The sequence below is a fragment of the Biomphalaria glabrata genome, chromosome 4 (assembly GCF_947242115.1).
Source record: "Biomphalaria glabrata chromosome 4, xgBioGlab47.1, whole genome shotgun sequence".
In the NCBI taxonomy this organism is placed as follows: domain Eukaryota; kingdom Metazoa; phylum Mollusca; class Gastropoda; family Planorbidae; genus Biomphalaria; species Biomphalaria glabrata.
This window is the reverse complement of record NC_074714.1, coordinates 15687207-15759295: the sequence shown is the minus strand read 5'-3', so window position 1 is coordinate 15759295 and position 72089 is coordinate 15687207. Positions and strand designations below refer to the sequence as shown.

The 72089-nt window shown below is 34.4% G+C and overlaps 5 protein-coding genes across 8 annotated transcripts; 2 read left to right on the top strand and 3 right to left on the bottom strand.

Annotated features, from left to right (window-relative positions):
- The first annotated feature begins 2896 nt into the window (after nt 1–2896).
- LOC106080299 (ankyrin-3-like) lies at nt 2897–14219 on the top strand. Of its 2 annotated transcripts, none has more exons than XM_013241636.2 (2): nt 2897–3172; nt 5755–14219. In XM_013241636.2, exons 1-2 carry the CDS (start codon nt 3065–3067, stop codon nt 8722–8724), a joined length of 3078 nt encoding a protein of 1025 aa, XP_013097090.2. In that variant the 5' UTR covers nt 2897–3064; the 3' UTR covers nt 8725–14219. The 2 variants fall into 2 exon arrangements, with proteins under 2 accessions (XP_013097090.2, XP_013097092.2); XM_013241638.2 differs by lacking the exon at nt 2897–3172 and adding an exon at nt 4739–4849.
- Nucleotides 14220–18125: 3906 nt separating this feature from the next.
- Nucleotides 18126–26385, top strand: LOC106080297 (putative ankyrin repeat protein RF_0381). Its single transcript, XM_013241634.2, has 2 exons — nt 18126–18728; nt 21818–26385. The coding sequence occupies exons 1-2, from the start codon at nt 18708–18710 to the stop codon at nt 24773–24775; spliced, it is 2979 nt and encodes a 992-aa protein (XP_013097088.2). The 5' UTR covers nt 18126–18707; the 3' UTR covers nt 24776–26385.
- Nucleotides 26386–27267: 882 nt separating this feature from the next.
- LOC106080298 (cytochrome P450 CYP12A2-like) lies at nt 27268–39932 on the bottom strand. 3 transcript variants are annotated; one of them, XM_056026090.1, is made up of 11 exons: nt 39374–39932; nt 38322–38369; nt 37878–38092; nt 37284–37506; nt 35887–36068; nt 34658–34856; nt 33509–33683; nt 32298–32464; nt 30008–30089; nt 28811–29017; nt 27268–28545 (listed from the first exon to the last, which is right to left on the bottom strand). In XM_056026090.1, the coding sequence occupies exons 3-11, from the start codon at nt 38074–38076 to the stop codon at nt 28429–28431; spliced, it is 1551 nt and encodes a 516-aa protein (XP_055882065.1). In that variant the 5' UTR covers nt 38077–38092; nt 38322–38369; nt 39374–39932; the 3' UTR covers nt 27268–28428. The 3 variants fall into 3 exon arrangements, with proteins under 3 accessions (XP_055882065.1, XP_055882064.1, XP_013097089.2); XM_056026089.1 differs by lacking the exon at nt 38322–38369 and having other exon boundaries at nt 39587–39932; XM_013241635.2 differs by lacking the exon at nt 38322–38369 and having other exon boundaries at nt 39374–39931.
- A 4544-nt stretch (nt 39933–44476) lies between these two features.
- Nucleotides 44477–48989, bottom strand: LOC129926089 (uncharacterized). The gene is made up of 5 exons (XM_056028167.1): nt 48833–48989; nt 47229–47313; nt 46695–46807; nt 45371–45397; nt 44477–45030 (listed from the first exon to the last, which is right to left on the bottom strand). Exons 1-5 carry the CDS (start codon nt 48888–48890, stop codon nt 44936–44938), a joined length of 378 nt encoding a protein of 125 aa, XP_055884142.1. The 5' UTR covers nt 48891–48989; the 3' UTR covers nt 44477–44935.
- Nucleotides 48990–58047: 9058 nt separating this feature from the next.
- Nucleotides 58048–65983, bottom strand: LOC106053490 (uncharacterized). The gene is made up of 6 exons (XM_013209051.2): nt 65937–65983; nt 61032–61672; nt 60413–60588; nt 59595–59761; nt 58772–58883; nt 58048–58125 (listed from the first exon to the last, which is right to left on the bottom strand). The coding sequence occupies exons 1-6, from the start codon at nt 65981–65983 to the stop codon at nt 58048–58050; spliced, it is 1221 nt and encodes a 406-aa protein (XP_013064505.2).
- Between the last annotated feature and the right edge of the window lie 6106 nt (nt 65984–72089).

Below are 72089 nucleotides of genomic sequence, written 5' to 3'. Positions count from 1 at the left end.
CACACTACTGTTTCTAATTTACATAAATGACCTACCAAATAGCAGTAGCTCAGGTACAAAAGTCAGTTTATTTGCAGACAATTACATAATATAAATAACAATAAAACAAACAAACAAACAAACAAAAAAACACAAGATTTTGAAATTTCCCAAAAAGAATTAGAAGAATTTCAGAAATGGGAATCAATTTGGCGTAAGTCTTTCCACCCAGAAAAAAAATGTCAGTTGTTAAGAGTTCAAAAAAAAAAAAAAAGCAAATTAAAACTACTTACTTTATTCATGGTAAACCAGTCACACAGACTAAAATCGCAAAATATCTAGGTGTAATAATAAATGAAAAGTTATCATGGAACTCCCATATTGATGAAATGAAATAAAAAGTCAAGCAAAACAGGGTTTTTTACAAAAAATTGTTACAAACCAAACAAAAACATAAAATTAAAATGATTAGTTTGGCCAATATTAGAATATGCATCCTCTGTTTTGGGATCCCTTAACGCAAGAAAACATTAAGAAATTATTACAAATACAAAATAGAGCAGTGAGATTTATAACAAACGAATATTCTAATTTTATTAGAGTAACACAATTAGTAAAATCACTAAACGTAGAGATACTTCAGGACAGAAGAATAAAAAGTACAGTAGCTATACTACACAAAACACTAAACCATAACTTACAAATAGAAAAAACAAACCCTACTAAAATACTTAGAAAGACACAAAGATAGAGGCACATTTCTTATTCCTTTTTCTTTTTCTTACCCCTCCCAAAACCCCCCCTTCCCCCCCCCCCCCCCGAACAAAAAATATATTTATTTATGTGTGTGTGTGTACATCATCTGTATTACATTCTGACCCTTCATTCTTTCGGAAGACGTTTATTGTGCCCTAGAATAGGTTCTTCCTGGAGTTAGTGAAAAAATTGTAGATTCCCCGCCTTTGCCAGCAAGGGTGTTTGGGCGAGCGCTATGAGCTTCCCAATCGCGGGGCGGAGCCCCGCCGCCAAACGCGATTTCTGGTATTGCAAGCCAACAAAATGTATATTCTGAGGTATCTACAGTGTATTTTCCTGCTATTAAAAAAGTTTTGTTTCAAAAAACTAATTTGCTATTCTTAATGACTTAGACCCTACCGCGCCGTTCGTCGCATTTGCCGTCAAGCTGTTTCCATAAAAATCTGTCACTGGTAATGTCTGAAGCCTCTTCCCACCTGCTCTGAGGACCTCCATGAATGTGTGGCGATAAGTTGTACTAGGATGTCATCGCAAATCTTCTTATGCTTAATTCATTTTGTCGGAGAACATGGCCCGCAAACCTTATGCGACGCTCTATCATAATCTTACTAAGGGGTCGACTCCCACTTCGGCATAGGATTTTCTTGATTTAGACCCGATCTCTATAACTGACTCCTAAAATCTGTCTTAGCCATCTTTGTTGAGCCACATTTAGTGTTTTTCAATTTCGGCAGAAGACTATTCACTGCATTTTATTAATGGAGCCCCGCCGCTGTTAGAAATGTGTAACTGTAGTTTGTTTTAGAATAATATTGAAGATAGAGGTTTTCCACCTCAAAACACTCTGTAGAGGAATTTTAAACTCAAAACCATCTGGAGGGGTTTTAAGCTTTTAAAAAAGGCATCTGTAGGAGAGGGGTTTAAACCTAAAACCCCAATACGCTACGCTCATATAATTTTAGTGTGTAATTTGCTTTTTTTATGTTGAAGAGGTATTTTTTAGCATCAAACCCCTCAAGGGGGGGGGGGGGTTAAACTCAAAACCTCTTTTGGCAACGCTCGTAGCATTTTGAGTGCTTAATTTGCTTTTTTTTCTTACACTGAAGATGTATTTTTTAGCTTCAAACCCCGCTGGCGTGGGGTTTAAACTCAAAATCCCTTTGGCTACGCTCATATATTTTAGAGTGAGTAATTTGCTTTTTGTTATATAATGAAGAGGTATTTTTTAGCTTCAAACTCCACTGGTGGAGTGTTTAAACTCAAAAACCCCTTTGACTACACTCATAACATTTTGAGTGTATAATTTGCTTTGTTTTTATTATTAAAGAGGTATTTTTTACCTTCAAACCCCGCTGAAGGGGGGTTTAAACTCAAAACTGAGTCAAAACCCATTAAGCTACGCTCATAACATTTTGAGTGCGTAATTAGCTTTTTTTTATATTGAAGAGGTATTTTTTTAGCTTCAAACCCTGATGAAGAGAGGTGTGGGGGGGGGGGGGGGTAAACTCAAAACCCCTTTGGCTACGCTCATAGAATTTTGAGTGTGTAGTTTGCTTTTATTTTTATATTGAAGAGGGGTTTTATCGTAAATTGTACTTTTGGAATTTGGGGATTGTCGTTTGCATTTTTTGTTTGTTTTGTTTTATAGAAGAGTGGGATTTAACTGCAAAAACCCCTGGTAGTTTTTTTTTAACTCAAACCCCCCTGGTAGGGGGTTTTAAACTCAAACCCCCATGGTAGTTGGTTTTTAACTCAAAACCCCCTGGTAGGGGGTTATAAACTCGACCCCCTGGTAAGGGGTTTTAAACTCAAAATCCCCTTGATGGTTTAGTATTAACATCTCACCTAAAATAAACAAAATCAAAGCAAAAAATCATTCTCTAAATTCCGAATCCCCCCCCCTCCCCGAAGGGGGTGGGGATTTCATTTCGGGGGGGGGGGGTTTGAACCCCAAGGACCCCCCCCCCCCCGGCTACGCCCATGATATATATAATTCTAAGATATTTTGTATAGATATTCTTCTTCCTCTTTCATTATGGTTATTTACAAGGAAGAAAAATTAAAATTGTAATGAAACGTTTTGAGAAATAAAACCAAACAGTTGGCAGCATCTATTGATAGAAACGCAGAAATTCCCGTTTTTATAATTAGCTCAAACTTTGGCCGTCCTCGTCTATTCCTTCAGTTTCTTTTTTTTCTTTGAAACGAAACTTTGTTGCTACATTTAAGATAACTATTTTGCTTCGCAAAAGAAATAAAATAATATTGCAGATGGATCTTGGATTAAATCTAGATTCCATATAGATCTATAGTTCTTATACTAATAACAATGTTATTTTATGAAGATGACTTTTTTTTTATTCGGATAGGCCTCATCTTGATCTCAGGTCTAGATTTATTTAATTTAAATGTGAAAATGGTTTCAACAGGATCAAAGGTAATACACTTTTTAAAGTACTACTATGGCTATAGCTTTAAGTAATAGGCTATTGTAAGGAATAGATATGGTTTTATCGTCTATGTTTATGTTTCACAACAATCAAGAACCAGTGGCGTAGCAAGGTTATTTGGGGGTCTTGGGGCTTGGCCTCTTTAGGGGCCCCAGCATTTTGACATTCTACATCATGATATGAGATAATGGCGTAATATTTAATATTTAATGTAAAAAAAAAATCGAACACTCATTTGGGCCCCCCTCAATATTATATTATTATTATATTATAATTACTATATATATAACCATATTGTTACCTTATGCTTTCATAACAAGTGCTGGATGTTCCTATAGACCACTTCTGCTATAGCTTAGGCCGGCTTAGGGCTCCTACATTTTTCAGCCCCCCCCCCCCCCCCAAAAAAAAAAAAAGATTCCATATTTTCCATCATTTTGAAGAAGTAGCAATAAAAAAGAAGAGCTTTATGTTTATTTCAAGCTGCCTCTCAAACATCTTAGGGCTTAGGGTCATGTGAATTTTAGATCAGGCCCTGTTCATACTCGCTAGATCTATTTAAATTGAATTTAAAAAAATTGAATTTAAAAAAAACGCTTGACCACTATCTATATATTTCAACATTCTGACATACGATCTATGTATCAATCCATCTAAATCTATCTGTCTATCCATCTAAATCTATCTATCTATCTATCTATCTATCTATCTATCTATCTATCTATCTATCTAACTATCTATCTATCTATCTATCTATCTATCTATCTATCTATCTGTCTGTCATCTATCTATCTATCTATTTATCTAAATCTATTTATCAAAATCTATCTATCTAAATCTATCTATCTATCTAACTATCTATGTATCTATCTATCTATCTATCTATCTATCTATCTATCTATCTATCTATCTGTCTGTCATCTATCTATCTATCTATTTATCTAAATCTATTTATCTAAATCTATCTATCTAAATCTATCTATCTATCTAACTATCTATGTATCTATGTATCTATCTATCTATCTATCTATCTATCTATCTATCTATATCTATCTATCTATCTATCTATCTAAATATATCTATCTATCAATTAATCTATCTATCTATCTATCTATCTATCTATCTATCTATCTATCTATCTATCTATCTATCTAAATATATCTATCTATCAATTAATCTATCTATCTATCTATCTATCTATCTAAATATATCTATCTATCAATTAATCTATCTATCTATCCATCTTTTTATCTATCTATCTATCTATCTATCTATCTATCTATCTATCGATCTATCTATGTGTCTGTTCATTTTTGTCATCCAGTGACAAATCAAATGTAGGTTACTGCACTATCCGTTAAAGTGTACGTCACATTCCATGATAAGACTGATAAGATAACATGGCGTTGCACGAGGTCTCTCTAGTCTCTCTCTTTATGTAGGCTCTACTGTCTAAAACTAGAACAAACACTCAGAGACACCGTGTCGCTAACAAATAATAGATATAATCCTTAGGCCTACTCCTCAGCACACCCTTAGCGGGCTTATTCTTAATTTAGACTACATTTTAAAAATGAAGCAATTATAAAAATATACTTTAAAAAAGGAAGATAGGTTTATCTAAAAGTAAGAACTGAACATGTTCAGCCATATGTCTTAATATTGTAAGATTTTTTGATTTTTTATGATATCAAACAAATGTAATTAATTAGCATTATTTAATAAACTAATTGGTTATTAAAAAATATAGTTGTGAATAAGAACAAAAAATAATTGTGCAAAGTTTCAACTTAATCCGAGATTGGGTGTGGGAGAAATGACGTGTTCAAAATGTGTACCAGACTGACAGAGAGATAGTACTGTGTCACAACATTACTATTGCGGTTCTCAAACGTAAATAAAGTAGGACTAACATTAACAATGACAACAACAACAACAACATTTTATTTTACTTCTTTATGTGAGGTGAAATAAATGTTTTGTTTCCCCTTTTTTTATAGTCAAGTATTTACGACGGTGCCTACTGGCCGACACCAAGATAAGTACACTTGTTTAGTTTGAAATATATTAGTTATCAATAGAAGCGGAACTTAGGGGGCCCAAAACACTTTGAAGTGACCTAGTTTACGTGCGCGGTGGCTCAGTGGTTAAGCGCTTGGCTTCCGAACCTGGGTTCAAATCTTGGTGAAGACTGTGATTTTAAATATTTAGGGCACCCGTGAGTCCATCCAACTCTAATGGGTACCAGACTGAAGCTTGTGATAGAAAAGGCGGTTGGTTGTTGTGCTGGCCACATAACATTCTGCTCATTAACCGGTGGCCAAATAAACAGATGACATCAACATCATCTGACCTATAGAACACAAGACCTGTAATGGGTACTTTACTTACTGTACTAGTTTAGTTTAGAGATAATGTTAGCTTTGTAAATAAATATATTGTGCATTAATTATAGCATATGTGAATATTTGTTTTTATTTAAGATTGAAGAAAATCAATAAAATATTTGGTCTTTAATTGATAGATATTTTTATCACAATACATATGTGAATATTTGTTTTTATTTCAGATAAATAACGGATTCAAGACAATAAGAAACAAACATTCGTATCAAAAAAAGAAAGCTCCAATACTTTTAAAGAAAATGCATCGTAAATATCCATATAAAATGACTGCGGTTTCAAAACATCATCATTCTGTCGATACTGAGTCAAACATATTAACTGAAAAATTTCTTAAAGTTATTGCTTCAGAAAACAATAAAGAAGCGCTCGATTTGGTTTCAGAAAGTGAAAAACACATCAAGACTATACGAAAATCATCTTTGAATAAAGCGCTACTCTTTTCTTGCCGGAAAGGAAACAAATTTCTGGTACAAAGTCTTTTAGCGTATGACATTGACATCAACTGCAAGGATGCTGGAGGCAACACACCATTGATGATTTCTGCTAAAAACGGTTTCTACGATATCGCTAGATTATTACTACTTAAGAGCCCTAAGATGAACTGTCGGAATAGTCATGGTGACACAGCTTTATTGCTGTCTATAACAAAATCTGGTTCTAAAGATATGGTTAGCTTATTTTTGGAACAAAAGTCAATAGATTTCTTTTCAAAAAATGATGACGGTGTTACTTGTTTCACAAAGGCAATAGAAATGTTGGATTTTGAGCTATTTAGAACACTTTTGATAAAGTCATACTATGAATATCGAGAAAGCTCTATATTAAGAAAATGTCTGTCTATTGCAAGGCGCACGGCGGAAAGACTTGACATTTCTAACATATTTGATTATATGAAGCAAGAAATTTTAGAACACAAGTTTGCTTTTAATACAGCGGTTTTAAAAAGTGATTTCAAAAGTGTTAAATTTCTGTTTGATTATGGATGGATGACAAATAAGAACAGATCCAAATACGATGAAAGTTTTCTAATGGAAGCTTTGAAACTTTATAAGAATAACAAATCTGACTTAAATCAAAATGATATTGACATTGTAAAACTGTTGATATCAAGAGCAAAAGAAAGTGATCATCGCGCAGAAAGTAATATTCTTCACATCGGAGTAGATATTGGAAATAGTGAGCTTCTAAGTCTACTGTGTCAATACGTTAACACAAAGTATTCTGAAGAGACATTGAATTATATATACACCAATGGACTAGAGGCATTATTCAACAAATACAATCATGCATTTGTACACATTCTTTTAGGTAGTCGGCATAATTTATTGACTTTGTGTGAGGGAAGAAATAACTTGATTGGAAAGGCTTTAGAAGTAGGCGCATTAGAGTTTGTTGAGCTGTTTGTTAGCGATGAGAGAGAATTTGATGTGACGGAGAATCTTTTAACTGCTATAAAAAATTGTCGACTCGCTTGCTTTAACTTTATTGCAGAAAAATTCCAAGCAGAAACAATTGTAACTATTAGTAAAGTCGAATCCGTTTTTTTACATAAAGCAGTTAAAGTCGGAAACAAAGAGATTGTAGAAAGGTTGATTTCTCTGGGCGCAGATGTGAATGCTGTTCATAAAGCTAAATCTCCATTAATGTATTGTTTAGATGCTGGGATCGCTAAAATTCTCTTATCAAAAGGAGCTAAAGTTACATTGAAAACAGATGTTAGCGAGCCGAGTGCACTATTGAATTTGTATTTAACAGCTCACAAGTATAAGTACTACTACGATGAAAAGAAAAAATCAAGTGATGAAATAATAGAAGCGACTCTAGAGCTGACAAAGTTGTATCTGAATCACGGAGCTAACATCGACGACAAAGACTCTGAGGGTAAAACGGCCCTAATGTTGGCATCATCTTTAGAAGGTTACACAAAAGTCATCACGTATTTACTTGAATCTGGAGCAGACTCTACCATGTCAGACAAAGAAGGTCATAGTGCAATATATTTTGCTGTTGCTAATGAAATAGTGACAAACGTTGAAGCGTTACTGAAATTTCAAAAAGACATCAATGCACAGTGCACATCCAGTGGTTTGACAGCTTTACATCTAGCAGCAGAACGAAACAACTTGGATATATTACGCTATCTAGTAAGCTACCAAGCCAATCTAGAAGCTGTAGACAGTAACGGGAATACAGCTTTGCTTATCGCCATAAGAAATATGTCATTAGATAAAAAAGACGCCATTCTTTATTTATTAGATGCAGGTTGCAACATAAACCACCAAAACAATGACCATCAAACCGCAATTATTATTGCTGCTGAAAACTCTAAAACAGAAATGGTGACATTGTTGTCTGAGAGAGGTGCAGATTTAAATGTTAGAAACTCTTTGAATCGTAAAAATGTTGCAGAAATCATGGCTGACAAAACTGCGTTTTCTTCATCATATGATAAAAGAGAGTTTATTATATGTACTGAAAATTTACTGAAAAAAGGTGTTTCTGCTGCCAATGTAACTCAAAACTGCATCTTTAGATTAATTTTAGATAATCGGTTTAATCTGATACAGAGACTTATATTAGCAGGTGTAAGTCCTTATGAAATCTCACAAATTGTATTAAATACGTATGTCTATTTTTACAGCTCAACAGTAGGTCTAACTGTTTCTCCATTTCGTTACGCATTGATGAATGATAAATTACAACTTGCTCAATATTTCAGTAGTATTTGCTTTTTAACTCCCTCGGATTGTTCGTATCAGCAATACATTATTTGCCGAGAACATTTGACTAAAAAGAATTTTTCAAAATGTGTGGAATTCGTGGATGATCTCTATTCTCAGCCAATGTCTCTAGAGAAGCTGGCACTGATAACAGTGTCCTCGCTTATTGGGCCTGGATTGACAAGAGAAGACAAGGTCAAAGGGCTACCACTTCCTACCAAGTTTAAAGACCAGCTTCTGTTTAAAACAGAGAGTACTTTGATTCTTGACACAGAGTGTGATGTCATTGAAAGCACAGAAGTTATGGAGTACTTTCCCTTCCTAATTAACTTTAACTCTGTACCAGATTCCGAAATGAGTGCTTATTACGGATATGAATCTGCTGATTTTGATTACGATGTTTATGATTCTTAATGGAAATGTGAATTTTTATAACTATGTATTAAGTTCTTGTTTTTAAATGGGATAAAAATATGTTTTGCCTTGATAATTTTCGTAGCATTTAGGTTCACATTTGCACGATTTTCTTTATTTATATGTTATATATATTAACATATTTTTTTAATGTTTTAATTGATAGATGCACTTGTTCATTCTAACCAGCTTATTTTCAACAACAGCAACAAAAAAAAAAAAGCTTTGCGTATAAAACACAATTTGAAAAGTAGGTTGACAGATCTTGTGTGGTTCGCCGGCGGTCCAGCAGACCTAAGGATAGATGAAAGTGAATGTGAAGTTAGATGTGAACCTGGCCTAACTGATGTCTTATAATGAATATCTAATTGATCTGATTGTTTTATAAACGTTCAATCTCTTATAAACATTTTCGTGAAAAAAAAAATTCATTAGTTAAGTGTTATATAGTTGTGATGTGGTATTGCAGTTCACGCGATAGTATGAAAAACTGTTGTTTTAAATTATTTTTAACTTATATGCATACTAAATAGATTTTCTTTCTTATATTTAAACAAGATTACAAAGAGAGTTTGTGTTACACAAACTCAGAGGCGGCCCCCGTCGAAGTCGGATCCCTGTCGGATCTGCATATTCGCAAATAATATTCAAGAGGTGATTTAATTTTGATGTAAAATGTTTTACACGTTTCGGATGTTCCTTCAGAGTTGAAGATAATTACTTCCTAGTCCAAACCTCCCGCAGGACGACGGGGGATGGGAGCGGGCAGGGTTTGAACCCTGGGCCGTCCATAAATCTGAACGACAGTCCAGCGCGCAAACGGCACGACCAGGCAGCCATCAGATGGTCAAAAGTAATAATGTTTCAAAGATTCATTTGCCGTAAATTTAAATTTAAATTTAATAAAAAAAATAGTAGATTAGTTTTAGTATATTAAAACATTACAATATTGATCAAAACGTTTGGAAATGAAAATCTACACTTTTTTTTTACACTTTAAGTTTAGAAATTGAAATTCTACATCTTAATCTAGTCTATTTTAGTCTAAACTAGATCTAGAAATTCTAGATCTAGACTCCAAAATAATTTTAATTAGAATATAAATCCAGATCTAGATATACTGTAATAAAAATCTAGATCTAGTTTTAAAAAAATCTAGATTAGATCTAAATCAAGATATCATTCCTTTTTTAAACTCGAGTCACATAACGAGGCTTAATAAACATTACTATACCGAGTTCTTTTTTCATTTGAAGAATTAATTCCATATAACGTCAGAGGGAAAAAAAAACACTACGTCACACGGCCTAGCTAGACTAAAAATCGCCTTCATCTATAAGAGCCTTTTATCGAGTGTTCATAGACTTTGGTGCACCGAGTGCGTTCTTTAAGCATTTCATTTAAAGAATTCATTCCATATGACGTCAAAGGAAAAAAAACACTACGTCACACGGCCTAGCTAGAATAAAAATCGCCTTCATCATTACGAGCCTTTTATCGAGTGTTCATAGACATTGGTGCACCGAGTGCGTTCTTTTAGCATTTCATTTAAAGAATTCATTCCATATGACGTCAAAGGAAAAAAAAAACACTACGTCACAAGGCCTAGCTAGACTAAAAATCACCTTTATCAACACGAGCCATTTCTCGAGTGTTCATAGACATTGGTGCACCGAGTGCGTTCTTTTAGCATTTCATTTAAAGAATTCATTCCATGTGACGTCAAAGGAAAAAAAAACACTACGTCACACGGCTTAGTTAGACTAAAATATGTTTTCATTAATACAAGCCATTTTTTCGAGGGTTAATAGACATTGGTGCACCGAGTGCGTTCTTTTAACATTACATTTAAAGAGTCCATTCATATGACGTCAAAGAAAAAAAATTCCATTTCCTCACAATAGGCTAGTACCGGTACCATAAAAAAAAATGTCTTTATTTACACGAGATATTTAACGAGGGTTCATAGACATTGGTGCACTGAGTTCTAATAGATATTATTTAAAAAGGATCAAAGCCACATTGTTTTTGCGATTTGTCTGTCAGTCGGTCTGTCCGTTATCTTGATATAAAAAAAAACAACTAAAAGTTATTAAAAATTGATTAACCTTTATTTTACGTTTCAAAACATCGCAATAATTTTTAGGTATGAACACAATTGAAAAGTTTATATAATAGATTGTTCCGGATGTTTGTATAAATAGTAAAAGAAAAAGAGAATTTCAGATAAATGTAATACCGTTAATTAAATTTTTTGGATGGTCTCGTATAAAAATTAGATGTACTACAGCCACGTGGAGAGATTTTCATACCTTACTTTGGTGTTTGGATTCTGTTTTCCTTAAAAATCGGAACATAATATTAACGATAATTAGATTTTTTAATGTTTTAGGTAGAAAGTTAAATGTACTGTAAGAGAGTAGTGAGTTAAAATATTTTTCATAAAAATCCGTAAAAACATTATTTCGTAAATGAGAAGATTATTTGTTTATTAATTAGAAGAGGGAGTTCAAACACTTATTTCGCGTTAGTAGATTTTTAAATAAATTCGGAAATTTCTGACGACGATTTGTAAGAAACAAAATCCGGAACTTTCTTTATCGATTACAAAAATTCTATGTTATGTTTTACAAGAAAATTAAATGTCTAAAAAGTAATTTTCAGTAATCAATTCTAGTAAATTACTTTTTTTAAAAGCCTTATGCGATTTCAAACAATCATTAGGCATAATTCATGTTTTATAAAACAATATCCGGAACATTTTTACACTTAATGAAATATAAGTCAGTATAGAGATTATGATTTAGCATTAATATGCTATTTACATAAAAAACGGAACAACATATTATTGATAATGTGTTTTTGCAACGTTTAAGCATGGAAATTGAATGTAATATAAGTTAGAAGAGCAAACAAACATTTGTTGGCGTTGATTAGTTTTGCACAAAAAAATCCGGAACAATCAATTTTAGATACTTAAAACTATTGAGATGTTATGGGAGGAACATTAAAGGGTAAATCAGATTTTCAATAGCTTTTAGAGTTCTAGTTTTTTAAATCTAATCGTGACGGACAGACCGACCAACAGAAAAAACGCACAAAAATAAGCTTCTTTTATTCGGATGGGGGCACTAAACAAAAAATAAATAAAATCTGATTTTTAAAAAAAGTTTAAGGAATTGGTTTAGCACCTGATCATGTTGCGACGTTACGCTACTGCACGAAAATCGCTGCATAAAAAGTCCATTTAAAAAAATGTGCGTGATATTTACATACAAAGTGCATTATTAGCCTTTATAAACAAACAGAAATGTTTTCTTTTAATTTTAGCAGCTAGTTGACCAGAAAAAACGTCTTTAACTATTATTTGTATTTGTTGTAAACATTTTCTGTACATTTTAAAAATATATTTGACTTAGTGATACTGAAAATACACAAAAATTGTCCATCTTTGTTAGCATATTGTAACATTGCCTCCCTTACATTTACGTAATTGTTTTAGAATTGGTGTATTTTTATGAAAAAATCGCTTGCATAATTAATTTTATAAATTAAACGGTTTGCTTTTAGAAAACCAAAAGTAGCCGTTGCACCTAAACTTTTCAAGCCGGATTTAATGATGAAATAATATTTTTCATATCTCTTCTAGTTTTCGAGATCTGAGTGTGACAGACGGACAGACGGACAGACGGACAGACGGACAGACGGACAGACGGACAGACGGACAGACGGACATTTTGCACAAACCTAATAGCGGCTTTTTCCCCTTACGGGGGCCGCTAAAAAGTAAACCATTTTTTTTCTTGTAAATGTAGCAGTTGACAGAACTTACATAACTTACATAAACGTACAAAAATACTTTTTTACAAAAATCTAAAACCATTTGAATAAATGTGTTAAACATATGGTAAACTATTGTGTCCTCTACTAAAGAGCATCCAGTGTTTAAAACTGTTAATAATGAATAGTTGTAAAAGTGGTGTATTTTTATGAAAAAACTGCTTGCATAAGTAATTTTGAAAAATAGATTTTTCGCTTTCAGAAAAGAAAAAAAGTAGCCGTTGCATCAGAACTTTGAATGGTCTAAAATATTATTATGACGATGTTCACTTTCTTATATAGTTGACGATCTAGATCTAGAACTATAGAAATGTGTGATGGTTAGGAAAAACATCAAGATTTCAATGTTGCTAGCTTGAGATTTTAATTTTAAAAGCCTGAGTATCGGTATATTGTCTTATATATTACAGACGTTACTTCAAAAAAAAAAGAAGATAATTACGTCCTACGCATTTCATGTATCAATCTAGTCATGCAAGACAACCTATTTCCATTTTAAAATTATAGGCTATATGCATGCGTAGCAGTTTTTTTTGTTTTTGTTTTTTGTTTCTAATGTAAGCTAGTACTAACATTGCATATACAGTAGTAATTATAAGCAAAGCAATATACCTGGAAATACATTTGTGCATTTCTGTAGTATCCAGTCAAGAGCACAGAAATTAAATGTTGTCCTATCCAATACCTTTAATGACCTTAAGTATTATTTGAACAGCAGATTCCTAATGGTCACAGTCCACATTGTCAAGTATAAGAGAGCGAGCTGTTCACAAGTATGACACGCTTGACCGCGCAAATTTAGCTGACCATCAGTAGCAGGTTGACTAGTCGTAATAGCAGGTCAGGCCACAAAAAGCACGGAGAAAAAAAGATGATACTCAGACCTTTCCAGATAAACAGTTATTGGGATCAAAATGAGAAAAATTCAAGTTAGAAAGTAATAGAGGGTAAGATATATAACGTAACGGGTCTAGAAGCTTCTTGTGGCGGTAATATTTAAAGAGCCTAAAGTCGCTAATTAGTGAATTGGAGTTATTCTACACGGCTTGTTAGTCCTTAATCATTAGTATTGTTTCTGTATCTACACTTCATATTTGTTTTACGTTTGAAAGTATGAAACACTTCAAAAATATATTCAGTACCACATTACTTCACTGTCTCTTAGTTGTGATTAAATTTAACATCTTCTACGAATCCCCATATGCCAGATGATTGCGGAGAAAATACAACACAACCCTTTCTTCAAACACAATTGAGACATTAAATTTTCAGTAATGAATTTATTACAGAGTCTACAGTCATGACCAGAAACTGACTCCAGAAAAAATACTATTTTAAAGTATTATTAGGTAAAAATGTGTAAAATTGCTGATTAATAAAAAAAAACAAAAAACTATTGTATATTTGTATAAATAATTAACAATTTATAAATGTCTAAAATATTTATTTATATTTTGTATGAACCAACTGTCTTGTACGTTCTCTTGTTATAACATGCTTTTTTAAAATCAATATAAATAAGTCTCTACCACACGATGAATGTCTATAGTCATTATGTGAAGTTATTTTTTAAAACCTGCTGATGCTGTTTTCTTTTTATACAACTTTAAAATGACAACGTTTTACAATAAATGTTATTTATATTTTTAATTGCATTGCTGACTAGGAAAATTATTGATCATGCTAAGACTTTTAATGTTAGGATTAATTTGTGCTCTCTTTTTCTTTCTCTCTCTCTCTCTCTCTCTCACTTGGTTTCTTTAAAGTTTAACAAGTTTTCTGTTTGCTGAGGTGTTTTTTATGTTGAAGCATATTACTATATGAATTTAGAATCTTAAGTACTTTTAATAAACCTAAACAAGTAACACGTCTATGCAGAGGCGTAGTGAGGCAATGGGGGGGGGGACACTATGCCCCATGAGCCACCCTCAGGGGGGGCGCCACACGAAGAGAGGCGCCAAAAAATACAAATTATTGTAGATATTTCAGTTAGGTAATACATTCTAGAGTTATTTGTCTTATATTATTATTATGTAATTTTTTATTTAAATGCCTATGTTTCTATGTGATGTTCATGGAAAATGGAGAGGGGGCTCCAATAAAGTATTTTGCCCCCGGAAGAACGTTTGGCTCACTACGCCTCTGCATCTATACTGCTTTTATAAGCATAGAATATGCATCCTCTGTTTGGGACCCCTCAACTCAAGAAAATATTAAGAAACTGGAACAGACACAAAATAGACCAGTGAGATTCATAACAAACGAATATTCACATTTGACTAGAGTAACATCTTTAGTAAAATCACTAAATTTAAAAGGCCTTCAGGATAGAAGACTCAATAGTAAAGTAGCAATTATACATAAAACACTGAACCATAATCTTCAAATACAAAATTTAAAAAATTCTCAGAAAGACACAAAGATAAAGACATATTCTTCTTTCCATATGCTAGCACAGATTTGTACAAATACTTCTTGTTGCCTAGTGCTATTACAGCATGAAATTGGTTGCTTGAGCCAGCCAGGTAAACCAATGATACGGCAGAATTTAAATCATTGGTTAACAAGCTTGACTAGATACATGATGCGTAGGGCGTTATCATCTTCTTTTTTGAAGTAACGTCTGTATTTTATAAGATAAGAATACATTGCAGTTAGACAATTATTATTCAATTCAAAAGTTTGCGTTATATTCTAATTAAGTTGTCAAAAAAAAAACGGAGGCGCTTTGGATGAAAGGTAAAGCACTTGGCTTCCGAACCGAGGGTCAGGGTTTCGAATCCTGGTGAAGAGTGGGATTTTTTTTAAATTTCGGAATCATTTGGCGCCTGAGTCCACCCAGCTCTAATGGGTACCTGACATTATTTGGGAGAAAGCTAGAATGCCAGGGCACTGTAACTAAACACAATTATTTGTACGAATTATATTTAAGCGTAGTATCATGTAGGATATTGATCGAAAACCAAATATGTATCAGTGCTTTGGTTTGACCTAGAGGTTGCAACTAATGTATAACACAATTCACTTATGCTCTTTAGAAAAAAAGATAAAAGTTCAATTTTCTTTAAAGGTAAAAAATAAGAGCATCGTAGAATGACTGTAATAATTGATTAGTAGAAAAATAGGTCAATGTGTGAAAAATTCATACAGTTGGGCTGTTATTGGGGTTCAACCTTATATTGTAATATCTTATAAGTAAACAACTCCAAGTTAAGTATCGCTCGCACTAGGCTTATCAATTTGATATTATTAGTTTGTGAAATATTTAACATGTTTCGGATGTTCCTTCAAATCTCAAGATATACTAATCCAAACCTCCCACAGTACGCTGGGGGATCGTAGAGGGCAGGGTTTGAACCCGGGACCATCGAGACCACCAAAAGACAGATCAGAACACATACCACACAACCGTGCAACCATCCGTTTATCCAAGCAGAAAGTGTAATAATCTCAGAATGTTTAGTAAAGTTCTATTTTTCACTAAGTAAATAAACTCTTTAAAACAAGGGGGAAAAAAGCTTTCATTAATGTGTATTAATATGTTTGGAACAGTCATGCAATTAAATTTGTTAAATGTACTTTAAAAAGAAAGGGACGGACATGAATTCGAACTTGTGAGCTCAAGCCTCAGGCCAGGGTGGTAACCACTCTGCTAGTGAATATGAACAAGGCAGATTGTAGAGTTATCTATTGTTTCTATTTTATGCTTGTGTTCACTAACCATAAGACGGCAGCCTAATATAAAGGGGACTAACTCAGCTTATACCACCACTCATGGGCGTAGCCAGGGGGGGGGGGGGGTTGGGGTTCAAACCCCCCCCCCCCCCGTAATGAAATCCCCCCCTGGGGGGAGGGGGAATGAAATTAAGTGACTGATTTTTGCTTTCATTTTGTTTATTTTAGGTGAGATTTTAATACTAAATCATCAATTACTACAGCACAGCCGAGGGGTTTTTGAGTTAAAAACCCTCTACCAGGGGGTTTTAAGTTTAAAACCCCCTACCTGGGGGTTTTGAGATTTAAAAAACCCCTATCAGGGGTTTTGAGATACAAATCCCTCTACCAGGGGGTTTTGAGTTTAAAACCCCCTACCGGGGGCTTTGAGTTTAAAACCCCCTATAGAGGTTTTGAGTTTTAAACCCCCTACCAGAGGTTTTTGCAGTTAAATCGCCTTCTTCTATAAAACAAAAAAAAAAAAGGAAGCAAAAATCCACAAATTTCAACAGCACAGTTAAGGAAAATTTTGATTTTAAAACCCCTCCAAAATTTACGATAAACAACCTCTTCAATATAAAAAAAAGCAAATTACACACTCAAAATTCTATGAGCGTAGCCAAAGGGGTTTTGAGTTTAATTTCCCCCCCCCCCCCTTCCAGTTGGGGTTTGAAGCTAAAAAGTACCTATTCAATATAAAAAAAAAAGCAAATTACACACTATAAAATCTATGAGCGTAGCCAAAGGGGTTTTGAGTTTAAAACCCCCTGCCAGCTTGGTTTGAAGCTGAAAACTACCTCTTCAATATTAAAAAAAAAAGCAAATTGCGCACTCAAAATGCTATGAGCGTAGCCAAAGAGAGTTTTGAGTTTAAACCCCCCTACTCCAGATGGCTTTTTCTTGAAAGTTTAAAACCCCTCCAGATGGTTTTGAGTTTAAAATTCCCCTACAGAGCGTTTAGAGTTGTAAACCTCTCCCTTCAATATTATTTTAAAGCAAACTACAGTCACCAAATTCTATGATCGTAGCTAAATGGGGTTTTGAATTTAAAAAAAAACCCTCAACAGATGATTTTGACGAAAAAAACTTTCCTTTTCGATATAAAATCTAAAGCGAAATACAGGCATGTAATTCCAGGAGCGTAGTCAATAAAGGTTACACATTTCTACCAGTGGCTTGGGCCCCATTAATAAAGTGTGAATAGTCTTCTGCCGAAATTAAAAAACACTAAATGTGGCTCAACAAAGATGGCTAAGACATATTTTAGGAGTCAGTCATAGAGATCGGGACTAAATCAAAGAAATCCTATGCCAAACTGGGAGTCGACCCCTTTGTAAGGTTGTGAACATTAGTTGTCAGATGACTGGAAGTAAGGTTGTGACAGAGCGTCGCATGAGGTTTTGCGAGACATGTTCTCCGACAAAATGAATTACGCAAAATAAGAGTAGCGGAAACAGCTTGCCGGAAAATGCGCCGAACGTCGCGAGAGGGTCTAAGTCAGTAAGAATAGCACATTAGGTTTTTGAAATAAAACTTTTTAATAGCAGGTAAATGCTCTGTAGATACCTCAGAATATGCATTTTTTTGGCTTTCAAGACCAGAAATAGTGCTCGGCGCTGCGAGCTCCCCCAGACCCCCTTGCTAGCAAGGGCGGGGAGTCTACACGTTTTCCACTAATTCCGAGAAGAATCTATTCTAGGGCACATTAAACGTCTTCCGAAAGGGTCAGAATGTAATAAAGATTAATATGTACACACACATTTTTTTTCGCGGGGGGGGGGGGGGGGGGAGGTAATTCCCCCCCCCCCCCCCCCCCCGAAAAAAAAATCCTGGCTACGCCCATGCCACCACTTCATCAAGTAAAACTTCTTTGCCTTGTTCGAGATACCAAACAAAGTAATTTATTACCAATAGTTAATTAAATAATATGTTTACATTTTTGTTATTGATTCTTGTGTTATCAGCTTGGTCCGAGATTGGGTGTCGGAAAAAAAAAAACAAACTTTTGGCCAGACAGACACACAGACAGACAAAGTGAGTTGATATAGGCTTTGTAAAAATAAATCAACACTATGCTTTTACAGTTCAGAGAAATAAAATTACGCAGTTGGCAGCACTTACTAACGTTAAAGTTAAAATTCCCAGTTCTATTTATAGCATTCAGTTGCTGTGCTTTCTTTTACTTTCAGTTTCAACTAAATCTATGAAATAAAATCTTGGTTCTTGAAACAAATTATTGACCTCTTTAAGTTTTAAAAGATAATGTATGTGCTGATTGTATTGTATTATGGTGAAATACTAAATAATAAAAGTATCATTATAGCTATATAATTTGTTTACCAGTTAATAGAAAGTTTGATTTATATAGAATCAACAAGTGAATTTTTAATGCAGATTGCTTTCTAATAATAAATCTGATACACTTAAAAATGGCTTCAGCTGAATCTAAGGTAAATCTCTTATTACAAGTTATTTCAATCTTACAATAGAATATTATTTATTTGTCTCATTTAGCAACTTATTAAAGATCTATCACTTAGTCCATTGTGTCTCTTTTATACGTGCACACCTATAGTGTACAACATATTGTTACAGTACACTCTTAGGATCTATTACACTGAGTGTAAACAATATGTTATTAATATTAGAGGGTTAGGGCGACTTTATGCGACTTCTTAATATTTTAACTCATCGTTATGTTTTATCACCCCCCCCCCTGACCCCTTCCATACTCTAATTTAAAAATTTATAAGGAGGGAATACTTATGAATAAAAATGGTCTATCGGAAAGACTTACTGGCTACCTTCTACCCCCTCCACTCGTGTCTTTTGCGAATTTATAAAGGTTCAGATTATTAACATTCTGACGGATAAGGTTGGGGCGATTGTACTGTAATCGGGTGTTTTTTGTTTTCAAACCCTATATATATATATATACTCAGTATTTAGTGATTAAGTGCCTGTACTCAGTGTTCGATTGCCTAACTTTTAACTACTAATAAATTAATAATATACGTTAAAATACAAGAAAAGTAATAATTTTTTCCCACATTCAAAAAGGTGCCGATACGCCGTACCGGTGCGTACCGTCACAAAAAAAAGCCCTGTAATATATATATATACACATCTCTCTTTATACCCAAGATACCTCCTTTATTCAGCTGACTAACCTTTGTAAAAGCGATTTTTTTACTCCAAATGACTAATGAATGATAAAGATTCTAAAAAATTGAACATTTTTTCTCCTCCAGGGAAAAAATAATGCTCAAATGTATAAATCTACTCAGTGTTTCTAAAAGTCTATTGATAGGTCTATAGATTCATAGAAGACGGGGGATGATTAATATATCACCCCTTCCACGGTCTTATTCTCTTTCATTTTCGATTCATTTAAATTGTAACTCTTTCTCTCCGTAATTATTTTCCACGTTCCGATGGAATTATTCAATTCGCTCATTCTGTTTCACTACCCTGTTATGATTAAACTTGAATAACTTTTTTTTTTATGTAATCATGAAATTTTATATAAGGTTGATACTTTAGACAATTGCATACTCTTTTTATTTGACAATGAAAGTTAAAACAAACTAAAATTCATTTAATTTAACTGGGTCAAATCAACGTTTGTATCGTCAGTGTGGAGGGGAAGAGTTAAATTTGAAAGGAGATGACAGGATATACACATGAGTTAAACTATCAATAAATACACAGTTTATTTACATATTGTTTGTTTAAAAAATTAATTATTTTGTTGGGTATCTCAAAAAAAGGAAAGAAATTGTACATGATCGAAGCTGAATTAGTCCCCTTTATAGGTCGCCGCTCTAAATTGAAAGAAACAAAATATAACTATATAATTTTCTCTAGTCATAAGTACCTCACTATCAAAGTAGTTAGCACATGTATTGTATCACATTTCAAATCTTCTGAAAAGAAGAATTACAACAGCAAGACTCTTAAACCAATGATTCCATTCCCATTGCTCTAATCAGATGCGCTGATGTATTACCAATAACAAATAGAATAAATCATCTAGATGTATAAAATGATGATCATCGTCATCATCATCAAAACCCATTTGAGTGAGGGCTTGAGAGGCTCAGAACCTCTCTTGCAAAAGCCCTGGACAGAAACTCTGCTGTCTTGCATAGTGCATAAATGTCGCCATACAGGTCGAGAATTTTTAGTTTCCCAGACCTGTTGAGACGGAGATCAGCAAGTCTGGGGCAGTCAAACAGAATATGAGGCACGGTTTCCTCTTCCTCCCCGCAGCGGGGGCACAGTGAATCGAAATTTGGCCATAGCCATGAGAAATATGAGAAAACAGGACAATCGCATGTCCTGCACTGTGCTATAATAGCTTGCTCAGGCTTGGACAGCCTCCACCACGAGGAAGTGCGGTCAGGGCGCCCCTTGCGCTCCAAGACTCCACGGGCTTTTTGGGAATTGTCCCAGCACTTCAACCACTTTTCCATTTCTGTTTTTTGAATTATAGCCAGAGCCTGATGAAAACTTACAGCCTGTTCAGTGGGTGGAATTTGCCCTCCATGGTGGGCCAAGTAATCTGCGATTGTGTTGCCAGTCACACCTATGTGACTCGGTACCCACTGCATTATTACAGGGGTGCCATAGCGTTGTTTTATGTTGTGTGAAGCCATGATGACAGTGTCATGGTCCGGGGCTTTGCAAAGCCTGTAGTACAGATTTTGAGTCAGTGACCACAACAATCTGTGTTGCCCTCAAATGTCCCTCGCCGAGTTGAGAGTCAATGACCTTTAAGGCTTCACAGACTGCCATGGTCTCCGCATCGAAACTGCAAACACTACCACATGGTCTAAAGATTTTGACTGAGTGAGAGCCAAGAAAGTCGATGTAGGCTCCATAGCCTGCTATTGCAGAATCTTTCGATGCCGACCCATCAGTGTATGCAAAAATAGCACTGGGCATGAAGGTATTAATGGTCTCCAATGCTAGAATTTGAAGGTCGTTAGATGAATGACTTAGCTTAGTGGCATTAGGGTCTACTAGTTTCAAACGTATGTCTGGGGTTGTTGGGCGACACCAAATGGGAAGGGGATGAAAACGTTGAATGTTTTGTCGGTTGGTGGAGAGGTTAGCTTTATCAGATAGTCTAGTGGCATGATGCATAAAAGACTGCATCTGAATACGTCTTCTGCATCTCCAACCATCCACTAGTTTTCTAGCTGGGAGGTATTCATCCAACCTTTTATACCGCTCAAAGCAGGTCAGTACTGACCTTTCCCTCCTAAGGTTTAGTGAACCTACATTAGCCATTATTAGAAAATGATTGAAACTGAAATAAATTTACAAAAGGTTAACTGTCATGTTATGTTTTGTTATTTAATAATAAAATATTTCTTTTTTTTTTTATTAATATTATTTACGAGAGAAAAGTCTCACACAGACATCACGTAACGTAAAAAAAAATAAAATGGACATATTTGAAATAAAATAATGTACAACATGTTCAATTTACTTTACATTGTAATTTTTTTTTCACATTTCTCTATAACTTTAGATGGCCAAGGGACTCAAGATAATAAAGAAGAAATATCCTCATCAAAAAAAGGTAGCACTAATGCGCTTAAGGAAAAGCCCACGCATTGTTTCACGTAAAAGGACCACAGTAACAGATAAAGAGTCAGTGGATACCGAGCCAAGGTCATTAGCAGAACATTTTTTAAATGTGATTACATCAGAAAACAATGAAGAAGCGCTTGCTTTGGTAACAGACAGTCCAAAAGACTTGAACGTCACGCAAACGTCTTTAAATAAAGCATTACTTTTGGCTTGCAGGAAAGGAAACAAATTTCTTGTACAAAGTCTTTTACTAAATGACGCAGATGTCAACTGTACAGACGCAAGAGAAAATACACCTTTGATGATTTGTGCTAAAAATGGTTTTGTCGATATAGCCAGGGTATTAATACTGAAGGGAGCTAACCCTAACTGTCGAAACACTCAAGGGGACACAGCTTTGATTTTGTCTATAACAAAACCTGGATCTCAAGATATGGTTAATTTACTGTTAGAACAAAAGGAAATAGATTTGTTAGCAAAAAATAATTTGGGCAAAACATGTTTTATTAAAGCAATTGAAATGTTGGATTTTGATATAATTAAAATACTTTTGTCGCAGTCTGAACACAGATATCGAGGTCTCTCAGGGTATAAAAAGTGTATTGTTGATGCTGGGCTTGTTGCCAAAAAACTTGGCTTTCTGAAGATATTCAATTACATGTTGAAAAATATTTTAAAGAAGGAGTCTGCTTTGAATGCTGCAGTTTTAAACAGTGATTTCAAAAGTTTAAAATTTCTTCTAGATTATGGATGGATAAAGAAAAAGGGTAGATCTAGATATGATGAAAGTTATATTATGAAAGCTCTGGAGCTGTACAAAAACAAAAAACATAGTATCAATGAAAGTGATATCGAAATAGTAAAACTATTCATATCAATAGCTAATGATGAGTGTGATCAATACGGAGAAAACACCATTCTATGTCTAGGAGTGGAACTTGGAAATAGTCCTCTATTAAAGTTGCTATGTCAATATGTTAACAAAATATATTCGGGCAAAAGTTTGAGTGATATATACTATAATGGCTTGGAAACTTTACTGAGCAATTACAAGTATGAAATTCTACAGATTTTCCTTGAAAACAGGCCAAATTTGATGTCATTGTGTAACACAAGAGACCATTTGATTGAAGATGCTTTAAAAGGTGGTGCAGTTGAGTTCGTTGAGTTGTTTTTAAACGAGCATAGGGAAATAAATGTATTCGAGAGTCTTTTGATAACTATAAAATGCTGTCAACTGGGCTGTTTGAACGTACTTGTTGACAAATTTGAAGTAAAAACAAGATTGGAGATCTCCAATAAAAGATCTGTTTTTTTACACGAAGCAGTTAAGGCCGGAAACAAAGAGATAGTAGAACGAATAATTTCTCTGGGTGCAGATGTGAATGCTGTTTATAAGGATAAATCCCCTTTAATGCATTGTTCTCATAATGAGATCGCAAGTTTGCTTTTGTCTCATGGAGCACTAGTTACATTAAAATTAGGAGTTAGAAAGCTGAGTGCTCTTTTGAATCTCTTTTCAAGAGCTCAAAGCCATAGTTTTTTCTCCAGTTATAAGAAGGCACAGTGCTATGAAACGACTTTGGAACTGACAAAGTTGTATTTAAACCATGGAGCAGACATCGATGACAAGGATGATGATGGTAAAACTGCTTTGATGTTAGCATCCTCGATAGAACATCACGCAGGGGTCATCACCTTTTTACTTGAATCTGGAGCAGACTACTCTACTTTCGACAATGATGGTCACAATGCCTTATACTATGCCATTATTAAAGGAATCAAGGTAAATGTTGAGGCTTTTCTCAAGTTTCAGATAGATGTTAATGCTCAGTGTAGCTCTGATGGAATGACAGCTTTACATCTAGCAGCAGAGTACAGTAACAAGGAATTGTTACAATTATTAGTAAGTCATAAAGCAGATATTGGGGTTGTAGACTTAAACGGGAACACAGCTCTGATGAGAGCAGTTAAACGAAATGTTTATAGATCTAATAAAATGGACACTATTCTGTATTTGTTAGATGCAGGATGTGATGTTAACCACCGAAACAAAGAAGGTCAAACTGCAATAATTCTTGCTGCTGAAGATTCAAACACAGAACTAGTAACACTGTTGTCGGAGAGAGGAGCAGATTTAAATATCAGAAGTTTAGTGAATCGAAAAAATGTTACAGAAATAATGATTGAGAAAACTGTTTTTTCTTCATCCTATTTTACAAGAGAATCGTATACCTGTACTAAAAACTTATTGGAGAAAGGTGGGTCCGCTGCTAATGTTCAGCAAACCTGCTTCTTTGAATTAATTTCAGAAAATCAGTTTTATCTCATACAAAGAATTATATTTGCAGGTGGAAGTCCAACTGAAATTTCATCAAGTCTAATAGATAGATATGCATATAAGCCATCCACGATGGTTTCTCCGTTTCGTTACGCTCTGATAAAAGAGAATTTCAATCTTGCGAAATACTTTTGGGACATTTCTTTTTTAACACCTTCAGATTGCTCTTACCAGCAATATACAGATTGCCGAATGTATTTGAGTGAAGTGGCTCGTTCGAAATGTACAGAATTTGTGGATGAACTCTATTCACAGCCAATGTCTTTAGAAAAGTTGAGCCTGATAACAGTGTCATCGCTGATTGGACCTGGGATAACAAGAGAGGACAAGGTCAAAACGTTGCCACTTCCTAATAAGTTTAAAGATCAACTCTTGTTCAGAACTGAGGGTACTTTAAGAACTGACACTGAGTGTGAGGCTAGTGATAAACTAGATGTTAAACATTACATTTCTTTCTTAATTAACCGTGACATTATTTATGTTTCCGACTCTGATGAAAGTGATAATTATGGGCATTATTATTTTGATCATTCTTATGATTCTTCTGATTATTAATAATTCAGACAATTTAATTTAAGAAAATGTCTTTGAAGAAAACATTATATCTGTTTGTTCTAGCAACTAGTTGTCTTTGTATCTTGCATATGTTTCAGTGTATAAGGTTAGTATAGTATTTAATTCACCTGTTGTATTCAATAGTTTTAACATTGTATTTTTTATGGTTACGTTATCGATAAAAACTGATGCAAACATTTTCAGACTTTAAAAATTCTTATATACTTCACAAGCTTTTTAAACAAATGTTACATCTACAACGCTTCCGCCGGTGGTAATGGACTGTATTACCCACAACAAAATATATTAGATTTCCGAAATAGACTAAAATGTAAGAATAGAGATTGTAGATCGACGCTGTCTCTATCTTATTCAGTAATAAGATTACATTTGTAGAAAAAAATCATGACTTGTGAATTGATAAAGAGAATGTTGTAGTAAAGAATAAATTTAAAAAATATTGTCCATAGCAGGAAATCTGACAAGTGTCAGTAGTATAGAATATCTCGGTGCTATCGTCTCAGTTGAAGGAACCAAACCTGACCTACTGGCCATAGCTGCTCAGTCCACAGCTGCACTTGCAAAACTCAAACAATACTGAAAGTCAAAGGCGTAGCCCTCTACACTAAAATCTGACTAATGCGCTACCTGGTCATGGCCACATTCGTATATGCTTGGAAATCTTGGACGCTGTCTACAGAACTAGAGAGAAGAATCCTATCAATAGCATTAAGATATGCTACAGAAAGATCCTATGTATGACACACAGAGATTGTATCACAAACCAAGAGATTAAAAACAGGATTAATACAGCTATTGAACTACACGATGACCTGCTAAGTAATGTAAAAAAAAAACCGCTGACTAAAACTCTATAGCCGTATCAGATGGACCTTAAGGCTCTCAAAGACTTTCCTTCAGAGAACAGTACCAGGAAAAAAAGAGTCAAAGAAAGCGATAGGAAGACAACATAAATTGACGGGCCTGTCATTGAAAGACAGAGAAACGAAGAAAGACAGTCAACTGATCTTGTGTGGTACCCCAATGGTACACCAGACCGAAAGATAGGTGATTGCTCATACCATACTAAATTCTGATATTGAAGCGATAAGACAACGTATGCATTAAAACTAGATTTTGAATCTAATAATTCCTTATATTATTTCGAAAATTAGAATCGTATGTAATTTAGTTTCATTCAATGGTGGAGATAAAGTTAGGTAGAATAGTGAGCTGAGTCCTTTTCTCCGTCGTTTGTTTGTTCAGCATCAACAATGTTATTATTTATTAGACAATTATTGATTTGCTTTTCAGTCAATTCTGTCACACTAAGATACCATATTGTGTTGAATAGATTTAGAATAACAATAAAGACAATTTGGGGCATATTTCAGACATTTTCTTTCTGTTGAAGTTGTAAAGCAATGTCTTGTCCTAATAGAATTAACACTAAAATACAAATTTAGAAGAGAACATAGCATAGGCCTACAACCACTATCATTTTTGTTTATATCGGTATGTAATTATTTCTTGTTACTTATGTTTTACGAAAGTTGCATTGTTCTAAATTTATTATAGTATGTATTAAATTAAAAATTGTATAATATTTATTATTATTTGTATTATTATTTCGTTTAGAAACTTCGTACAGAGATATATTGTGTCAGCACAATAATATGTATTTTAAAGTGTGAAAGCAAATGAAAGACTGTTATAGTTTTATGATTTAGCTGCTCGAATCAACGTATCGATTTCGAATCTCCTGTATGTGAATTACATAGAATAGAAACTTTAGTAGGCGTAGGGCAATGTATTCACACAACGTGCTTTTCTGATACCTCTAAATAAAGTAACGAGATATGAAACCTCAATACAGGTGTGATATCATTTGAGAAAACAAACTCTTTCCAATTGGTTATTTTTTGTGAATGTAAAGTTTGTGGTTCTAGAATTTTAATCGTAGGTAAAACATTCAATTATCTTTAACATTGCATGTAATGTTTAGATAGTACTAAGCCATTGCCATACCTTCAATTGGTGAAAACATTTATTAGCTATATTTTAGTTGACCTAATTTCCATGTTCAGCATTTAACTAGTGAAACTTAAATAATAAAAAAAAAACTATGTTTAATATAGTGACTGATGACAAATTTCAATATTATAAACATACATTCTACAAAATTCTAACGTATAAATGCGTACGAAACCTCTATTTTGGCTTATAATTTACCCCTCCCACCCCCCCAAAAAAAATTAAATTATAGAATTGCTTAAAGCATGATAACAATGTCTCTCGAGACATAATTCACAGTGTTTACGCCAATGATTTAAATAAGTCTTAGATTCCTGTGTACTGTGTTGATCTCACAAACTGCTAATGTGTTGAACATGCTCTTCAAGCGTCGACATATAACAATAAAAGACTAGAATAACTAATAAGGTCTTAATTTACAGCAACAACATCAATGGAAAACAAGTCATTATAATGATCAGTTAAGTCTATTTTATTTCATACTAGCTAGCTGGCCATAATTTGGCTATTACAAATCTACTGGAGTGAATTTAGATTTAAGTCAAACATGGAGAATGTTCCATTCACATTTAAAAAATTAGCAACGAAAATAAAAGTACAGTGAAAATGGGTTTACCCGTTCAGCCGACATATTCATATCCAATAAAATTACTGTGAAAACGGGTCTACACGATTTGTTAAAAAGTTTCGTTATTTAGTAGAGATAGAATTAGGTACGTTTTGTCTATTTTTAGTGTCTCTCCAGTTATAGGAGGGACATTAAACATACACTACGGTCCCCACCATGATCTAAGAAACTTTTATGCCAAGTTTTATCAAGATTGGTCAAACGGTTTTGATTTTTATTTGGAATATACATACATACACACATACGCCTTACTTTCTCCTTGATATTACAGATAAGTAGTGTTTTTTATAATGTAGGCATCTATAAGGGTCGGCCTCAGGCATAAGCAAACTAGGCATACGCCTAGAGTCTTTGATAAGTGGGGGGGGGGGGGGACTTGCATAGAACTCAGAAAATTATTTTCTAAGTGAAAGAAAAAAGATGAAAACATGGATCTAATCTAAAGTATAACAGAACTCTATGTCTCTATGTCTGTAATGTGATGCAAGGTTTGTTGACGAATGTTTAGACCTACTTGTTAGACTACATATGTTCAAAGACCATTGCTTATTCCTTTGATTGAAATAGGGAAACGTTATTTCTAGTCCGATGGTCATGGATCGTATATGAAGCAATGTCGTGCTATCGGCTTTATGTCTATATGAATTTGACTTTTTAAAAATTGAGTTACATATATACAGAGAAAGGTTTTTTCATTTATTGAGTATTTTTTCGGTCAAGTTTAGGTTTTTCTGTTTCATTAGGGGCCATCCTATTCACTTCGCCTAAGGTTTCCAATTATCTAAGGCCGGCCCTGGCCAGGGCAAACATGGAAATAATCAGAACATTCATATACACAATATTTACAAAGGATATGTAATTGATTAAGGTTAAACACATTTTCTTTTGCATAAGATTATACATACATACAATAGATCTTAAAAACCTTTTTATGGATTATTTTCTTCAAAACATGAAAAATGAAAAATATTTTAAGATTTTAATTTCATTTCTAGTCGATTTTTGTAAACTTAAATCTGATTGGTTTATCTGGAGTTGCAAAGGGTCTGTAGATGAATTGTTCAAACGCTGACTCTCGATGCACATCGATATGAAGTTTTTGAAGTACCTATTAAAAAAAATTATAATTTTTTGAATTGTTTAGAATTGTTACATTTTATATCATTTAGTATTAACCCCTAGATTGACATTGTTTGACAATATATCCTCAGGATGTCAACTTTAGCAATAAGATCTAAAATATCAAAAATGTGAATATAAAACAGCTAAACAATTTTTAAGTAAATTAATCAAATAATAAAGAGAAGCGCAGAAAAAAAAAAAGTTTTTTTGTGTGTTTAATTTGTCTAGTTCAAATAGTTGATGGCCTTCACCTTTATAGCAGCCAAATGAAGTTCCTGTTCAGCAAATCGTCGTCCAAGACAGTTTCTGGGACCATGGCCAAATGGTATGACAGTCAGATGTAGGGCGGAATCTTTCTTGGTGCTGTCTTCCCTTCTCAGCCATCTCTCGGGCAGAAACTCGTAAGGGTTCTCAAAATGAGTTTTAGAAGCTCTTGGACAATTCAGATATAGGATAGTCTGTGAAAAAGATAATATACTATGAAATGAAATTAAATGTATTTTTTTGAATAGTGTTTTTTTCTGTTTAAACTCTTTAAAGACTAGTTTTTGATATGATCATTGGACAATGATTGATGTATTAGTAAACAAGCAGAAAAAGGTTGAACAATAAGTTATTACACATTTTCTTTTGTCTACTAAAAAGTGAATAATCTGAATATTATTTACTCTTTACTTTTATCACCTACCCAACACATTTAGATTGAATGAAATTTTTACTTCTATCTAACATTTTGTATTTGGAAAAAAAAGAGAGTAATTTTTCTTGTACAAATGTCCTGAACTACTTCTATATCTAGTCTATATACGAAGGGAGAAAACCTCCAAGAAGATTGAGTCGCTCTACATAGAATTATTTTTGTCTCAGTGTCTGTTATTGTTTCTTGCTATGAGATTTAAACTTGACTGGAGTTCCATTCTTGTCAAATGCATTATTTTCTTCTTGCTGTTACTAATCGTTGTGGTGCTATTAGCTTTGGTTATTTTTCTTTTCATAAAAAAAGATGATCCATTAATTATTTATTATGAGAAGAGCTTATAACTTTGAAATTTAAATGGTTCTTATTGCTAAATTACTGGTAATCAAAAGGGTACATTATTCGTCAATAACAGCCACTTGAAAATGTAAGCCTAAAATACAAGGCCACGATGGAAAATTAAATCAAACAAATACAATAAAAAAATGTTAATAAAGGCCAATATATATATTTCTTTAATTTAAATAACTTCAGAGTAGTTTATGAAAAAAGAAGAGATATGTCTAAATATATTATTCTAAAAACTAATACAAAGTAATGTTATTAATCTAGTCACACCGCACAGGCTTCAAAGGTGTACTCTGATAGATAATTAGAACTAAAACAAAAAACGTGAAAGCATTGCCATAAGTCAATAAAAATAGCTGTCCATCTGATGACTATAGCCAATAGTTAAAAAAGGAGAACTCACCCCTGCTGGTATTTTGTAGCCACCCAGCACGACATCCACAGGAAGAATTCTAGAGGTGGCCAGAGAGGTTGGGGAAATCAATCTGTATACAAATGATGTAATTACTATCAGATTAAAGTATGGACGAAGGAAAAGAAGGTCATTAAAACAACCGGACAGACGCTAGGACCATGACTTAGGTAGCCTAAAATCTCTTTTTCCATGACCCACTTTAGATATCTATAAATCATGTATAACTTTAAATAACCACATTGCCTGGATTATAGATTTACTTTCAAAGATCACAATTAGGTAAATATGAGCCTATACCCAAACATAAATATAATATATATGGCTCTAAATCAACACCAATGACAATAAACGTACCTCATGGAACAGTCTTAGGTCTACTACTGTTTTTAATTTACATAAATGATTTACCAAATTGCATTATTTCAAGAACAAAGTCAGATTATTCGCAGACGATTGCATAATATATAGAACAATAAAAACAACACGCCACAGATATTTTACAAAGAGAATTAGATAAATTACAGAAATGGGAATCAAATTGGAGCATGTCTCTTCACCCAGAAAAATGTCAGTTGTTAAGAGTAACAAAAAAACTAAAACACAGTAATTCCACTTATCTTATTCATGGTAAACCAGTAACACAGACTAGAAATGCAAAAAACCTAGATGTTATAATAAATAAAAAACTGTCATGGAACCCCCATATTGATGAAACTATAAAAAAAATCAAACAAAGCATTAGGGTTTATTAAAAAAAATTGTTTAAATCAAATAAGAACATAAAACTAAAATGTTATTTAACCTTGGTTATGCCAATAATAGAATATGCATCCTCTGTTTGGGACCCCTCAACTCAAGAAAACATTAAGAAACTGGAACAGACCAAAATAGAGCAGTGAGATTCATAACAAACGAATATTCACATTTGACTAGAGTAACACCTTTAGTAAAATCACTAAATTTAAAAAACCTTCAGGCCAGAAGACTCAAAAGTAAAGTAGCAATAATACATAAAACACTGAACCATAATCTTCAAATACAAAAACAAAATTTAAAAAATACTCAGAAAGACACAAAGATAAAGGCACATTCCTCATTCCATATGCTAGGAAAAATTTGTACAAATGCTCCTTCTTCCCTAGTGCTATTAGAACATGGAATGGGTTGCCTGAGCTAACTAAGAAAACCAGTGACTTGGCAGAATTTAGGTCATTGGTTAATATGCTTGACTAAATGCATCACGCATAGGACGTACTCATCTTTTTTTTTTTGAAGTAACGTCTGTATTATTTAAGAAAGTAAATAAAATCTTATCGATGAGATTAGTGAAAATAATTGAAAGATAAAACATTGCAGATTCTAGATACAAAAATACGACCTAGTCTTTTACCGTATTAAAAGAACCTATATGTAACTATGTAACTACCAAATTTTTTGAGGAATAGAAATATTAATTTCATTCAAAAATCATCATAATGTTAACATACAGGTTTCATTTATTAAATTAAACGCTATACAATTGAAGAGTAACGGAATGCCACAGCGTTAGTTAGTACATTCCCCTTTCCGGCCTTTCGATCTATAGGACAGATGATGTAAAGGTCGTCTGTTTCTTTGAACAACGGTTAACTAGCAGGGTGTCATGTGGCCAGAACAACGACCAACCTCCTCTAACATTCCCTAACTTAAGTCAGATACCCATTAGAGTTGGGTGGAGTCAGGGGCGCCCTAACATTCAAGTCATTTAAATCCCAGTTTTCACCAAGATTCGAACACAGGACCCCAGGCTCGGAAGCCAAAGGATTAATCACTAAGCATCCGCACCCCGGCTTTAGTGTAATCATTTCATTCTTTGTTTTGGATGTTTGTATGATGAGTTTGCTGTCATTTTTCCTATAGGTTATCACTTGGAAAATAAAATGACACTTTTATTTATTGAAATAGTTTGTGAGGAGAGAAAAAAAAAGAGAGAAATATATATATAGATATGAGGAGGAAAAATGAAATGTGAAATGAGGAGATGCAGAGAGAAAGAGAGAAACACTAAGAGGGAAAGAAACTGGTGTGTAACCAAGTAAAGAGAGAGAGAGAGAGAAAGAGAGAGTGACACATATAGGGACAGAGACATAGAAAGATAGAGACATAGGCCTACAGAGAGAAGAATGAGAATTATATAAAACAAATCTTGAGAGCAACATACAGATCTAATAATGTTAAGCTATTTAGTTCAGTAAAACGCATCAGTGCTAAAGGTAATTGTTTGCAGTGTAAAATATACCTGAACGATTCTTTCAGTGCAGCTTTTAAATATACCATCTTCAAGAACTTCTCAGCAGTTAAACGTCCATCAGGGCCCAAGAGATCCAAAATTTCTTTTCTAACTTTGTTTTGTTTTTCAGGATTTTTAGCCAAATTGTAAAAGAAAACCTGCATATATTTTGCTGTCTACATAATAGAAAAATATATTTTAAAACTTTAGTAAATACATTCCAGAAAAAAAAGAGGCTATAGTAAATATAATATTTTCTTCGAGTCTAAAGATTAATGAGGAGTGTAGTATATCACATGACTATGCATCCCCAGCTGCGACCTATATATTTTGCCACCTCCGCAGCAGACATAACCATCGATGCTTAAATTAGATTCTCTTTTTGCCGTCTATGTCTGTCCTCAGCAGTGGATTTTCTTTGGGTGTTAAATGTGTTTCTGCGGTCTTAGTAAGTGATCTACAGCTGTCTAGTTCTGCAGCCGCCAGCAGCCAGGTGCTCTCTTCTGTCAGTTAAAGTAAGTTTAAATAAATTTACCAGCCTGTCATTGTAAGAGATTCTATACAAAGCAAAACGACAAATAGGGATGGAGAAAGACGGTCAACATATCTTGTGTGGTGCCCCAGTGATCCTGTAGAGTAGGGGATGGCTGAAAATTACGGTGATTTTTTTTTTACTTGGTTATCGTCACAAATCAAGCACTCATTTGGAAAAGCTTTAGCAAAGTAAGTGGAACTATGAAGTTATAATGTACTCGTGGCCTGTAAGGAAGACCAGAATATTTCTCATTAAGAGCGTATTCATGAGCTTTTAATAGGCCCATATGGGTCATAGATTGTTAATATTTTATGATTCTCACTTGAATTTTCAGATTAGATCTGGTAAATGATTGGCACCTACTCAATTTGCAGCAGCTAGATCTATACAATTGTCAAAAGAATAACATAATTGAAAGTGGAAAGTGAGTTTCTTTCCAGTTGTTGTTTTTACAAAGCTTATACCAGCTCACTCTGTCTGTCTGGTCAAAAGTTTACAAGTTGACCCAGTATCGGATCAAGCTGAAATTTTGCAGTTATTTCATTTGTAATGCACAAATTGTAAGACAAATTTCCTTACGAACAATAAAGATTATTATTATTATTATTTACCTGACAATGAAGGAGTTAACTTAAAAAAATAAATTTATACATCTTGTCTCACTTAATCAAGAAATGGTACATACCGACTCAGTTCCAGCTAAATATAAGGAGATCATTAAATTGGCCACCATCTCTTCTGAAAGGCCCTTCTCAGACAACAAAGAAAATAAGAGATTTGGCTCTTCTGTATTCAACTGTCCTGCTTGTATTCTTTGCTCTAGAGACTCTCTGGCTTGGGCTATATGACCTAAAGCCACTCTAAACAAAAACAAGCAAAATATAAAGATACTTTAAACAGACTACAAAAAAATGTTAAGCTAAAGGAAAGAAATTCACACTTACAACTTTATATATATATATATATATATATTCAATAATGTAGAAGTTATTTCCCTTTTGTATCAAACAAAACAAATTATCAATAATTATATGACTATTTTGGGTAATTTTTTTCATTGAGTCATGTATTGTTAGGTACAATATATGAAAGTTTTGACTCTATACTAAAATGGGTGTGGGAGAAATAACGTGTACAATTATCAAAGGGGAGAAACCCTAACTGTGAATACTGAAGGATTAATTTCACTTGGTGGTATCAATCAAAATAATTTATTACCAGCAATTAATTGACTAATTATTTTTTAATTAATGTATTGTCTTTGCCAATAAATTATGGGGCAAAGTTTCAACTTGATCCGAGAATAGCTGTCGTAAACAAAAATGTTCCAACTTTTAACCAGACAGACAGAGTTTATAAAACATTCATTTTAAATAGCAAATCGTGTAGGCTTATGAATATATTTTAGTTATTATAAAAAAGAGGGGAAAAAGAGCTGGGGCTTTTGGAAGCCGCCACTCTGAAGTACTCAGACAATACTCATAAATAGTTTTTGCCAGCTCAACACTTTTATTATGGTTGCTCGTTTTTAAACCAACATAAACAAATGTTTTAAAAAATATATTTAAAATACTGTATTCGTCAAACGTATGCGGTTTGAGAGACATGTTATCCCACAGAATCAATCGCAATCTCGCGGGAATAGCATTAAACATGAAGGCTCAAATAAGGAAAACAGAGAGGCGTCCACGTACACATTTTGCACCGCACTTTCATTGAAGATATCGGGGAAATGGGCACCAGATGGGAAGCGGTTTTTATTTCTGTTCCTCGTGCCAAACATCAAAAGAGTATCTTAAGTTTTATGTAAGTAAGCGAGAATAAATGCACTAACTTTCTGACAAGACCATAAGACTTTTCCAACTGTTTGTAGGTCTCGTTTCGATACCATCTGTGCCCTATAGACTTGCCCAGCAACGCTCGTCCGTTCATTTCGAATGTTGTCTCTGCAGCCTTCAGGAAATCAACAGAACCTTGATCTGGGTTGGCGTCAAACAGCCCAAGTCTTCCATTGAATGCCACAACAGCAATACCTCAAAGAAGTGAGTGTAGAGCCAAACATTAGCATTTGTAATTGCAATATCTCTCAATCTGAATCTATTTCTGATATAGTTGTTGATTCAATTAGTTGCACTGATAATAGAGAACCAATATTTCAGTTCCCCGTCAAACACAACTAGTAAAATTAGGTTTAATCACAGATAACAGAATATAATTAAAGAACTGCTCTCTCTTCACACATTATTTTTTTAGTCAAATTTCGAAAAGCTAAATTCCTACTCCATGTGTATGATAATAAATAATACAAATCCAAACATTTCGATCTCAGTCAAATGTTACCTTAATGATGATGCTATCAAAACGTTCAACATGATGAGAGGAAATATTTCAATAGATCTATGAATGCACTCGATTAAATGTATATTGTATATCTTATTATCTAGCTTATGTAAGTAACCATTGATTCTTAGATAAGTGCAAAAGTTTTCAGCAATCAGTAATAGTGATATAATCAAATGCCATTTCGCCCTTACTAGGAAAGTAGATGAAACAGTTGGAAAGCTCTCACAAAGGCTGCGGGACAAACACATGAGACGCAAGGAAAAGCCATTAATGAATACAGACGCAGAAGAAAACTTAAATAGGCCTCTAACGAACAACGGCTTTATGTGCGAGAGATGCGGAAAAATATGTGGGTCGCAACTAAGTTTGCAAAGTCATGTGAAAAACAGTACTCATCCTTAATCTTTGGAATTGAAGAGATTAATAATAAACAAGCTATTTAAATCTCGCCCAAAGACAGGACATCTTTAAAGGTAGACACATATCTAAATAAGAGTCTTGTTACATATTCTAGAGGGCATTATTGTTACAGATCTGAGTAACAAGAATATTTCTCAGTAAATTATAATCATTTCTATCAATTTAACTTTATTAAATCTGTATCCGAGGCTAGATGACAATAATTAAGTCTTGAATTTAACAATAATTTGTATAATTATTCACTAGTTGTGATGTGACTGCCGACTTTTTGAAATAGTTTGAAATTGTTGTCCAACTTACTTTCAGAGGCATATCGAAAGCATAGATCTTGAAGCCTGTCAGGTGATACATCTTGTGTGGCTAGAATGTGCACAAAGTTATCAGCCACTTCACTCTGAGGACCAAGGTAATGTAAAGCTGAATCAACTTTCATGAGTCGCCTATTACCTGGAGACCGAAGAGACTGCCAAGCCTCGCCTTGTCTGAGAAATAGTAACATGGAAAGTATGATAAGAATATCAACAAGTCTTAATGGGACTTATGAGACTTAATGCGGAGACTTGATAGAGAGAAAAGATGAAAGAATGAGGATATTAAGGAAAAGTGTTGATAAGACTTGACTAAGACTTGTGGAGACTTGAAGGCAAGACTTGATGAAAGGCGTAAAAAAAGATGAAAAATTGTTGATGGTGACATGATGAGACTTGATGGTAAACATTAATGTTAGAATTAATGGTGATGATAAGATTTGTATGCATAATTTGATGATTAGGTTAATTCTTGATGGCAACATTTTATGATAATATTAAGACAATAATAATATTTGATGGTAAAACTTGATGATAAAACATTTTGGTAAGACTTATTCGCGAGACTTGATGGTTAGATTTGATGGGGAGACTTGATAATGAGACACGATAATCGAGCAAGTGAGACTTGAACAAAATGTTAGGCTACACTAGTTCAATTATGAAATTCGGTGCAAAACTTAAAAGTAATTCGTTTTGTTTATTTCCGGTTAGGTTTTATATAGACGTAACGTCATAATAAACACAGGACTAGAGTTAGATATGAAATAGAAACAGTTGTATGTTTGCGTCTATAGAGACAGTCTAGTCCAGTTGAGTGGGTTAATCGAGAAGATTTTGGACTTAGACATTTGGTTAGCGCCATCGACGCCATAGACCGGATGAAATGTTTGACACGCCAACACTCATGGTTGTCTCATTTCTTTGTTGACCATTCGCCTGTGTTCAGTTGGTTAGCTGGAACAAAGTGAAGTCAAGACCCAGAGGTTACCAACAATATTTAAGGCTAAGACTTGACTGTCGACCTGGTGGTGAGACTGAACTAGGACTAGTCGCAATCAATCATATTCATGTATGAGCTATAATTTGACCAGGAAGGAATAGATATATTATTATATAAGCTCTTTTATCGTACGCCTCTACTTATAAGCTGAGAGGGCAAGTATTTCATCAGACACATCTAAAAAGGCAATGCTTATACTTACATACTTAATCTATTGTGATTTTCTGAACAATTTTCCAAGAAATAAACTAATATAGAATTTAGAAAAATACTGTCAGAGTCATACATCGGAAATACTAGCTAAGAATGTCGAGTTTTTAAATATTGATCATTGATCTAATCATTTATAAAAAATCTGATCTGTTAGTTGTTCAAATGTGTCTTACAATTGTGAAATACTGTCTTGAAGGTTGTTTCTTTTCGCATATATACTCATCATTTCAAAACCATGTCTCTTGGGATATTTCCCTTCATTTTGAAAAACTGTCTCGACGTCTTTAGGTTCAGAGACCACAACAGCTTCAGTTCCAAGACGTAACCTCACAGTAGGTCCAAACTTTTCATGGAGTTCGTCCATATACTGGTGCAATGTCTCAGGCGTGTACTTTGCTGGTTGGGTTCAAATAGAAAATGAATTATTTGAATAAGTCTTTGTTATGGAATACGATCTTTTTTTGCTTGTTTGTTATGGAATTTGATCTTTTTTTTGTCATGGAATTCGATATTTTTTTGTTTGTTTGTTGTGGAATTGGATCTTTTTTTTTCATTACACAAATTGATCTTTTTTTTTGTTGTTATGGAATTTGAGTTTGTGTATGGGTAATATCAATTACAGTTTCTCTAAATGCTAGTATATAAATACATTTCTGTTTAAAGTTTATAGAGTTATTTAGACCATGCCTTTCAAACATTTCACTTCATTCTATCCTATGTGTTTCATTCTATAATTTCTTACATTTCAAATAACATTAAAAACTCACTGAAAGGTTTGAAGTTAAGAATCGAGCCAATAATCGGCCACAGGTGGATGCCTTTTGGACCTGGAATCGCATCAAAGGGTTTAGGTTCAGATCCTTCTGTAGACAGTTGGCCCACATGTGAAGAGAGGAAACGCAAAGTCTTGACGTGTGAACCTAAACCTTCTGTCCATCCAAGTTTCACTAGCCTGGACTTGATCATTCTGATTTGTTTGTATCTAAATCGAACAAATGTACAAGGCGCATAGAAACACAGTAAACATATATATCAATCTTAACACTAAATTTTATTTAAATTGTAGAATTCGCAGAGTATTATAATTCTGAGTATTATGGTCTTTAAAACTCTTTCTGGTGCTTTGTAGACAATCATTTCCTTACCAGGAGTTTTTTTTTTTTTACACTTTGTAATCTTCACGATAGTTAAGTTTATGAAATGAATCTTACCATTGTAATCTCACCTTTAGTGAAACATTACACTCATTGCATTTAGAACTGAAAAGATAATACCATCTTAATGAATATAATTTAGGACAGGTTTCCGTATGAAAATTAAGATAACTGAAAGAACTAAGAGAAACAGAGAAATAAGGATTGAAAATAAGAGTGAAACAGTGTTCTAGATAAAATACTGAGGTCTGATGGATGTTTATGTTAATTCCCTCAAGATAGATAATCTCCAATATTTCTAGAACTATGTGTGGAATAATATTTTTTATAATGTATATGTATAAAATACATCTCTCTGGGGAGTTTGTTTCTTTCATTGGGATATGAGAAGCTTCTTCTTTAGACGTCAGCATTAATGTTGGTGACGAAAACAACAACTACAGCAAATCATAATGAATAGCATGTCCTATAGAAGACTTTGACCTTGTTATGCTATCCTTGTGTGAATCTATATGCTTGAATCAGAAGATAAAATTCCATTTATGGTGGAAAAAAAACAGTAACAATAAGTATAAATAAGTACAAAACTTTGAACATTGTCCTATTTTAGTCCAGAGGTTGTAGGACGGAAGGCTAGACTTCAAAAAAAAAGGAGGACATGTCCTAAAAAAAAGGGGGACTAACCTTTATCGTAATGAACAACGTTAACTGTCTCTTTGCATATTGATTTTGACGGTTTCTGACCAAGAAAGTAATGGAGAACTTTGGTTGCTCAAACCTAGACCAATAGTTATAGAAGTCCTGAATACTGACCTGCGATGTTGCGGGACAGTATTGAGGCTTACTAACAACTGGTCTGTCTAACACTGGAACAGTAATTTCACGACACATATCAAGGGTTAAATGCTAATGACAATAATTTTGTTTACACTATTAAAAAAAAAACAGCAAGTGTCAGATCTAGATCACTTTTTGGTGAAAGTAAAAGAAAATGTTTATGAAAATAAAATTAAAAAAAAAAACAAAAAAACTTACCAGCTCGGAGATCTAGATTTAGATCTAGGTCAATTGAGAAACGTATAGACGATAGTTTAATAAAGAATACTTACATAACTTTAAATGGAAGACCGAATCACAGCATAGTGTTAATAGTTGTTTTAAATAACTATGTGGTTCTTGTCCAATAAGTTCTAGTCAGGAATGAAAGAAATTCATGCAGCAACTAGACTCAACATTGAGATCTAGATCTTTATCTGCACTAACTACACACATCACTGCACAGATAATTTCAAACTACTGCAAATAAAAACAAGTTAGCTTACTCGTTCATAAATTGAACCTGGAATAAAAGAGAATTTCTTTTGTAGAACCATAATTAGCTCCAGTGTTTTATAAATGTAAATGCATCTCAGTTAATATGAAAAGTATACGACAATAGTGTGTAATGAAATAGTTATCAAGAGAATGAAAAAGATGTTTCATTTTGAACATGTCAAAGTCTCCCATTCTAAATCTGACCACACACCAGGAGTGTAAGCAAGGCATGTGTTGAGACACTACTACACGTATCTTTTCAGTTACATTCCGGCTAAGCACGAAACCACTGACCTAAAACATTAGATTGTTACGTCTGAACAGTAAGCCTATTACACAACGAAGCCAGTTCAAAAGTCTCGTGTACGAATAACATTGACCTGATTTTCTACACGCTTAGCCTTGGCCTTCTTATTGGAATTTCTTTTCTTTTTTTAAAAATACAAACATGAAACTTAGTGTTAACAAATAGTTACACATTAAACCAAGAATACAGTATTTTTTTAATGAAAGATTTATAAATTAAATATTAAACTTAAGATGATCACGACCTAAGTAGAAAGCCAAGACCTCCGAATTTGCCAGTTTTTTAGGAACTGGAAACACATTTTTTTTTAAATATAGCAACTAGTTCTTTTTTTAGCCTAACTCAGGGGGTATCATCGGTGGGTTTAAGAGAAAAATGGGAAATTTTTAGATTAGTTCTAAGAGCAACAGTATATATTGCAGCTATAACTGGCACGATTGGTCATTAAGAAATTCATAACACATATAGAGGACAGCACTAGACGTCAATATTAGTCCCTAAGGATTCTACCAACAGTTTGGTGTTGCGAGTCAACGACATTCCACAACAAGCCAAATAGTGTCTGTTTCTTATATTATGTGGCTACACTAAGGGACGCTGGGCATCATTAATTACATTTTTAATGACCCATAATGTGCATAAAACAGGTAGCAAGATACACTTATAAATAGATGGATACATAAATAAATAGATACGGTGTAAGAAGAGAAATACAAGAAATACATTATATCTGGTTATGCGAGCACGTGATTTACATAATACAATATACTAGGACTACAGTCTTGTCAAATACTTTTGTCGAAAACTAGTACCGTATCAGGTGGGTGGTGCTGGGCATCAAGATGTGAGAGGCATCAAACTAATGCTACTTGAGTCAGATTTACTAGTTTTATTTGAATCTCTTAGGTCAACGCTATTTTATGCGTCCACTCTTTTCGGAGAAACATGGTAGATGTTGTTGTTGTTTTTCAAAGCATATTGTCTTTATTTGCATATTTCTGACGCAGTATGTTTGGCTATATAGTGGGAAGCGTGGTCGAGAAGCTAAGTGCGCTTGAACTTAGCTTGGCTTGACTACCTATGAAGGGGGCTCGAGGTTCGACACCCGACTCGGGCAGAGTTGTGTACTGAGCGCCTAAAGGCAGGACGGAAAAACCTTTACCTAGATACCCCTCTTCCCCACTGGTCCACAACTGAGACTGGACCAAAGCTCTCTGAGCATGCAATAAGCATAAAAGTAGCGCTATATAAAAGCCATAATTTATATATGTAAGGCGTAAGTTGATCGAAAATTAATTATACTTCACGATGAAAAATGTGTGACTCATTAATCTAGCCATTTCGTTCATTAAATAAGAGGTAGCGGAAAAAAGGATTCATTTTTAGTGTCTTTCTATTAAACTTTGCGAAATAGCAATACTTTAACAATGAATTCACATTAGTTTGGAAGGAACCTCTTTTTTTGGGGGGGAGGGTGTCACAAGGAGCTGCTGCAGTAGGCTTAATATATCTTAGCTACGCCACTGAATACGTTCTATAATGTTGTTACGCAGATCTGTACATTTTACTTTTTACAAAGCTTGTATTGTACTTAAAACTATCAGTTCAACTTTTGATTTCTGAAGACAATGAAACTTAAACACATTTCTATCATTAAACTTATCGACTAACAACATATTTTACGCGTACCAAAATCCTTGGGCGTAGTCAGGATTTTTTTTCGCAGTGGAGGGGGATTTGGAGGGGATTTCTCCCCGCCCCCCCCCCATACGAAAAGAAAAAGATTTATATATGAATGTATGCATGTGTGTGTGTGTGTGTACATAATTAATCTTTATTACATTCTAACCCTTCATTCTTTCCAAAGACGTTTATTGTGCCCTAGACTAGATTCTTCCTGGAGTAGTTGGAAAAAGTGTAGGCTCCCCGCCATTGCAAGCAAAGGGGTCCGGGGGAGCGCTTGGAGCCAAGCACTATTTCCGGTATTGAAAGCCAACAAAATGCATATTCTGAGGTATTTACAGTGCATTACCCTGCTATGAAAAAGTTTTATTTAAAAAACTTAATGTGCTATTCTTACTGACTTAGACCCTCCCACGCCGTTCGACGCAATTGCCGGCAAGCTGTTTTCACAAAATCTGTCACTGGTAATGTCTGAAGCCTATTCCCACCTGCTCTGAGGACCTCCATGAAAGTGTGGCGCCAAGTTGTACTAGGATGTCATTGCAATTCTTATTATGCTTTGTCGAATAACATGTACTGCAAACCTCATGCGACGCTCTGGCACAACCTTACTAAGGGTTCGACTTCCAGTTCGGCATAGGATTTCATTGATTTAGACCTGATCTCTATAACTGACTCCTAAAATCTGTCTTAGCCATCTTTGTTGAGCTACATTTAGTGTTTTTCAATTTCGGCAGATGACTATTCAATGCACTTTATTAATGGAGCCCAGCCACTGGTAGAAATTTGTAACCTCTCTTGACTACGTTCTTGGAATTAGGAGACTGTAATTTGCTTTAGATTTTATATTGAAAGGGGAAGTTTTATCGTCAAAATCATATTTTGGGGTTGGGGGGGGGTAAACTAAAAATCTCTAGAGTTTTTTTGTTTTTTTTATTTAAAACCCCATTTATCTACAGTCGTAGAATTTGGTGACTGTAGTTTACTTTAGAATAATATTGAAGAGACAGTTTTTCAACCTCAAAACGCTCTGTAGGGGATCTTCAACTTAAAACCATCTGTATGGGTTTCAAACTTTAAAGAGAGCCACCTGAAAGAAAGGGAATTTGAACTCAAAACCCACCATTGGCTTGGCTACGCTCAAAGAATTTTAGTGTGTAATTTGCTTTTTATATATTGAAGAGGTATTTTTTTTTAGCTTCAAACCCCACTTGAGGGGGGTTTAAACTGAAAACCACCTTTGGCTACACTCATAGAATTTTGAGTGTATAATTTGTCTTTTTTTATATTGAAGAGGGGGTTTATCGTAAATTTTGGAGGGGGTTTTTAAATCTAAATTTTCATTAGCTGTGCTCTTGGAATTTGGGGAATGTTGTATGCATTTCTTTTTTGGTTTTATTTTATAGAATAGAGGCTTTTAACTACAACACCCTCTGGTAAGGGGGTTTAAAATGAAACCTTCTTTGGCTGTGCTGGGGAAAGTGATGGTTTAGTATTAAAATCTCACCTAAAATAAACAAATTCAAAGCAAAAAAAAGTCACTTAATTCTGACCCACCTCCAGTGGTTTGAACCCAAAACCCCCCACCTGGCTACGACCGTACCAAAGCCTATTGTGTGTCTGGGGACATCTTCCTGGTGTTCTCATTCTCACATTATGAAATAGGCGTCGTTATGAAAGTTACCAAACGGTTGCACGTTCAATGTAGGACAGACAGGAAAACGCCCCCACGAAAAAAAAACAACAAAAAAAAAAAAAAAAAAACAACGAGATTAACTAAACTTGAAAAACGAGGCAAACAATTTTATTACTGAAGTATAAGTAAGTATTGGACTGTAAAACTACAATATTAAGTAGAGTTTATGTCTCAAACGATCTTATATTTTTCTAAGATTGAACTTTGCGAAGAATGACTGACTTAGTCAACAACAAGTCTACTTCTCCCTTTTCTCCCCAGCGTTTGCGTCAACAAGCTAAACAAACTTTTACACAAAAAAATGCGCAGAACTTTAGCAGCTCCTAGTTTGAGTTTTTACTTGAACAATCTATGAGCACCAACAAGTTCAGGAAGAAAGTTGCCAAAAATATTTGTCATCTTTCTGTCTTTTTATTTATGACATCTATGTTCCATTTCATGCTCTGTCTGTAATACGTGCGTGTAGTAACTATATCTTCCTTTTTAAAAAAAAAGTGTGACCTAATAGCTGTGTCAGTAGATAGTTAAGTAGTGAGTGAGACCTTTATAGGACAGATGATGTAAAGGTCATCTATTTCCTTCGCCAATGGTTAACGAGTATGCCATGTGGCCAGTAAACCGCCTTTACTTTCCCTAAGTTATGTCAGGTAACCATCAGAGTTAGGTTGACTCAAGGGCGTCTTAAAATCGCAAAATTCTTTGTTGAGATTTGAGACATGAGACCCTCGGCTTAGAAACCAAGCGCGTTAACACTTAGCCACCAGGTCCATTCTGTCAGTAAATAAAACACAATAAAAAAATGTTCTTGTTTAAATAAAAGCTCACACGCTTGTAGGTCTATGTCACTAGATTCATGATAACATTTTTTTTCTAATTAGAATTTATAAAGGAGACACACTAAGAGTTGCATGATTTTTGTTTCACAAGTCTCAAACCTTCCTCCAGAAAGATCGATTATTAGGCTCTTGTCTCGTACCTCTTGCAGGACGACAGGGAATTGCATGGGGCTTGATTCGAGCATGCTAACTGTCCACACTCCAAACCATACGACCATTTAGCAATGCGTTCATAAGTATTAAGACAAAGAAAATATTTCAGACGTGGTAAACTAAATAATTACACAACTTTGTATAAGAAAATGATGAGATTTGTTTAAAATGAACAAGTACAATAAAAAGAAAATATACATAAAAAAAAACAACTAATTCCTCCTTTATTTACACAGCTAAACAACTTTATTTAAAGCGATCGTAATAATTAATGAATGATAGATTTTAAAAACATACACATATAAAAAATGGAATAATTTTTTTCACCCCGCCTATTCCTCCCTCCCGAAAAAAAGATCCTGATTAACAAAATGTTTACATCTACTCGGAGTTTGTACAATTCTAATGTTAGGCCTATACATCCAGACTTAGAAGACGGTGCAAAATTATTATTTTTTTTAATTTAATTTATTTTATCTGGCTACGCAGCCTCAGATGCGACCTACATATTTTGCCACATCGAAGTAGACATATATACAATAATATGCAAAGATAGAAAACAATAGTATACAAATGCATTTAGAATATGTCTCTTACAAGTTTTTATCTGAATTCATTATTAATTTTTTAAAATACCATTATGCTTATTTTGTATAAGGTTTGAAATGAAAAGTTTTACAGATTAATACATGTTTTTATAGAAAAATACAAAGGCACAAATAGCAGCTGTCAGTAAAGTGTATGTCAGGGGATTTGCAGATTGACCAGTGCCATTACCTGCAGAAGAAATGATAAAATCTGATGAGCGTTGCTAAGAAATATTTTAACAAATTGGCGATTAAGAGAATGTGTGTATCCATATAACGTTAATATTTATTGTTTTATATTTTCTTTATTATTTCGGAGTGCTGTACAAGATTTACACTTATTATAATAATGGAATTCTTTGGTACACATGAAATATATAAGGTATATGAACTATACATAATAAACTCAAAGTATCGATAATATATAAATTAAATATATTAAAATGTAAACAACTTGCGGGCATACAAATATTTAGACTTATATCTTCTTTTCTAGACTTAATTATTGAAACTCTCCAAGGCAAACTCACCATCGAGTAGATCTCTAATAGAGAAAGCTGAAAAACAAAAACGGCATCGACTATGAGATCAGCTATTTTTAAATTGTGTCAATTCTTTTCTTTTGCACTACTTTATAATATTAATATTAATAATAATAATAATAATAATAATAGAAATTTATTTAATTTATATAGCATTGTTACCAAATATTGTATAGATTTAAACAGCTTTAACAAAAATTGTTAGTTTAAACCAGACAGACAGATAGAGTGAGTTGATAACAACTTTTTTTTAAAAAAAGCTAATTATGTAAGCTCATTTTAAACAGGTATTGATGTAGGTACTAATAGGTACTAATATTCTCATTATCGTAGGTAAGCATCCAGTCTTCTGTACTTATATGAAGAAAGCGCTTAGTGAACAGGAGACGTGATTCGATAGTTCACAAGCAGAAAAAAATGAAACTATGAACAGGATGGATATCAAATTTAAATGAAAATATGTTTAGAGTTTAGTCCCTCCAACAAGATCGTAGCAAGGTTATCGTCAGCCGGGTTCAAGAATACAATCGGAGGGTTTTCCACTTTCAGTTTTAAATAAAAACAAAATCGAGGCTTCCTGTTTGTATTATTCTTTAAAAGTATAAATGGCATTTACTTAATGCAGTAACGACTTCTAGCAAGACAAACATAATCTCTATCTCTTACAGTCAAATATTTGTCTTTTTTTTTTCAAGTGTTTCGGGATGTACGGACAAAAAGCAGAAAACTTCTTGGCCACAGCCTGGCTCGAGGATAGTGGTTTGTGCTAAGTGCAAATAGATTTGTGGCACATGATTGTATAATACATAAAGCAATAAAACACGCGTATAACGTAATTATCTTTTTTTTTAAAGTAAAGTATGTAATCTATAAGATAAGATAAGATAAGCAGCACTGCAAGATTCTCCCAGATACCTCCTTCACCTACTGGTTCTCAAAAGAGATTGGACCATAACGCACTGCACATACCATAAGCACGAAGGGTGCGCTGTAGAAAAGCAATAGATAAAGGGTTATTTGTAAACTCCTTAAGGCCTTAGACCCGGGCTGAAATAACCCCTTCGCGCCAAGACTGCTACGCTACTGGCCCCGAGTTACTACTAACTGTAATTTATTTAAAGATTTAATGGTATTATGAACAAAATACATTTCTTTCATTATTTAGGGAGTTTAATCTAGTTTTATATTTTAAAAACGCTATATAAACCGTAAATACCTGCGAATTGAGATATCTATTAGTAAAGTCAAATAAAACAAATGTGAGTTTGATCATCGGATTTACTTTAGTTTTGAGTGCTATACTTATACTTACGACAATGTATAGATTCGAGAAAACTGTTGGTTGCACTGACGATAAACTCCTTGTCAGACTCACTCAGGCTGCATCCATGTTTTATAACACAGTTGACATATGTCTCAACATTTCTGTCAGAAGAACACACACAAGAAGATCTTTTTAAAAATGTTCTAACTTATTGACTCCATATAATATTTGATTCTATGTATTAAAAAACCAACAATAATAAAAATTTTGTTATATGATTAAAATATATATTAGCACTAGTTTGAACAATTATATAAATCAGTGTTTCCCAAACTGTGTTCCGCGAGGCCTGACTAGCTACTCCGCGAACTACTGGAATAATTAGCTAGTAGCCACCACGTGAATTTAACTCTCTAAAAATAAGCAAGGTGCTTTCATAAATACTCCAAATTTGCGCAGTGTTTCGTTAAGGAAAAACATAGTGAAACACTGATAGAGATTAAGTATTGAAATCCACCGTTGTTTTTTTTTTTCTTTCAAATTAAAACCTGTCGCCAAACCTGGCTATTTTTTCCAACTTACTGACATGCATTCTTGTAATCCACCACTCGACTTTCAAAGTCGGAATAGAACTTCTGAGTACATGATAGTGTGATACTTAAACAATCTAGAGAGAATAAATAGGAAGAATACACAATATTAGGTATTGTCGGTCAATCAAAAATGTATTTTTGCTTCAAACTAATGGATTAAATGAAAGCTTTTAGTTATCAACACTCAGATTTTTAAACTCAGATTTATGGTTTAATTTTGCGGCAACATCGATTTTAGCCAACCTATAACAGAGAATGGATTCAAAATATTAGTGTCATCGCTGACTAGCATTTCTTCTAAAAAAATAAACTAAAGGAAATATTGTGTTAGAGAGAGCGAAAAAGGAGAGAAGAGATAGATATTCAAAGAAAAAGAGAGAAGATTCAGAGAGAGAGAGACAGAGAGGGGGGACTTGGGTGACGCTAGGGTTAAGTTTCAGAGAAAATGAAAGGCAATCGGAAATGAAGAAGAAACTAGAAAGAGAAAGAGAGAGTAAGGAAAGAAGAAAGAGAAGAAACAAGGAGGTGAGTGAATGAGAGACACAAATTTAAAATTATATTTCAATCAGAAAAAAAAGAGAAAATGAATTTTAAAAACTAATTCAAATTCTATAAAGATTATCGCGAATGAAAGTGAGAGTCGAAAGTAATGTTGAAAACATTGAGAGAACAAAGAAGAAAGAAAGTTTGACACTGAGACTTAGGGGAGATAACAAACAAAAAAGTTGATAAAAGGAATGAATGATAGAAAATGGTAAAAAAGAAAGAACAAAAAAGAAGGAGAGAACGAAGTAGTGAGAGAAAGTGAAACGTGTGAGAGAGATAAAGAAAGCAAGGACAGAAATGGAGATACACAGAGGTTTAGAGTGTGGTAGTGAGGGGATAGATCAAGACAGCTATATACAACGTGAGATAGAGAGACAGGGAGAGAAAGGAAACACCTTTAACACCTTTCTCCTATTTGCTTTAATATTATCTAGATCAGTATCACTCGCCTTAATGATACTGATCTAGATAATATTAAAACAAATAGGAGAAAGGTGTTAAAGGAAAGAAAAAATGAAACAGTGAGGTGAGAAAGCAAATGAAGGAAAGAGAGGAGTTTTAAAAAAAATGAAATGAAATCAATTTGGGGGGGGGGGGGGGGAGAGGTGGAATATTAAGACATTCGATGTGCGTGTGTGAGTAACTAACCTAAAGAGAATAAAATAAATAAAAACAACAACATAATATAAAAATAAAGAGAAAGCGAGAGAAGAAAGAGAGAGAGAAAAAAAAAAGCCTGAAAAGAGATATAGAAAGGGGGGGGGGAGAAGAAAGAGCATAGAGAAGAAATCAAATATTTGTGTGTACATGTACATCAATAGGTAATTAAATCAGATTTAAGTATTAATTTTTTTTATCTATATTAAAGGAGACTTTAAAATAATAGCAATGTCTTTGATTCTAGAGATTAAGGATTAGTGCCGTGTTTCACATGACTACGCAAGCCCAGTTTCAACCTGCATATTTTCGCTCATTTCGTCCGCTAGTAGTCTGTTCTATTTCCGTCTTTTGCAATGGAGACTTATAGAACAATGCAGAAAACATTACCTGCATTAATAGAATCAGGTACAAAAACCAGCAACAGAAAAACTAACTTTAAATCCATGAACACTTTATTCAATGTTATTAGCACGAAATAGATCAGATTTGCAAATCCACTAAAATGAACCTCGTATACTGCAGTATCAGAACTTTGGTTCTACTTCAAAGCAACACTTTTCTATTTCGTCCAGAAGATAAGATAGAGGCGTGTACGTATTTAGACTATTTCTTTCCTAATTTCAAAGTCAATGTCGCACAAACATGAGGTCATCAAATAAAAATAATCGAAATTGTGTAGAATAAAAAACAACATTATTTCGTAATAATATTATGTCAGATTAATCCATTTAGTTATTTTTAGGTTTTATAATATTGGACTCCTGCATTCGATTCTGATGTACAAGAAGTCAGAAGAAAATGTCGGTAGTTTCTAGCTTTATGAAATTAGCATAATTGAACATTTAAAGATGACATCGGCTTTGACTAAAATGAACTCATTCTAAGCATTTTAAAGTCTACTCTAAAAAAAGAAGTATAGTTTCCCTTCAGACCTTGCGATGGAGCAGACGATGTAAAGATTATCTGTTTCTGTGGCCAACGGTTAACAGGGTCTCATGTCGCCAGCACAATGAAAAATGCTTTTACATTTCATCAACCCATTAGAGCTGGCTGGACTCAGAGACGCCCTAAAGATTCCGAAATTTAAAATATATGCACGATGGACATTGCTAAATTGATCTGTGGAATCAATAATTTTTTTTTAAAAAGTTTCACGCAACAGTTTCGACATGTGGAAAGTTGCAGCGGGAGGAGATCGTCTCCCGAGACGTTTAATGCCATGGCTTATTATTTTAATTGTTGATTTCACGTTAATATCTTTTATCTCGAGTGCCTATTATAACAGACAATTTCGACAATCCACCTTCGTTATAACAGACGAATTCGACAATCCACCTTCGTTATAACAGACGAATTCAACGATCCGCCTTTACTATCTATAGCTTTCTTATCACATGTCAAACCTTATTGAAAGAAATCCTAACTCTCTATTAACAAGCTGTCTTTCTTTGGCTCGTGTAAACATTCGGCTGACTATGTGATGATTAAGTGGGCTTAAAAGCCAAGATAGATATTGAGGAAACAGAATTATTATGATATACTGTATGACTTTGCTACATGCAAGGCTCGTAAAGTAATTATGTACGTAATAGAGAATGAATACAATGCATAGACGAATTTATTTTCTAATACAAACTCCTAAATTTCACTTATTGTCCGCTTCCCTACCCAAACTTGGCCTTGCGAAATCTGTTTCACATAGGGCCCCACAATGCCTAAGTCCGGCCTTGCGATTTAGTGACCTGTAAATATACATAGTAGATTACTTATTCTCTTTACATGACTTCTTGGTCACAATGGTTAAGTCCGGCGCTGCTATTTAGTATTTGTAAAATGTTTTAAATATTTCGGATGTTTCTTCAGAGTTGACGATAGTTTACTTCCTAGTCCAAACCTCCCGCAAGACGAATGGGGATGGTAGCGGGCATGGTTTGACAGTCCAGCACGCAGACATCCTTAGCGACGTGTGAATACCCACTTGTTCTCTCCCCTCTTGTTTTTTCGTGGGGTTACTATTCGCAGAAATAAGAGAGTGATCTTTCCTTTACTTCTTGCTCGTCCAAACTATTGAGCGAAGAAGAGAATTATATATATAGATGGTTAGTATATCATAAAAGTAAATATATATATTATTTAAAATAATTTATCATCACATAGATATGTTTTATGTGCAAATGTTCTGCAAGTATGTATCAGTTGAAACTAGGCTTGATTTTTAATTATGACAAAACAGTTATAGTTAATTACATATACTGATGACTGACGTTCAATATAAGATCTTTATCCAGTCTAAAAGGTAATTAAAACCCATTATTTGAATTGTGGCCTAACTAGACATTGTAATAACTGTATGGAGACAACTTCTTGAGGCTAAAGGTAAAAGAAAAAGGCTTTTATTTACAGTAGATATAAGCAGTGGCGTCACTACGGTCGGTGTCACCCTGTGCGGGAAGCTCGGGTTTCACCCCCCCCCCCCTTTAGTAAAAAAATCTCCCCCTAAAAAAAAAACATCTAAAGTTTATTTTGTTTCTTATGTTGAACAGTAATACTGTAAGCTAATTCATTGATTGGTTACACCAAAAAATTGTTTTTGATTCTATTTACAATGTTATTGTTTTTCGATATTTTATCAAAAGTTATTGTATAAATTGAAAATGTACAATAATTGACTTCAGAAAAATTGAGTTGAACCTCTTTCTTTTATCTGAGATTATTTAAGAGTTCCTTACAGAAAAGGTTTTAAAGTATACTAGTGTTTCTCAGCTTCTTCCGAAAAGAGAAATCAATACTGAGCAGGTTTATGTCCTGCAAAACATGGTCGAGCAAAGCCTGGAATACCATCAAAGGATGTTGAATTGTTTTGTAAAAAGAAAAAGTTTGATAGCGTCTATCGGAAACACTCTGGAAAATAACAAGAGAATACGGCATCTCGCAACAATTTGTCCAGATTGAGTGACATGTCTAATACAAATCAAGCTGTTGTGTCAAAACAGACGGTGGAATTCTTTAACATCGAGATGGATATGAGATTAGGGTGCATCTTATTCCCATTTCTCTTTCTTGAAACCGTCGACGATGTCATAGAAATAAACAGGCTGCATTCGGGTTTGCAGGGCGTAAACCAAATCGAGTTGGATTTTGCAGACGACATAGCATTACTTTGAAATACAATTAAATGAATACACGAGATGACGGATAAAGATGCCCTCAAACATATACATATTAGGTGCAGGTTACCCAGTAACCCATCAACATTGGCCATACAGATCTTGAACAAATAGAAAAGTTCACCTATTTAGTCAATGATGGAGATGTATTTCATGGTGTTGCATGTCGGATTGGAAAGCAGGAGCCGTCTTTCAAAAAGTACGGTCTATCCGAACAAACACATCAATCAGGCTGGAGATTAAAATCCACTCAATACAATCATTGTCCCAACAGCCACCAACGCTTCGAGACTTGTAAGGTTGAAAAGAGGCTGAGCAATGATGGCTGAGAAGGATCCTACGAATGACATACCGAGATAATAGAAAAATCATTTCCCGAACAGGTATTCGCCGTCTAAGGAAAGTGGCGACAGAACTTCGATTGACATTAGTGAGACATATTATTTGACAAGACGAAACACGTTTAACCAAGTCAGCCTTAACATGAAAGTGGCGACAGAACTTCGATTGACATTAGTGAGACATATTATTTGACAAGACGAAACACGTTTAACCAAGTCAGCCTTAACATGAAAGCCGAAAAGACGAACCCCAAAACATGACCGTCCACGTCTAACATGGCTCACAACTTTTTAGAAATCCTGAATTTCCTGGGCATCTGCTGAGAAGTGGCTGTGAAAGTCGCCTTAGATTCATTTCTGTGGAGAGAGCTTGCAGCCATATGCGTCGAATGGCGTGTGAGGGGCTTAAGTCTATGTTTTTCAGAATATATTACAAAAAAGGTTACTTTCGCCACTTTACTGGACATAAAAGATGTTTGGAAAGCTCCTAAAACTTACTCAGAGTTGTCGGGGCGAAGCCCCCGTGCGCCAAGCGTCTTTCTACATTTCTGATCTTCAGAAACTCTTTCTCCTGGCATCTACAACGTATTATTTTTCTTACAATACAAAGATTACAGGTCAAATAGAAAGTTTGGGACATGTTGATACTAAATTGAGAGGAGAAATTCTGGTAGAAATTTGTATTTTCAGAAGTTACATTTTTCCGACTTTGGTGTCACCCCCTGGCCGGTGTCACCCGGTGCGGCCCTGACCCCTCGCACCCGCCTAGTGACGCCACTGAATATGAGAACGCCACTAAAATTGATAGCAATCATGGTCTTTAGGTCCGCCTACATCTTTCACTGTCTCCGTCTCTATCTTCACTTTCCCAGACGGTTCACTGTTGCCGCTACCACAGTCCGTGTCGCTCATAATCTCCTGGTTGTCTGAAGAACTGTTGCTTTCACAAATCACCAGGAAAATGTACTCGCAGGAACGACCTTTCCGCTTCTCGCCTTGCTTATGTTTGCACTGGCTATGATCCCTTTGGTAACCTTTAGGCAAAGTGATCCAAGTTGTAGCGCTAAACGTTTTCTTCTTCCTTCTACTTTGGCTAAAATAACTTCCCTTGCTCATCTAAACAGTTCTTTCATATCCAGTGTTTAAAAGTGCGCTAGTGCGCGCCATAAGCTATCGTAAAGAGGCACAGTTTTTACAGTATCTATGATCAGTGTAAGCAGTTGTGGATTTTTTCAGAGATAGACACTAGAAGAAAAACTTGACTACCAATCCCGCTGCAAATAATTTCATTTTTACAAATATAAAGTATCAGGAGACACCTAAGAAAAACAACAACAAACACAGAAATAGTTCAATTTATCTTGATGGCAGAGAACTGTTTACTTTCTGAATTTTATTGCAATGATTCTTTTCGAAATTAAACATTTGTATGAAAAAAGAAAAAACGCTTTCTGTATTTAAGTTTCAAAACAAAACACCAAAAAAAGAAAAGTATGCTAAGGAATATGGTAAAATTTGATTTGTAGCAATGCAATTAGTTTTTCAAATCTGAACGTGACAATCGGATAACATATCGGAAACAGGGAAAGACAAACTAACAGACTAACTGCACAAAAGTAATTGCAAATTTTCACATTCAGGGATGTGCCAGCTCACAACACTAGTATTCGATAGTTTAAATATGTTGTATTTATTTCTGTTACCATACATAAGTCTAAAACGTAGCGATGAATGAAAGATTAGAAATAAAGCAAATATTGCAGTAATTAGTACTGCAAATTTTGACATCACTTCAAAGGTATTATTCTTTTCCTGTCTGTAGTACCCTGCCGGAAGATACTACATGTAGAGTCGTTTATTTACATAGCTATATTTATAAAATAAAAAAATTAATTTAAAAAAATTTACAACTCAACCCATTAAACTAAAAACGTTTTTTTAAAAATTGACAATAAAGGTTTCATTGTTGTGTTTAAATAATTTCTCCTGATTTTCTACTCAACGAATTTTAGAAGCCAACAAAAAAAACCACAAAAAAAAACAAAAAAACAAGTCTTCTTCACGTTCGATCGTCCGTCTGTTACTTTTAAATCGCAAAATCAAAAGAAATGTTTATAAATGAAGGTATTTTCGATATGTAAAAAAATTCAGGGGCAAGGCTATTTCTTCCTATAAAAGAAATTTTTTATATATATTATATTTTTAAAGTAGTTATGCAAGTTTGCTCAGTACAATACTTAAGTTAACAAAAGACTATATTAAAATAGATATTCATTTGTTGTTTTTACACAGCTCACATCATCCCACTATCTGTCTATCTGTCTGGTAACAAGTTTGTATACGTTTTGTCTCCCACACCCAATACCGGATCATTCTGAAAATTTGCACAATTATTTCTTATACCTGAAAAAAAAATTGCAATTATTAAATTAACTATTGATAATTAATTATTTAGTTTGGTATCTCGAACAAGGGAAATAAATTGTACTTGACGGAATTGGTGGTATAAGTTGAATTAGCCCCCTTTATACTTTGTAACTCACAACTTTAAAGTTTGAAGCTAACAACAGATAACTCTAAACCCTATTTTCATAAGCGATGGTGGTTAGTGAATTGACGTGATAATGCTTTAGCCCTTGATTTCGAATTCATGTCATTCGTCGTTTTTTATTTTTTAATTTACAAAACGATCATCCAGATACCCCATTCTTTCTCCCCTACACCTTTCCAACTGGTCCAGACAAGTGATGGGATCATAGCGTATTGAAAAATCTAAAAGCATAAAATTGTGCTAAACATAAAAAAATTGGTAAAAATATCTCTAATCGAACAGAATTATATATGTTAGTCAAGAGCTCTAGGTGACTAGGTCTATTACAAATTTAATTACAAGACTAAACTAATTATACAGCTAAGCTTAATCCAAGCTTTGTTTTTATTTTTTTATTTTTTTTTCCTGTTTTTAATATTTTTTCATAGCATTACGTTAAAAACAAAGATGTCACTAATTGTATATGCTAGTGAAAGTATAATATCTGACATTTGTTAAAATGCAAAAAAACAATATCAGGCGATCTAGAAAATTACTTGTACATTTCCGAAGTTTCCTAGACTTTGGTCAAAATGCTTTCTCTTCTAGCATGCATTAAATACAGTTTTCTTGACAAAAGGTTAAGAAGTCTCATTTTCGATAATATGTTATTCAGGTTGTATTCAACTGAATAAAAACCCCAGTTCAAAAAATGCTAAGAAGTCCAGATCGCGTATTTATATGTAAGTGAAAAAAAGGCTCTATTCCTCCATAATACATTTAATTTTTATTGTACAAAGGTCCAAATTATTTGACATTGCTTTTTCAGAGAGACGCATTGCTCAGCAATTAAAAAACAAACAAAAAAAAAAAACTATTAAGTTTTTACAACCATGTTGGTCTACACAATATCTATAGAAATATAAACACAATTGACTTACCAATTTTTATCTCTTATAGAGTCCTTGATGGTTGATGCAAGGGAGTGAACTGATAATCTTCATAATCTAAAATATATTGTTCAAACATTTTATCTGTCATTTGGCCATTCAAATATTTATAAGATCTGCAATTTATAAATTATATTATACAACTCTCAATTTTCTCTTTTTTATCAACTCACTTAATGTGGAAAGCCGTATATTAGCTTTGCGTGAATTGACTATCTGTCCATTCCTTTAGATCCCAAAAGACTAAAAAAAATGTCATTTGATTGTGAATGTTGCAAAGTTTTGAAAGAGCTTTTTGAAAGTGAACTCTTTTAACTGTACAATTTTAATAGTAAGCCGCCTGTTACATTTATTCATAAGCGTATTCATGTGTTAGAAATAAACACCCTATTTCAAAAATCAAACATCCGTATTGTATGTAACCAGATCTTAAATAGGAGGTACGGTGGCTGAGCGGTAAAGCGCTTGGCTTCCTGTCACAGCATCGTTTGAGAATCACTGTGACATGAGACGAACTGTGATCACACAAAATAAGCGTGCCATTTGCATGTGGAGGTCAAGTCTCGTTTTGGATCTGGCCACTTTGGTTCTAGGAATGTTAGGATGCATGCTTCATTGTGTTTCGTGAATTTACTAGACCTAATTATTGGATGTAATATTTTACAAGTGATTCTGATTGTTTATCATTATTTGTACCTTCAAGGCATGATTGTGTATTTCATTTTATATTAATAAATGTACATCGTCTGGTAACCAATGATTTAATTTGTGATTGTCTAATATCAGTTGTGCACTTATAAGAACTAATAGACATCCGCGTGAGCAAAGAGTACTACAACAACCAGCAGAAAAGAGCACCTTAGCAGCAACCGTCTACTAATATTGTCAGCAACACTCTCAAAGTTTTTTTTACACTTCCAAACCTGGTGTTCCTGGTTTGAGCCCTACTAAAGACTATGATTATTAATTTAAAGATCTTTGAGTAACTCTGAGTCCACACAGCTCTAATGGGTACCTGACAAAGAAAAGTAAAGGCATTGGTAGATCTGCTGACCACATGAAACCCTCGTTAACAGTGGCCCACCGAAACAAATTACCTTTTTTATCATCCTCACTACAGACGCAAATCTGGGTGGAGTACAGTACTTTATTTATTTAGCGCTTGACTTCCGAACCTGGAGTCACGGGTTTTAATCTCGGTGAAGACTGAGAGTTTGAATTTCGGGATTGAGTCCACCCAACTCTAATGGGTACCTGACTTTAGTTAGGGAAAGTAAAGGCAGTTGGTCGTTATGCTGGCCACATGACACACTGATCATTAACAGTTGGCCGAAGAAACAGATAAACTTTCATCTGAGAAAGTGTGTGTTAAATGTCGAATATTAAAATGAATAATTTTAACTAAAACATAATCTACTTTATATATTTAGTTTTTCTATTGGAAACAGCTGCTGATTTAGATACAATTTTTTTTTAAAGAAATTTTACAAAGTGGGGAAAAGTAAAGGTGGTTGGTTGTTGTGCTTGCCACATGACACCCTCGTTAACCGTAGGCCAAAGAAACAGATGACTTTTACATTATCTGCCGGGTTCTGAAAGGGGGACTACTTTACTTACTATGTGTTTGTCAATTAATATTGAAAGATTTGAAAAGAAAATATAAGTCCCCCCCCCCTCTTTCAATGTCAACATCACGTTGACGTTCGTATAGTAAATGCCCTATGTACACATTATGTAAAAACAAGTTCATCATCGTATAGTAAATGTCCTATGTACACATTATGTAAAAACAAGTTCATGATCGTATAGTAAATGTCCTATGTACACATTATGTAAAAACAAGTTCATGATCGTATAGTAAATGTCCTATGTACACATTATGTAAAAACAAGTTCATGATCGTATAGTAAATGCCCTATGTACACATTATGTAAAAACAAGTTCATGATCGTATAGTAAATGTCCTATGTACACATTATGTACTAACAAGTTCATGATCGTATAGTAAATGCCCTATGTACACATTATGTAATAACAAGTTCATGATCGTATAGTAAATGTCCTATGTACACAGTATGTACTAACAAGTCGGATGTTCCCATTTGTTCGTCCACCACATCAGCGACGTGTTAATATTATAGATTTACGTAAAACTGTTTTTTTTCCTTTTGTAGTTGTTATAATATTTAAACAAAGAGTCTCTTTCCTTTAATAGGATTGATATTGTTTGATATATTGTATTGTTACGTAAAATCAGAAGGCAATAGAATATCACATATGTGACTACCTTGCCTGCTTGAACACAAATTTGCAAGCATTTTGTATTATGTTTGCCCAAATTATGTTTCATCTCAAATTGACATTGGTTGTTTGTTTTTTTAATTAAATAACTCCTAAAGATAATTATTAGTATAATAATTTTTTTTCTTAATTTTTTTTATTTGTATTAATATTTAATTAAAAAAAAAATATATTGCTAGTTTGGGTATTTTAAAAGTGCCAAAAATAGATCAAATCATGGGGTGGGGGGAAGGTACTTATTTATTTTATAAAATAATAAACAAACTCATCACGTTCTTTTATGTTTTTTTAATGTCACACATTTAATAGACATCTAAAATCTGAAATATCTAAATAATTTTTTCAAGACAAATCTAAAGTCTGGACAGTTCAACAAGTCAATAGTTCCTCTCTGAAATAGACAACAAAAGTTTCGTTATCATGAGAAAACAAATTATATTTTTTAAACATTCTTTTATAATTTAAAAAACATGTTTCCCTGCAATAGTCATAAGTTTATACATCTGCAATATCAATAGAGTATAGTTATTTGTTCTTTATAATAATAACTGCATGTAGAAACAAAACACAATTAGACGACGTTACAAGTTGGAGGCATTACACTTATAGTGGGACAAAAATATAAGTAAACTTTCTGATACCTTTTGGGTTATAATGTAAGGATATTATGGCCTATGGGTAACGAGAGAGTCATTTGGCCAGCGCAATGGCTAATCTCTTTTGCAGTTCGCAAGTGTAAGTCCCTCAGAAAATACAAATCACAGTAAGCACTAGGGTTTATATATATATATATATATATATATATATATATATATATATATATATATATATATATATATATATATATACATACATACATTCTTAGATTTTAAAAACTTAATCGCAGAGAGAATAGGTGCCTCTATTTCAATATTAACTAAGATGGGTTAGGTTATACAAGAAAGAAAGTCATTATGCTATTACCGTAAATCGCTAGGCAAAAGTTTCTAGTTTGAAAAAGAAAGTCTAATTAGAACAGATTTCTGTAGTTTAATTACCTGGAAATGGCTCTCAAAGTACTCGTTGACTTCATGTTTCAACTCTTCAGAATTGAACCAATAGTTTGATTTGAACAAAATAGCGGAAGGAGTGTCGCAGAAAGGACAGAAACTGTGTAAAGAAAAAACAACAACATGTTTTTATTATTAAACAATGTCAACTGAACTATACAACAAACATACAAATTTTTGCTAAAAGGAAGCTATATAGCTAATGATATCAGGCGAAACATAAAATACAAAGCTACCTAACTATTTTTAGAGACTATTGTGGTTCATTGGTAAAACATTTTAATAATTAAATATTAATGAATGTAACACCCAAGACTGCTTTATTAATCTCAATTGGAAATGTGTAGTGATAACATGGACCTTTATATTAATAGCCAAAAACATCACAACTGACCCCAGAGTTTTATTGATGAGTATTAATATTGTACATTGTCTCCTATACTTTAGTTTAGTTTATAATGTCCTTAAGCAAACATATCTCAGCTTGTTTTAAATTTCTCTCTCTCTCTCTCTCTCTTATGCAACATACTAAAAAATGCTTTATTTTATTGTAACAGAGAAGTAATTTTGGAAAATTTTTAATTAATCAACATTTTGATCCAAATGAACTACAAATGGAAAGAAAAACAATATTTTGTCGCTTGTGATTTTTTTTCTTTCATGATTATGAATTAAAAAAACAAACAATTCTTTTAAGAACTCCTCCATGCCAGCAAGGCAAAAAAAAAAAAAGCCCCGCTGATGTGTAATGATATTTGTGTGTTATGTTCTAGTCCAGACACTAGTTAAATAAAACGAAATCAACAATCACCGGTTGCTCTGTTCGTCCATTTGTAGGAGCCAACTCTCGAGACAGCGATGGCAGAAACTGTGAGGGCAGTTCAAGAGGATGGTGAAGTTCTTTGTGGTATGGCTCAGTGGGATATTTGCTTGACAAATGCCACATTGCTTGCCTGTACTCATCTCAACTAAACACTCCTAAAGAGAAAACAACAACAACTAGAGGTTTGAATTGAAAAAAGAATTAATAATTTTTATTACTCTGATGCAATTTTCACTGCACATGGCTTGCTGGATATGGTTTATATCCTGAATTTGAATGAACTTTCTGGTATGGAAATTTGAACTAATTTGAACAACGTCTAGTGGACTGACAGTGTTCAGTATTTAACGGATGAATGTAGATATTTGTATGGAGAGTATCGGCACGTGTGATGCGGTAAATGGCTGATTAAAAGATATGTCCATGGCTCATACTCTTATGGCATACGATTTTATTTCTAGATATTCACTTTATGACTCATCCACCACACCCCTGACCCTATTTACTCCTAAAGTCAAATATTTTAACATTAGTCAAAAATAAAAAAACAAGTGTATGCAAATTATTCCAAAATTAAATCAACTATCGAAACAAAATCTTTTGATTATCTCCCCTTTTCAACTATGTATATGTTGTACAGATTATTTACTGTTTTCTCTATTTCTATGTATGTTCCTATTACTTAACAAACTAAAATACACGGGTTGGTACTATGGACATATTGAAAGAACTTGAGTATTAAAAGTCATTTTTTTCAAGTTGCAAAACGTTTGAAACCAATTTGAGAACAACTTCAAACCACTTACCTCTAGGTGTCTCTCCCTTCTGTCTGCTCTATAGAGGTCTAGTCTTGGCATCCGGCACACGTAGCAAGTGGCGCCATGCATATACTGACAGTCTTCATTTGGACACTCGCCGTTATTATTATTTGGACACATGATGGTTCTGTAACGTCTAGAGTCTCTCTCCATGACATCTGAATCTGATACAACAGAAATGTTTTCTAATAGGTGAAAATCAAAATTATTATTATTATTGTTATTATTATTATTATCTCCTGATTTCCCATATCCGAGAAATATAATAGATTGAAAGCCCTGTGTCATAAGTAGAACATGAACTCTGATTATGAACTGAAGTGAAGGGGAGCGTGTTCAAGGACGAAAGGCATGAAAAGGGGGGGGGGGGGTGAAGGGTGGACGCCAGTAAAAATTAGAGGGGAAAAAAGAAAAGATATAGAATAACTTTTACTATTTTCTTTATAATTATCTACGTTTGTCATCCTTTATGTATTTATATATTTTGAAAAAAGAGACTTTGGTCATTTTGTATTTGTTTGGAACTAGCTCTAAATATTTGTAAATGTTACAAGTAATTCTTCAATAAAAATTGTTACTGCTAGCATCTGTTATCAACATAACTTACTTTCAGCGCCATTGTGTCTATCAGAGACTGCACCCACTTCTGTGCTTGAAATATATCTGTACTCTGGAGAAATCCATTCGTCCTCATCTCTGGTATCTGTCTGGGCTTGAGCTGTAGGCAAGCCAGAAATGAACCCGTGGTTGATCATTGTAGACAGAGGTGGAACTGCAGGACCAAACATCATTCTAAATAGCATGTGGGGTGGGAGCTGTGGGCCGCAAAACACCCGAGATGTTGAATCACTTTGTAACCGTGGCTCCACTGATGGCCTTGAAGATGCCTGGTCAGAGACGGAAAGGTTGCTGAACATCATATTCAAGGTATGGGTTGGTGCCGGAACATTGTTTACTGCTGGCAGTATCACGTCAGGAGCAGGTGATATGTTTGACATCGTGGGAAATGTAGGCGGCGAAACTTCCGCTCCGTAGAGCATTGGATATCCTTGGGCCAGAGCGGAGGGATCTCTAGCCACCATCAGCGTTCTCTGGTCACGTGTGTCTATCAGAGGATTTGGAGCAATAGCCAATACAGGCGGAGGAGCTTGCAGATAGGCATGGACTGGCGCTGTGTGGTCGACGTGTGGTTGTGATGTGGGGTGGAGGAAGTAACGCTGTCGCTGTCTTTGATTACCAATTTGATTTCTAAGAAGAAAAACAAATATGTAAACAGTTTGTAGGAAAATGCTTTTTTTTCCGCAATAAGTTCCATTAGAAATTTGTCATTTTAAAGACAATACCTCCTTTAAACAACAAATAGAGCGATTATGTTGCCGTTTTCGAGAATCGCGTCCACCCACCCCTGTGCTGTATAATCTAATACATTGTGCTGTGCAATGATTGCAATAAAAAAAATTATTGTAGTAACGATTGATAGAGGTTTGGCCCTGTTATTAACATTGCGTGAGCTAGGGACCATAAAGAAATATTGCATTACTATATTTAGTGACTATGTGAATGTGGGGGGGGGGGCAGGGGCGTAACTAGGGATTTGGGGGCCCGGGGGGATTAACCTCTTTGGGGGCCCCTTACATTTTGACATTCGACATATAATGTACGCAAAAATATATACGCCCCAAATCAAATTGGTTCAGTATATCAGTAAACTTAACAAAAAGTAATCAAGACTCTTTTAATGAATAATACCTTTATTTATTAGTTAAATAATGCACAAGAGACAAATCTAAATTGATATCGCTTCACGTCGTGCATTCTGTGCAGCAAAGACATCTATAATATCAACTACATCAACTACATCGATACTTTCTAGTATTTGTGACTTCACTGACATTAAAGCCATGATAAGCCTTTCTTGTGTCATTGTGCCCCTGAGATAGCTTTTGATGAACTTGAACTTTGAGAATAATCTCTCACATGACGTAATGGAAGTGGCCTGAGTTAGCAGTATTCGGAGGAGGTTGCAAAGTTTGAGCACACGTAATTACCATATGAAGCCTGTTTCCTCAATATGTCTATTGGTGGTTGTATTACTGGTTTGTTGATGAAAAGTGCTCGTGCATCAATGATCATTGAAAAAGCGATTTGCCATTTATTTCATCATACAAACAGGAAAAGTAGCACAGTTTGTCATAAGCGGGTCTTCATCTAACAGGTGTCTTGGTTCAAGAAAAAACCCAAAGGTATCCATTTTCTTTCCAACCTCTGAAATCTGCTCTTCATCTTCGACAGATGAAAAGCAAAGTGAAATACAATGCAAAAGCAAGACTACCTAAAGATTATACTGTCGGAGAGTTCGTCTAGGTCAAACATGGCAGAAAGCAGTTGTCATAAAAAAAACATTCAGCACCCAGATCTTACATCATAAAGACAAACGGAAAAACATACAGAAGAAATCAACGCTTTTTGAATAAGAGTTTCGATGAAGACATCTGTGAGTACTATGATACCGATGGAGACAACGAACTGCAAACTGTTGGAACATACGAAACAGACAGTTATAGACCAACGTCTAGAGAACTTGTTGTGCCAGTCAAGACAACCAGAAGTGGACGAATTGTTAAAGTTCCTAGTAGACAGGGCCGGCATTAGGCCACTGCAGCCTATGCGGTGGCAGTGGGCCCCGCGCTTTCATAAGCCCCGCTCTAATTCTAAGTGTACATTATTAAATTAAACCATTATAATGTATATAAAATAACAGGGTTTTCGTGACCTCCTGATTTTCCAGGGCCTCCAGGAAATCTCATGAAAGGCAAAATATACGATTAAGTCCTGAACTTTTTTTGAATTTATTCAAATCTCCTGAAGAATAGACGAAATTGAAATTTTGGGGTGCCTATAAATAAAAAGTGGCATTGCGAGCTTTCATTTGATAAAAATTTATTGCTAAGACGAAAGTAGGCCTATTTTCTAATTAAAAAAAAAATTTTGACATTATGCTCATCCCTACCCAGACTAGGCCCCGCGCGATCCGTTTCGCATAGGGCCCAGCAAATGCTAGGGCGGCCCTGCTAGTAGATATCACTTTTAAGAACTTTAAAAGGAAGGATGTGATAATAAATTCAAAAGGAATGATGTGCTAATATTATATGATATTACATCATTGTTTGTTGTTTATGTTTTGTGCGAAAGCAAAAGGATTAGATGGAAATAAAAAGAGAGTTTCCATTGGATTGAGGAAAGATGAATAAATGGGTAATAACTCGAGTGTGAAGTTTAATTCTGAAATTATAGACGCCAAACCCGAATAATGGACTATTCTAGCATTATTAAGAATAACTTTTGGAGCTGTTATACTCGATTCTGTAAATTTTGATTCCAGGTTAATTAGTGTAGCCATAAAATACTCGACATTAAATCTATTATTAGTAAAGGTAACAAGATACCTGGAATTCGCTGTATATCATGCAGTTTTATTCGTGGCAACAAGGTTTAAAATGTAAAACCAACTTTAAAAAAACTTTGATCTCTGTGAGAACATTTTTTTTTTTTAATGTCAACAAAGTCAACGTACTGATAGACCTAGATCTAGGTTTAGTCTTTGTGATAAATTAAACCCATAAATGTTGAAAAAAAAAAGACACCCGTTGACACTATTTGTCAATCAAATATATTAATTTATGTATTTACAATAAATTTCGGACACCCATTTGGGGGCCCCCCCTAGGTGGGGGCCCAGGGGGATTTTAAAATTCTCCCCCCCCATCCCCCCCCCCTTAGTTACGCCACTGGGGGGGGGGGAGGTCTATGATAATCAAGATGTTTAGATGCTTATGATAAGACGGTCTACACTACCTATTGTAGTTGGTCGTGACGGTGGTCGTTAGGTACAAGCTGTAGAACTTGTGATCTATAAGGTCAACTGTTTCTGTGACCTACGGTTAACAAAGTTGTCATGTGGCTATCATATTGACCAACCGCATTTACTTTTCCCTAAGTAATGTCAGGTACCCATTACAGCTGGATGGACTCAGAGGCGACCCAAAGACACGCAATTAAAAATCACAGTATTCACCAGGATTCGAACCCGGGACCCCTGGTTCGATCAGTCACCGCGCCTCATAGATTCTAGATGTATATAAACTTAATCTAATGCTTACGCTTCCAAATCTGCATTGTTTTATTGATTCAGACCTTGCCATCTATAGGGCAGATGATATAAATATCACATGTTTCTGTGGCTCACGGTTAACGAGGGTGACTTGTGGCCAGCACAACGACCAATCTTTACTTTTTCCCCATCAGACCTGGACTAAAGGTCAAATGTTTTAAAATCCCAGTCTTCAACAGGATTTGAGCACGTTAAGGTGGCTGAGTAGTAAAGTGCTTGGCTTCCGAACCGAACCGAAGGTCACGGGTTCAAATCCTGGTGAAGAGTGGAATTTTTAATTTCGGATCTTTAGCCTCCCTTGAGTCCACCAAGTTCTAATGGGTAACTAACAATGGCTGGGGAAAAGTAAAGGTTGGTCTTTGTGCTCGCCACATGACACCCTCGTTAACCGTGGGCCACGGAAAAATGAACTTAAAATCATCTGCACTATAGATCGCAAGGTCTGAAAGGTAAACCTTACTTACTACTAATGGTAATTTCCATACTGCTTTTTAAAAAAAATAAAATTTTTCAATGTAAGATGCTCTTTGTTTACTTTTAAAAAAATATATATATTTTAAAGTGTAAAAAAAAATGTATAGGACTAGGAGTAAAAAAGTGAGTTGATTCTCCCCGTATTTTGTACACTGGATGTTCCAGTGCTCTTTAATCTAACATTCATTAGTTATTAGAAAAAATAATCGCTATATACAATGTATAAAGGAATGATTGTGTAATTTTAAAAATAGTTTAATCACAATAGTTTGGTCTTTTTTTTTACTTTAATTTTATAATTTAGGCTGAAATAGATATAAATGAAATTGTCTTTCAGAAGAAATTAAAAACAACATGAAACTGTTTGAAGACGTGTAAATTTATACCTATTGTAAATTAATATGACAATGAATATTTCAGCACACAATAGAAATAATAGAAAATAAATGATCTTGATATTATTTTAAACAGTTGTATTCAGTTTCACTTTCAACTTGGGAAAAGCCTACACAATCCTGGTACAAAATGTGACCATATTAATTCTGAACAGCTCAGCTCATTGAGATGATATGATATATATAATATGAATATATAAAATACTAATAGATATAGAAGATATATTTTATATGTGATTGATGTATAAATACTTTCTATTTGCAAACATTAGCTTGGTCCATTTTAGACTTATAAATGCAAGATAGAATTGTGGGTCTAACTATGTGTAGGCTATACCTATTAGTAGGAAAATAATTGGCTGGTTCGTGTGGCAAATTCCTATATTCAATATAATTATAAAGTTATACTAATTATAATTAAATTGTCTATGAGAAATACATTTCATTCTTATAGACTAAAACAGATAATTACCTTGATCTTGAATTATAGTGTCTTGGAATTGTTCGATTTTCAGCCATAGTCCTTGGTGAAAGAAGAAATAAACGATATCTATTCTAACACAGATTTAGAATCATATAATCACACAGAAATTGAAAAAGGTGTAGTCCGGTCTGAAGGCGAAGCAAGACTGGCAGCAGTAAGACTTGACTGGGCAACTGATATAGGCGCGTCATAGCCTAGGACATACCAATAGGTCATCTATTCAACAGAATGGGGGTGGGGGTAGGTAGCCTAAAGAAAAAGGGGAGGGGCGGTGTAAGAGATTTGATACCAAGGTGGTTCAAAAGATCTGCCACGATTAAGCAGGGTTTTTTTTTAAGATAGATAGATAGATAGATAGATAGATAGATAGATAGATAGATAGATAGATAGATAAAAAAATAAAATCATTAATATGTCGAAAGCGTGTACAAATTTGTGTACTCTAACGCTTGACGCTGTAACTTTTGTACAATTTTTTCATGGCTATCTTATTTTTGTTTGTTTGTTTTCTAGAAAGACTTTATTCAATTATGTTATGCGTCTTCCTTTTTTTAATTTGTAAATATATATATATATATATATATATATATATATATATATATATATATATATATATATATATATATATAATGTATATCAATATAGTATGTAATGAAATTTTGAGCTCCCAAATTTACTTTACTATATGTTAACAATATAGATGACTAAGCTTGCAGCAAATGTTACCAGCTCACTAGAAATGTAGTTAAGCTTTTGGAGTTTCTTCTGCATTGCCTAATTTTATTCATGCTGTTTCTATGTTACTGAAGTACTTAAAGTGCGACTCTCTGTTTCAATAAATAATAGATGAATGTAATATTGAAGGAAAACAGGCTACGTATATTAGTGTATGCAAGTAGGTCCAAACCATATATGCCATGAATGGGAATTTATTGTTATGCAATTTTATGAATTGTAAGAAGATGCACAGGAGCGTACCTATAGAAAATTAAATATGTTGGTAAATTTGCAATTACAACTTGTGAAAATAAACCATTTTTTTTTTTGGGGGGGGGGGGGTTAAATCTGTTGATTAATTTGTCTTTTAAAATCATCTCAATCCTCTAAATAATCGTGCAACACTCTTATCTACATACGCATCGTAGATCATCTGGCTCTCTGTACACTTTCACTCATAGTTTACGAGTATTTAGGAAACTGTTATAAAAAAAAAGAAGGGATTAGAAATAGTTTAAAACCGTTACAATAAAAAATCATGAAAATAAATTTCCAAGTAGAAAAAAGTTTGCAATGCCAATATTTTATTTTGTAATTAGTAAATTACGCCTCTGCCTCAGCTTTAATGAAGTCTTCAAATTGACTCGAACAAAGGCGTAAGTCTCGGACTTAAAGTTAACGCTTAACTACGTAACAATGGGGCCCCCTTACTAAGTCCCTGATAAGCTTCTTGTCTCCAGGTGTCTCTTTGAGTTTTTCTCGCCGCTGAGACAGACGACAAGTCCAACAACAACAAGACCTTCCCGCCTCTCCCGTTGAACAATAGTCCAATGTTGTCATATGTGACATTCAGGAGCGTAGGCGAATTGATGGGAGGGTAGGGCACTGGCAAGTGAAATCTTTGTAATTACCTGTCCACATTAGACCTTCACAGTGTCATAATCAGATAAGAATGGAATATTTCCTACAACCAATGTGGTTAAGTATCTGCTCTCTGTGACCACCTAATCCTTACTGATTTTGGAATAGTTTTCTAATTAAAAATGAAATGTTTTAGATAAAAACGATTATGTTTCAAAGAAGCTGTTTTAGGCTCATCTATTTAGTTGTAAGTGTTCCTATCACTCCCTCGTTGATTTGAATTGTTTCGAAAATGAGTGTGTTTGTGTGTATTAGTGTGTAATGTAGCTACATGATATATTCTTAGTGAAATTAAAGATGATTTGTCAATGACATCACATATTTATACTTGCTATTTATAGAAACAATTGACAATTTGATAACATAAATATATGCTACCAAAATTATCATAAACAGGTGAATTATCCTATACTCTTAAGCGAGCAACTCTTGTATGTATGTATGTATGTATGTATATATATTTATAAATTTTATTTCGAAAACGGCTCTAACGATTTTCTTTAAAAGTTCACGGTATGTGCATAATAGTGAGAAAAAAATTCTCAACTCATTGGCCACATCGGGAAAACTCGAGATCGACCGTTATATCGGTTTGAAAATGCCTCATTATCGAAAAATTAATTTTGCTAGAATGTTTAATGAATGAAAATTTTCCATGACGTAAACGGGAAAAACGCTGCTTACGTCACTAGGCTTACCGCAGTACACTAAATTATTTCTTTGCAAACAAGAACGAGTTTTAAAGAATCAATAGACCTAATTAAACATTTGCGCACCATCTTACTGTAGATTGATTTATTATAGAAATATGAAATAAAAGTAATGAAATTAAATGTGCCGAATCAGTGCCGATGTATGATTAGTTATTGTGTTTTAAGTTTTAAGTGCTTAATAAGTTGTTTACACTTTAATTGTGTAGAGCGGTGTAGATACCTTTTACTTTGTTGTTTATTTAGCTGGTGCCCTCCAGCTGTCTCGTTCTGAGGTTGCATGCAACCATGTGCTCTCTTCTATGTCAGCTAAGTCAAGTTTGCGCCATAAGCTGGTGTTTTAAGCGTTTCGGTGTTACGTCGACCACTTTTTAGCTCACCAAAAAAGACTGCCTTTGGCATGCGTTCGTCTGAGATTCGTCTCCCATACAGGATACTGCTCTGTCCAACGTAACTGTCGGACTTAAAGAATTCCCTCTATACAAAGGCCGCGGATACACATTTGAGACCAAAAGAAAATTTGCTGCCGAGGACAGACGCAGACGCTAAAAGAAAATCTTAATCGAGCACCGCGGACAATGGTTATGCTTGCCTTGGATGTGGCAAGATATGTAGGTCACAGCTGCAATCCTCATTAATTTTCGGACTCTAAGACAAGCCTTATTATTATTATTATTTTGCTGGTGAATTATTACCATGTGTTCATGCTTCGGTGTCTACTGTCCTGTACCAAAACAAAGGAAATGGTCATAACACAGCTTCTCTACGCCTTACTTGCTCACACTAAACATGATATCCATCTAGCGGTCAACGAGTTTGCGTACGCTGCAGCCTCTTTTGATTTAACTATAAACCTCGGTAAAAAGCTTGGAGTTAGGGCGTGTTGACGGAAAGCCCAGGAGAGATCTGAATGGAGGGATGTGTAAAAGCAGGTCATAGCACCACTGGGATGGATGGATGGCAAAAGCCGGTATGAACTTCTTATAGTCCGACAGTCAGGCTGGGCAGGGCACGTATGCCGTATGGGTAACGAGCATATTATTCGGCGTAACAGAGGTGCCCTACGGAAACGTTTCTTTAGAAAACTAATGCAATGATTTAAGTCTAATAAGAAAAAATGAGCCATTTTACTTTGTCACTAAGTGCATGTTTTACCCTATAACGTAGAGAAGTTACACTGCAAAGACTTTCTTCCAAGCCAATAATAGTAAGCCTACAATACAATTACGCAAAAGATGGATTGCAAAACTTTAAGACGGACTTGAGCTGTAGTTTGTCTAGACTGTAGGAGGACTTAAAAGACTTTAAATTTAATCGACATGTTCAATTAGGCCTACAATTAGAACTAACAGAACACTAAAACAACTCTTCAGATTAGTAGTCTTTATCCGATCGTTCATTTTCGTAATTACAAGAATATTCTCAAAATGACTTCGGGTATATATCCTTCCGAAATTATTTAACAGAGCGAGGTTCGGCCACCTGGTACAAAAATATTCTCAAAATAACTTCGGGTATATATCCTTCCGAAATTATTTAACAGAGCGAGGTTCGGCCACCTGGTACAAAAATATTCTCAAAATGACTTCGGGTATATATCCTTCCTTAACAAATTATTAATCCGAGCGAGGCTCGGTCAACAGATATTATTAATAAAAAAAAAACAACTTAATTAGTGCTTGTATCTGTGATGCTCCACCTTGTAGGTCTGAACTTCCGACATGGGTCACTAGCCGCGAAATAAATAATATATCGTCGCAACAATGGAATCCAGCCTCTTTGAGCTCATTATGCAAAGGTGGTCAGTAGTCTAGAGGGGCCTAATAAAACAGCGTCACTAGACGAATATGGCCCGCAGGTCATCGCTTTGGAAATACTTGTTAACGGGGAAGTGTTCTTGGCTGTTGTTTCTTTTTCAAAATAAAACTTTTTTCCCGTTTTGTGTCCAACATTTTAAAGCCAATATGATATGGCCTAGACCTATGTAGTGGGTTATATGCCAATGTGATACACCTTAAAATTCCCCCGCCTCCGATTTTTCTGATCAATACTTTAGAAACACAGGCGAAGTTGAAACAGTCCCCACTCCTCAAATTGTGTTACCGGAAAAGGGTGGGGGGTGGGGAAAAGGGTTAGATACATATTTTAACTTTCCATGACTGAATCTCCTTTTCTATTTTAGGTCTACAAACACCAAACTACTACTATGTTGTTTTTTGTTCTATTAACTATTCGACGTCAAACGAAACGACTGCCATGTCGTAGGGCTTTATATGAAAACAAACTTCATGAAAAGGGCTATTGTTTTCTTAAGGTGAGACACTTCACTGGACGACGTGCACAGTGAATCATATTGGTTTCAGTGATTGGCGTAGGTTAGTGTCGCATCACTGCCAGTCATAGGGCTTTATTTCAAAACAATCTTCAGGCTTTTGTTTTCTTTGTGCGAGACACTCACGTGGACGACTTCTCTGTACAGTGAATCACATTGGCCTCAATGAACGACGTGGGTCACATCACATTGACCATTACCTGTTCTGGTTTATTAGAACTCGCAACAATGCCGACCCAATAAAAAAAATTGAGTTGAACAAACATTGACGTTGTCCTAATTTGTAACCACATTGGAGAAATCTCTGACACTTTTATATTATACCATTCGGGGTCGTCTCACAAAGGCTGCGAGACAAACATTTGAGAATCAAAGAAAAGCCATTAGTGAAGACAGGCACAGAAGAAGGAAAGAAAACTTGTTAGACCGACGGCGGACAACGGCTTGGTCTGGGAGAGGTGCGGGAAATATGTAGGTCACAACTAGGTCTGCATGATTAATTAAATCACTACATGCATCCATAATACTCGGAAAGGAAGTCATTGCCATTATTTATGTTATTAAAGAGAGTTCCTTGAAGTACCCAACTTAGCTGGATACACATTTTGAAATACCCAACTTAGCTGTCTACACATTTCGAAATACACAACTTAGCTGGATACACATTTTGAAATACCCAACTTAGCTGGATACACATTTTGAAATACCCAACTTAGCTGGATACACATTTTGAAATACCCAACTTAGCTGGATACACATTTTAAAATACCCAACCATAGACATAAATAAATATAGACTGGCCGAAGGAAGTAATTTCATGTAACTTGAAAACATGTATATCTATTGTATTCGGATTTCCGAATTATGAAAAATTGTATGATCTTCATTCTTAGAGATTAAACAAAGCTACACTGCCTCCTTATTTACAATAGTGTTACAAATGAACAGTGATAGGTAGAGGTCAACGTATGACCCCGGCGAGATGACACAGCAGCGAGTGTCCTCTGGAATCTACATGTACAAACAAAGACAGGATGTGACGTGCCCTCACGTGTTGTTCCAGGGGACGAACAGATCTAAGTAGGGGGACAGTTACTAATGAACAGTGACAGATAGAGGTCACTACGTGTGACCCCGACTTGATGACACTGCAGCGAGTGTTCTCTGAAATCTACATGTATAAATAAAGACAGGATGTGACGTTTCCTCACGTGTTATTCCAGAGGATACTAGCCGTGTTTGTGCAACTTTGGACAAGCGATTAGGGACTCTATATAAGCCAGAAAGTTAATGTGAAAGTCAGTCGTATGGAGTCGTGAGTGAGCCGTTACAGTCGAGACAGACTATGTAAGACGTGTGCGGCTCTGTGGAAGAGAAATGTGTACGACTCGATGCAAGTTAACTAGGGTAGAGTTAACTGGAGTGGACTACTGTCGTTAAAGTCTATACAGCGAACTACAG

Bases quoted from the DNA above. Each gene is read 5' to 3' on its own strand.
- LOC106080299 (XM_013241636.2), top strand. From the start codon at position 3,065: ATGTTATTTTATGAAGATGACTTTTTTTTTATTCGGATAGGCCTCATC. The intron at 3,173-5,754 runs GTAATACACTTT...TTTTTATTTCAG, and splicing joins TGGTTTCAACAGGATCAAAG to ATAAATAACGGATTCAAGAC.
- LOC106080298 (XM_056026089.1), bottom strand. The intron at 36,069-37,283 runs GTAAGACACATT...ACTATTTCTCAG, and splicing joins CAAGACAGTATTTCACAATT to ACAAGGCGAGGCTTGGCAGT. The intron at 34,857-35,886 runs GTAAGTTGGACA...CACTTCTTTGAG, and splicing joins CTTTCGATATGCCTCTGAAA to GTATTGCTGTTGTGGCATTC.
- LOC129926089 (XM_056028167.1), bottom strand. From the start codon at position 48,890: ATGGATTTAAAGTTAGTTTTTCTGTTGCTGGTTTTTGTACCTGATTCT. The intron at 47,314-48,832 runs GTAATGTTTTCT...TATTCTCTCTAG, and splicing joins ACCTGATTCTATTAATGCAG to ATTGTTTAAGTATCACACTA. The intron at 45,031-45,370 runs GTGAGTTTGCCT...TTTCTTCTGCAG, and splicing joins TATTAGAGATCTACTCGATG to GTAATGGCACTGGTCAATCT.
- LOC106053490 (XM_013209051.2), bottom strand. From the start codon at position 65,983: ATGGCTGAAAATCGAACAATTCCAAGACACTATAATTCAAGATCAAG. The intron at 61,673-65,936 runs GTAATTATCTGT...TTTTCTTCTTAG, and splicing joins CACTATAATTCAAGATCAAG to AAATCAAATTGGTAATCAAA. The intron at 60,589-61,031 runs GTAAGTTATGTT...CTGTTGTATCAG, and splicing joins TAGACACAATGGCGCTGAAA to ATTCAGATGTCATGGAGAGA.
- LOC106080297 (XM_013241634.2), top strand. From the start codon at position 18,708: ATGGCTTCAGCTGAATCTAAG. The intron at 18,729-21,817 runs GTAAATCTCTTA...CTATAACTTTAG, and splicing joins TGGCTTCAGCTGAATCTAAG to ATGGCCAAGGGACTCAAGAT.